Genomic DNA, 72,089 nt, shown 5'->3' on the forward strand with positions numbered 1-72,089 from the left:
AAGGGTCTGCCCACACCAGGTGAGACACGTTTGTCCAACTATCCCTTCCTCAAGGACACAATATGGGGCAATAGATATGAATGAATGCCTGACATACAGAAAGTGTACCGGAGGATGGGAATCTCCCTTATGATTATTAGTTGGGGCTTATAATGCAAATAATAATTATGGTTTATCCCCAATGGGACTTATAGTCTTTGGGCATAGAGTTGGAATATCCCTGTCTGCATCTATATTATAATGCAATTGTGTGTACTAAATATTTACTATGTGGCAGACCTCATTTGTCTGGTGTCTTCTTTTGCACTTCATTGCTCTTTGCACAGTCATTTTTTGACATGTGCCTGTGTTTTTAATATATGTACTATTCTGAATAAAGTTTGTTATATTTTTATATAAACTTCCATTGGTTCTCCTGATTTATGTAGTTAATTTATGGAGGTATATGTGATGATTGGGTGACGGACAGTAGTCACTATAATGCATCTGGAAATTTTTGTATTGATATACTCTATATTTTTATATAAACTTCCATTGGTTCTCCTGATTTATCTATAGAGTATATGCAGTATGACTGAAATCTGGCAGCTCACGGGAGGAATAAAGCTAATTTTCTCCCAGTACAGCGTGCACCTTTCTAACACTTTTTACCTGGTGATTAACCCTATACCCCTGCATTGTCTGACTGGTGACGTCGTGCGCCCCTTCGCTTGGATGCCGCTGACTTCAGAAAATGAGGAAGTGCTGCAGGGGAGTGGGGGAAAGGTTATAGGAGTGTTGTTTTTTTTCTTTTCTATGTATTGAACAACAGCAGTACAGGCAGGGTGGGGGGAACATATACCAGGATGGGGGGAGCATATACCAGGATGGGGGAGCATATACCAGGATGGGGGAGCATATACCTGGATGGGAGGAGCATATACCAGGGTGGGGGAGCATATACCAGGATAAGGGGAGCATATACCAGGATGGGGGAGCATATACCAGGATAAGGGGAGCATATACCGGGATGGAGGAGCATATACCAGGATGGGAGGAGCATATACCAGGATGGGAGGAGCATATACTAGGATGGGAGGAGCATATACCAGGATGGGTGGAGCATATACCAGGATGGGAGGAGCATATACCGGGATGGGAGGAGCATATACCGGGATGGGGGAGCATATACCGGGATGGGGGGAGCATATACCAGGATTAGGGAGGATATACCAGGATGAGGGAGCATATACCAGGATGGGGGAGCATATACCAGGATGGGGAGAGCATATACCGGGATGGGTGAACATACACCGGGATGGGGCAGCATATACCGGGATGGGGGAGCATATACCGGGATGGGGAGCATATACCAGGATGGGAGGAGCATATACCAGGATGGGGAGAGCATATACCGGGATGGGTGAACATACACCGGGATGGGGCAGCATATACCGGGATGGGGGAGCATATACCGGGATGGGGGAGCATATACCGGGATGGGGGGACCAGATACCAGGATGGGGGGAGCATATACCGGGATGGGGGGAGCATATACCAGGATGGAGGAGCATATACCAGGATGGGGGGAGCATACATCAGGATGGGGAGAGCATATAAAGGATGGGGGAACATACACCAGGATGGGGGCAGCATATACTGAGATGGGGGAGCATATACCGAGATGGGGGAGCAGATACTGGGATGGGGGAGCAAATACTGGGATGGGGGAGCATATACCAGGGTGGGGGGAGCATACATCAGGATGGGGGAGCAAATACTGGGATGGGGGAGCATATACCAGGGTGGGTGGAGCATACATTAGGATGGGGGGAGCATATACCGGGATGGGGGGAGCAGATACCGGGATGGGGGAGCATATACTGGGATGGGGGTGCATATACTGGGATGGGGGAGCATATACCAGGATGGGGGAGCATATACCAGGATGGGGGAGCATATACCGGGATTAGGGGAGCATAACCAGGATGGGGGGAGCATATACCAGGATGGGCAATAATACCAGTTTGTGGGAGAAACATACTAGGATGAGGGGAGCATAAACCAGAATGGGGGAGCATATAAAGGAATGGGGGAGCATATCCTGGGATGGGAGGAGTATATCCCAGGATGGGGGGAGCATATACCGGGATGGGGGAGCATATACCAGAATGGGGAAGCATATACCAGGATGGGGGGATCATATACCGGGATGGAGGAACATACACCAGGATGGGGGCAGCATATACCGGGATGGGGGAGCATATACCGGGATGGGGGAGCATATACCAGGATGGGGGGAGCATATATCAGGATGGGGGCAGCATATTCCGGGATGGGGGAACATATACTGGGATAGGGGAGCATATACTGGGATGGGGGAGCATATACCGGGATGGGGGAGCGTATACCAGGATGGGGGAGCATATACCGGGATTAGGGGAGCATATTCCTTTATATCTGCAGTCTGGTACCCTTGCTCCTGTCTGTGCCTGCATTTTGTTGCCCCCGCCTGCTCTCTGTTGTTATGATCTGGGGGGATCATATACCGGGATGGGAGGAGCATATACCGGGATTGGGAGCATGTACCAGGATGGGGCAGCATATTCCAGGATGAGGAAACATATACCCTGATGCGGGGAGAATATAACAGGATGGGGGGCAAATGCTAGAATGCGTGAGCATATACCAGGATGGGGGAGCATATACCAGGATGCGGGGAGCATATACCAGGATGGGGGAACATATACCATGATGGGGGGAGCATATACCAGGATGGGGTAGCATATGCTGTGATGGAGGAGCATATACCTGGATGGAGGGACATATATCAGGGTGGGGGAATTATACCAGGTTGTGGGCAAAACAAATTAGGATGAGGGGAGCATATACCAGGATGGGGGAGCATATTCCTTTATATCTGCAGTCTGGTACCCCTGCTCCTGTCTGTGCCTGCATTATGTTGCCCCCGCCTGCTCTCTGTTGCCCCCATCTGCTCTCTGCTGCCCCCACCTGCTCTCTGTATGAGTTATTTTTTCTAATCTCAGTATTCAGGTTAAATTGACGTGTTGGCACTTTGGGAAAAATAAGTGGGTTTTGGGTTACACTTTGGGCACTCGGTATCTAAAAGGTTCGCCATCACTGTTTTAGCTCATTGGCGCCGGAGTCTGTGCATTCTCATACCACGATCTCTGGTGCCATTTTATTGAAGACACTGTATATGCAAATTCACTGACCCAGTGTCTTCAACAAATGGTATAAAATGAAAGATGCTTGTCACCCAGGCGTAGTACAGGTTCAATACCTAGTGTATGTATATATATATATATATATATATATATATATATATATATATATATATATATATATATATATATATATATATATATATATATATACACACATACATATATTCCTAATAGATGTTCCAATAGATGTTGTACTATAGGGCTATTTCTCCTAGATGTATTGCTTCAGGGACAGAATAACTGAAAGTGCCTATGCCTCTTTAATACAAAGCCAAAGGGCCTCCATTACCCCACCTGCTGTTTTCCGTCCTCTGTGCACTTGTTTTTGCCATGTGCATCAGGCTTTATTATAAAAATAAAACATCATATAAAGCTTTTGATTTCCAACATGCACCAATGCTAATATTAATGAGCGTCCTGCTGTAACTTTGCCCAGTGACACCACATTATCCTCCATTACAATCTACTTTATAGACGTCACATAAGTCATATTTTAGATATAATACCCAGCGTTCAAGGTAAATTGAATATGAGGAAGAATAGGATTTGCCAATTTGTAGTCATCAGACATTTCTTTCTTTGCTCCCAGACTGAGGTTTATGTTGAAGCACAGCATTGCCGACCTGACTGTCTAATTTGGCAATGCTTTACTTTAGCTGCTGCTGTTTGCCTATTGTTATTCAATGACGCAGGACCAGCAAGCGAATGTTAGAGGCTGGAGATGAGAAGAGAGAAAGGAGAGAGGAACTCTGGGGAACCCAGCCAGAAGGGAAGCAAAGTGGAGACAGAGACAAGTGAAAATATACAGGGGGTTTAGTATGATTACAACATAAGCACTGGAGGGAGATCAAATTTAGTATTTGCCCATTAGTGACGGCTGAGCCCTGTTGGAGAGGATATTCCAGGAGCCACCAGTCCAGACAGAAGCGCTAGCAAAATCAAGATAAGCCTGGGTCAAGCAAGGATGATAAGCTGCATACAATATGCGGAGATGGGATATAGAGTATACTATGATACGCGATCATCAGCACAATTTAGTGGCGAGCTGCCAAACACACATCTCTCATGTGCCATTGGTGGTCCACGATGATGTTCCTCACCTTGGCTGAGATTAGTTTTTGCTCCTCTGGCTCTGAGGATCATACCAATGATTCACTTATCATTTTTCCATGGGTTCATGGAAGTCGTGGAGAAGCCTTAGCAAAAATGGAATGATGTAATTCAGTACATATCAGACATCATGAGGAATTACAGCCAGTTTGAGGAGATGACAAATGGATGACTGCTCAAATACCCTGCTTCATATGGTGCCCTGAGGTCAGAACCTTCAGGAGCTACCTCAAAACCTTGCAGTGACATGATCAGCTGGGATAATTTGCAAAGGTCTCATTTACACTGCTCTGCAAAAAAGGGAAATGTGCTTTCTGCTCAAGCTCTGCCCTATTTTTTAAAGGGGATGTCTGGAATACAGATATTAGAAACCGATGTGAGATTAGTGGAGATCCGACACCCAGTGCCACCACAGATCAGTTATTACTTACTCCAGTAGTATGTAATCATTGAATGGAGCAGAACAGCAAAGCCCTGTCCGCTGTGTAGTGACCACTTCCAAGAACTGCAGCTCAGCTCTTAAGAAGGGAATACGATATTTGACCTAGTTCTCACCAGCCACTACACAGTGAAAAGAGGTGTGTTGTTCAGCTCCATTCACTAATTACGTATGGCAGCTTCCGAAGCTGATAACTGATCAATGTAGTAGGCAGATACTTTCCAACAGTCACAGTTTTGCTGGATCAAACCTGCCAACAAGCCAGCAAAACAGTTCAGCAAATCCACACATAATCATGGGTGTTTTAGAGGTGCTCCTGGGCCTATCTGCTAGTATTGCTTAAAGGGGATTGCCATTACCTTTTTATTGATGGTCTATCCTCATGATAGGCCATCAATATCTGATCTGTGAAGGTGCAACGCCCTAGACTGCGTCGCCGTTCAACCGTTACCGGCATCGGTCAGAAGTTCTCAGATGTTGGGGGAACACAGTAACTCCGTAATTTCTATAGTCACCATGGCCAGGTAGGACAGATCCTCCCTCAATTTTTTTGCATAGGGGGTAGATCCGCAGTATCTGGTCGGGTGTCACACCCCTACCAATCAGATATTGATGGTCTATCCTAAAAATGAGCCATCGATAAAATGGTATTTCATGTTCTAACTCTTAGAATGAAGGCTGTGTATACAGTATTGCTGCATGAGGGCAATGTATGATAGCATTATTTAGGCATCACATGGCAGTTTTTGTGGGTAATGTATGGCACTATAAAGTAAGCACTATATAGTAGTAATATTTAGATTGTGCGTGCTTGTGACAACACAGCATTTTATCTTAATTAACAAGACTTCTATTTTCAACAAGCAAGGAAGAATAGACTGTTTTATATATATGTTGACTTTGGAATGTATATGTGTTTTTCTGGTTGGTCTAGAAAACACAGACTTTTGTTCATATAGGCGTGTAATATTGATAATAATTTCACATTTGATGTAACATATTGTGCTGTTATCCTGGATGACTAGTGATGTTTGCAGATACACTGATTACATATTGTCCAGGCCAGCTAGTTTGTTGACTTGCAAAACAGATGAGGAAAAACTATGCAAATAGATTACATAATCAAACAATGCGAGTTAGTCTCATCACCATTCTTCCCTTTTACCTGTGAAAGCTGACTTGAAGGACCATTTGTTAACTATAAAAAGGATAGATAGCTCCAGACATTCAGACAGCCAAGAGATCCAGAGATCCAAAGAACCACGGGAGCTAGAGACTCTCTACAGGACAGCAAACAAAACATCATGCCTCCATCACATGGGACACAGATTTGTCATTCTACAGGATGCCAGCTTAGGAGACCATGGCCCTGTCTGTAAGAATACAATTCTGCTCCATTGACAATTGCAAATCAATTGATATGTTTGGGGTAGTCATGATAGGACTGGTTGCCTGAGCCACATGAATAGATTTGTGGAGGCCAGAAATAGGACCTGCCGGTTGACTGGCTCCATGCAGATGTTTGGAGAAGCTAAGTTGTGACCCTCCGGTCAACTGGCCTTGTACCTCAATGGACTGTCATCTTCCTAAGCTTGTCATTACCTCCTCTCTGTGTGCGTACCACAGGTTAGGTTGTCGGCTCTGTAAGCTGTGAAGTAACAGCTGTTCTTATCCCGGCGAGTCAACAGAAGGGTGAGACTCTGTAATTTGCACCATCTTGGGTATTGGGCTGGCACTGTCCTACGTGTTATTTGCCTGTTTTGTGGTTCAATAAAGCATTGTCACACTGTTTTACCCTCACCCTGTGTTGTCTGAGTAGAGTTACGCCCACAGAGACAGGAGAGCAGGCGTTCGGTGAGATGATTCCTGGTCCATGCGGATACGGCGAGAGGGCCAGGGCACCTGCTGACCTCCCATGTCTCCGCAGTGCTGTTATTATTTTATATAAGCAGTTTTTTTCTTTATATGTCATAAAATAGAAAGCAGCTCATTTTTTGCTATCTGCCTTTTTATGACCCCATTTTCCATTAAACGAGCCCTCCTCAAAAGCACTTAGGAAAAGATTAAAGTGATGGGTAAATGTCTGTAGATAGAACACTGTGATGTTCAATAGAAGATAAAGCTAGGAGCGGACATGACAGAATTTCATCTATTTGGTAAATGTACACAGTATTATCTTATAATAGGAAACAAAACACTGTGATTGAAGATGAAGACCCAAACTGATCCTAAATGTAATGCATGGCAGCAGTGAACATCCAGAGATTCTTCAGAGGAATGACAATGTGCTGCCTGTGGCCTCTACATCAAGAGATTGGGTTATGAAGCTTGACAATGCATGACAGTCACTGACAGCGCTGCTGAAACAGAGGCAAAACAAGAATAGCTCTACCACATAGAGTTTTGTTTAGTGAGCTGAATACATATTCCTAAGAATGTTTTCTCCAGCCTAGAGCAGACACCAAAAGTACATGATCTCACGAAAACAAAAAAAATTATATTGGCTCCTTGGTCAGCATTGATCACTTTAATTAAAGGGGTATTCTTATTTGCTCTGGTGGACACAAGCAAGAAGAGGGCCCCTGTACAAGAACACTGTATGGGTCCTTTGCAGCCCAATAGCTCTTCATAATGCACAATTCCACCTGCTTTGGAGATGGTAGTGGCCCCCTGACTTCTTGGGCCCTTGTGTGGCTGCACACGGTGCATTAATGATAAGTCTAATGCCATAAGCATCTCATAGATGCAGGTCCCACTTCTGGGACCCCCGACTAGCTCGAGAACAGGGCGCCGAGTTCTGTGCATAGAAACGTGGCCATGCATGTGCATCTCGATCTTTATGCATGACTTTCTATAGGAGTTCAGAAAATACCTGAGCATGCTTATTGAATGGATTGGAGAAAGATATATGTGAACAGCCACCTCTCCATTCACAGAGTTAGGGCCATCATCTATCAGACATTTGAAGCATATGCTTTGAATAAACTAAAATATTCTGTGCTGGAGGAGGAAGAGGAAGGAGCAAAGTGAGAAAATAAGCAGAGGGAGACACAGAAAGATCATGCTGAGCTTTCTAATAAGTCTTTTATCTCATCTCACAGCTGGATTCACATCTATACTGAACAGTACTGCTGTTTAATATCCTCAATGCTTCTGCATCTCTCTATGTGCTAAAGAATGAAGAGCAGGAATCCCTTTCTCTATGTGTTATGCTGTGTATGGGAGACTTCATAGCAAGGAATCTCCTCCCACCAGCTCAGAGTCGATTGCAAATGAGAGAGCCTGCAGAGGGAAAGGCTATTGAAAAAGCAGTACTGTATATAATACATGTAATGGCTAGAATGACCATTATTCTTCATTTCCAAACACTTGACAACATATTCTGAATTATTACTTGAAAGTAAGTTTCTCTAATCCAACAGTAATTGTGTAAAATGAAATGTATTAACTCAGTCCTTTATCTGCAATCTACCAGATAGTTATATTTTGTTTTTGTTTTTTTAAAGATTTAAAGAGGTTGCTTCAGAGTTGTTGATTTCTCCTTTCTGACGTAGACATATGAGGACTTGTTTTCCAGTATGACCTGTATTTTCCAGGATCACCATTTAGGGTATAGAAAACATATAAGCTTACTTTTATTAACTCTTCCCTGGGATCAATATGAACAAAATAACAACTTTTTTTTAACTTTTTTAAATTTAATGCAATTCACTGTGCTGCACAACAAAGAAGTTAACTTTATTCTAAGGGCAGTGGCATAACTAGATTCCGATGGCAAAATTTAGACCCGGGGCTCAATCTGCATGTTCGTCAGATGTATAGGCCCTTGTTGGATTCCAGATCCTGTGAAGACATACATATTCACCCTCTCATGTAAGAATATCCCACATCCTGTAATAATGTACCTGATCCTGGCCCCTTCCTGTAACAATATCCCCCATCCTGTGCCCCTTCCTTCCTGGTCCCTTCCTGTAATAATATCCCCATCCTGTGCCCCTTCCTTCCTGGTCCCTTCCTGTAATAATATCCCCATCCTGTGCCCCTTCCTGTAATAATATCCCCCATCCTGATCCCCTTCCTTCCTGGTCCCTTCCTGTAATAATATCCCCATCCTGTGCCCCTTCCTGTAATAATATCCCCCATCCTGATCCCCTTCCTTCCTGGTCCCTTTCTGTAATAATATCCCCCATCTGTGCCCCATCCTGTCCCCCTTCCTTTCTGGTCCCTTCCTGTAAAAATATCCCCATCCTGTGCCCCTTCCTGTAATAATGTCCACCTTCCTGTAATAGCATCCCAAATCCTGGGCCCCCTCCAGGTATAATGCCCTCCATCCTGGGCCTTTTCCTGGTATAATGTCCCCTATCCTGGGCCCTTTCCAGTGATAATGTGCCGCTCTGCTCCAACAAATGTAAAAAAAAAAATCATCTACTGGTGTCAGCGGGCCACTCTCCCGCCCAGGTCACACTCTTTGGAACTGCGATTGTTGCACCCCTGCCTGAGTCAGAACAATTATGGTGTTACCAAATATACTGTATATAGTTTTAGTATGTGTTGTTATTTCTGTACAATAAAAGCCCTCATTGAAAAAAAAAATTGTTTTTGTGTTGCCTTATTCTGAAATCAGTACATTTTTTATAAATTTCAGACAAGAAAAGAGATGAGGATTTTTGGGCATCGAATGCTGTAGTTTTCACTGGTACATACAACTCTTTTTTATCACTTTTTATTACACTGTGTTGGAAGCAAAATTAACAAAAAATAAATGAATCTATACGCTGTATAATTTTTGTATACTGTTCACTATGTATAATTAATGTGTTTATTCTGTGACACAATACGATCATGATTATACCACATTTATATTTTTTTTAAGTTTTACTACTTTTGAAACAAGAAAAATCACATATTTTAATTATTATTATTTTGGTCGCCGTCTTCTCAAACCCATAACTTTTTATTTTTCCCCAGACGGAGCTGTGTCAGAACCTGATTTTTTTTTTGCAAAATAAACTGTAGCTTTTATTGGTACTATTTTTGGGGATACATAGAACTTTTTGATCACTGTTTATTCTAGTTTTTGTTTTTATCCTCTTAATATATTGCAATCATCATATTATATAGCACTTTGTACTTACAATTCCTCATTTTGCACTTCTACCCAAGCTAATTCTTCTCTTTTCTCTGCTCTGTATAGAAAGAGGAATTATCTTGCCTGCAGAAATTATTCTGCTCTTCACCTCCTGACCCAGCTGCTCCTCCTTGCCCTGCCAGGAACATTTGCAGTGACTTATGACTCATACAGGGAAAATTGACCTCCTGTTTCTACATAGAGCTTAGAAGGATTCAGATGGTCAGTTTTTAATCACGTGATGTCATAGACCTAATGGAAGAGAGAAGAATTAACTGGGTTGAAAGACAAAATGAGCAATTGTAAGTACACAGTGTTATATAATCTATAATATGATGATTGCAATATATTATGAGATTAATAATGTTGATGGGAGGAGGAGGGCTTCTTTAACACGCTGTTTCCGTACACAGTGACTTTGTTTTGACTGGGAGCTCTAACTTTTCATTTCTCTTTATTCTGAACTCCTTTTTGTTGATTTATGACCAAGACCACAACAAAGCTGAGCTGAACTTTGAAGATGTCATAAATCATTTCTGATGACCTAAAAAAAACAGATGCAAATTTCAAAGTTTCTTTCATCACCAGTTCACTGATGGATTTTCAGTTATCTCATTCTGCCACCATTAGGCCATGTGCACACGTTAAGTATTTTTCGCGTTTTTTTCGCGTTTTTTCGCTATAAAAACGTGATAAAAACGCGAAAAAAACGCTTACATATGCCTCCTATTATTTTAAGTGTATTCCGCATTTTTTGTGCAAATGTAGCCTTTTTTTCCGCGAAAAAATCGCATAGCGGAAAAAAAAGCAACATGTTCATTAAAATGCGGAATTGCAGGGGATTCCACACACCTAGGGGTCCATTGATCTGCTTACTTCCCGCACGGGGCTGTGCCCACGATGCGGGAAGTAAGCAGATTATGTGCGGTTGGTACCCAGGGTGGAGGAGAGGAGACTCTCCTCCACGCACTGGGCACCATATAAGTGGTCAAAAAATAAGAATTAAAATAAAAAATAGTCCTATACTCACCCTCGATGTCTTCCCGCCTCCACTGCATGCTGTCGCTTCGGTTCCTGTAGCTGGTGTGCGGTGAAAGACCTGCCGATGACGTCACTGTCCTGTGATTGGTCGTGAGCGGTCATGTGACCGCTCACGTGACCGTGACGTCACGGAAGGTCCTGTGCGCACACACCAGCTATAGGAAGAGGAACGGACGCCGCTGAGGAGATGTCTGGGTGAGTATAAGCATTTTTTTATTTTTTTTATTATTTTTAAACATTCTATCTTTTACTATAGATGCTGCAAAAGCAGCATCTATAGTAAAAAGTTGGTCACACTTGTCAAACACTATGTTTGACAAGTGTGACCAACCTGTCAGTCAGTTTTCCAAGCGATGCTACAGATCGCTTGGAAAACTTTAGCATTCTGCAAGCTAATTACGCTTGCAGAATGCTAAAAAAACGGAAAAAAAACGCAAAAAAAAATGCGGATTTCTTGCAGAAAATTTCCGGTTTTCTTCAGGAAATTTCTGCAAGAAATCCTGAACGTGTGCACATACCCTTAGTGTCCATGGAAACAAGCAGACTATAAAAGCCACATGGTGCAAAATGTTTAATTTTCAAAAATCATTTTAGCCAATAATACAGTTTAGTAAAAGGATGTCTGCAAAAGTGTTCATACCCTTTAGGCAGGGGACAGTGTTTTCCTCATGTCACACCACATTCTAAGTTTCCATAAATAAAATAATCAGTTCTTGATTTTATGCAGTTACATATGCTGTATAGTTTAGTTTCCATGGTTACATGATAGAACTCTATTAACTTTTATGTTGGTACATCTTGAATGTATTACTATATTTTTCTAATAATTCTGGGCAAAACTCCAACAAGGATGCAGAATAGATGTTACTGATAGATAGCGCTGATTTTGCTTACATTTCCACTGGCTGAATAATTGGATAACTATTCTTAACAGCTTACAGAATGTTGCAAGCCATCGGTTTTTTTTTCTCCAGCTGTTTTCCAAATGAAATACTCTTAATCTGCTTAAGTATTTTTGCCGTATAGGAAAAAGTCTCAAAAGAAAACTCTCCAACATCGGTGCATAATGCCCTATTAGAATCCCTGTGGCTGCCCATCACTGGCCAATTATTGCACTCTTATCTTGGCTTTAGGTATTGGGTTGACCCCTCTCTTTAGCCCACCACTCTGCTGATTAGACCCTTAGTTGCCTTCTTGGATGTGAGCCTGGACTGTTTGACTCCTCTTCTGTCTCATGTCTCTGCCTGACCCTCTGGACTTGGCCCTGGCGATTACCCTTGTCTCTGACCTATGATACTGTCACTGTAACTTCCTCTCCGGAACTGACCTGATTTTCTGACTTTTCTACCCTCAACTTCCTCTACCGACCAGCAACATTTCCATTAGCTCAATCTAGAGACCTTTACAGCCGTATCCTTGAAAGCACAATGTCCGTGGGACCCTCTAAACATCATGGATTGCACCAAGTCTTGTTTGATTTAATGGTTAAAAAGAATCTGTCACCCAATCTGAGATATTAACGAATAATGTAGAGACTGAGACCCTGATTCCATTCATGTGTCACTCACTGGGCTGCTTGCCATCTATATATATAATTGTCTAAGGTTTTTTTTGTCTGTCCTGGAAATCCCGCGTCTCTGATTGGTCAAGGCCGCCTGGGCCTCGACCAATCAGCGACGGGCACAGTATCGACGTACTACGGGGACATGCATATTCTAGAATACCCGATGCGTTAGAATCGGGCCACAATCTAGTAGTTTTGATAAAATCATTGATTTATCAGTAGGAGATTATCACTTGAGGACTAATAAACCTGCTGCCATGTAGCTCACCATATTCATGAGTTGTGTGTAACCCCGCCCTCGCCACTGATTAGCAGCTTTCTGCCTATATGTACACAGAAAGCAGCCAATCACAGTGCTGTGGGCGGGGTTAAACAGAGCTTAGCATTCAGAGAACTGCTAGATCTGCAGCAGATAAAACTGTGATTTTAACAAAAAGATATCAAGAAGCCCAGTAAGTGATACATCGCTGGAATCAGGATCTCTGGCCCTACATAATGCTGCTCTCGGAGTAGCAAAAACCTGGTGAAAGATTTCCTAAATGCTACCCATACTGAGCACTAATTGAAGATACAGCATGTTGATTGTTACAATTGTTCATTTCCACAAATTTACATATCTCTAAGTGAAGAAAGGACCTGAAGAAGACGACTAGACTGGAGATGGTGCTTGGTGGAGTATAACGTCACTGTATTACGTGGCCTCAGTCTGTAAGCAATTTCTCTAATGCTTTAGGGCATTTTTTATTTTCTTTTGCTTTAATTCTATTATAAACATTTGATGATTGCTCAGATCATTGTGAATACGTAATATTTAACTTGTCCTCACTCAATGTCTCCTGCCCCCGGGCTGCTTGGTCCTGGCATCAACTATGTTTGCGTTCCACTTTTAACCTTCCACACCCTCCACCTTCCAGTCGCAGATGTGATTGTCAGCTTCTATAAACATCAACGGCAAACAAAGGACAGGATCCAGACACCTGGCGCTGCACTGATCTACTGAGACCTGGTACCAGGTGGTAAAGGAGCGGAATACATGCTGCTATGTTATCTGTACACTTGATATATCTTTTGATGATATAAGTAAAGCAACCTTAAAGGGGTTGTCCGGTCTTATGATGAAAGTCTGTTTGTGACTGTAGACTTTTGATTCCTTACATCGTACACAGCACACAATGTCAGGATTCTCCAATGTTGCCAGTGAGATCAGGTGGTCAAATGACTGTAATTTGCATACATGCAATCAACATGCCGACTAGACATGCTGAAACTCTCTCAATACAAGTGAATTGAGCAAGAGTGATCACCTCTAGTCGGAATGTGGCCAGAATAATGCCAGTCACATACATGAAGTCAAGTGATTTCTTACTCTTAGGGCTCATACCCATCTGCGAGAAAAAAAAGTTCTGATTTCTGGACCGAAAAAACGGACGAGTGCTATGCGAGTGTCATGTGATTTCCATGAGGTTTTTTCCATGGAACATCCGTATGACATGCGTATGCAATATATACTGTATATACACTGCTCAAAAAAAATAAAGGGGACACTTAAACAACAGAATCTAACTACAAGTAAATCAAACTTCTGTGAAATCAAACTGTCCACTTAGGAAGCAACACTGATTGACAATCAATTTCACATGCTGTTGTGCAAATGGAATAGACAACAGATGGAAATTATTGGCAATTATCAAGACACACTCAATAAAGGAGTGGTTCTGCAGGTGGGGACCACAGACCAATTCTCAGTATCAATGCTTTCTGGCTGAGGTTTTGGTCACTTTTGAATGTTGTTTGTGCTTTCACACTCGTGGTAGCATGACATGGACTCTACAACCCACACAAGTGGCTCAGGTAGTGCAGCTCATCCAGGATGGAAGCTTTTTTGTGTCTGTCAGCATAGTGTCCTGAGGCTGGAGGTGCTACCAGGAGACAGGCCAGTACACCAGGAAATGTGGAGGGTAGCCGTAGGAGGGCAACAACCCAGCAGCAGGACCGCTACCTCCACCTTTGTGCAAGGAGGAACAGGAGGAGCACTTCAGAGCCCTGCAAAATGGCCTCCAGCAAGCTACAAGTATGCATGTGTCTGCACAAACGATTAGAAACCGACTCCATGAGGATGGTTTGAGGGCCCGACGTCCACAGATGGGGATTGTGCTCACAGCCCAACACCGTGCAGAACGCTTGGCATTTGCCTCAGAACATTAGGATTGGCAAATTCGCCACTGGCGCCCTGTGCTCTTCACGGATGAAAGCAGGTTCATACTGAACACATGTGACAGACGTGACAGAGTCTGGAGACCCGGTGGAGAGCGATCTGCTGCCTGCAACATCCTTCAGCATGACCGGTTTGGCAGTGGGTCAGTAATGGTGTGGTGTGGCATTTCTTTGGAGGGCTGCACAGCCCTCCATGTGCTCGCCAGAGGTAGCCTGACTGCCATTAGGTACCGAGATGAGATCCTCAGACCCCTAGTGAGACCATATGCTAGTGTGGTTGGCCCTGGGTTCCTCGTAATGCAGAACAATGCCAGACCTCAAGTGGCTGGAGTGTGTCAGCAGTTCCTGCAAGGTGAAGGCATTGAAGCTATGGACTGGCCCGCACGTTCCCCAGACCTGAATCCGATTGAGCACATCTAGGATATCATGTCTCGCTCCATCCACCAACGTCATGTTGCACCACAGACTGTCCAGAAGTTGGCGGATGCTTTAGTCCAGATCTGGGAGGAGACCATTCGTCACCTCATCAGGAGCATGCCAAGGCATTGTAGGGAGGTCATACAGGCACATGGAGGCCACACACAATCCTGAGCATCTTTTCCTTGTCATGAGACATTTCCACTACAGTTGGATCAGCCTGTAATTTGATTTTCCACTTTGAGTTTGAGTATCAGTCCAAATCCAGACCTCCATGGGATATTCATTTTGATTTACATTGATAATTGTTATGTTTTATTGTTATGAACACATTCCACTATGCAATGAATAAAAATTCGCAACTGGAATATTTCATTCAGAGATATCTAGGATGTGGTATTTTAGTGTTCCCTTTATTATTTGAGCAGTGTATATATACAGTATATATGTCAGTGACACACACATATATATCTTTATATTTCATAGAGAGATAGATAGCAGAATAGCCGGTAATTCATTTGTCGGCTTCTGTAAAATCATTGCAGATGCCGACAGGATAGGAGACATGGTTTACATACAGTAAACCATTGCCGAACAGTTAGATTTATATATGTCAGTGGCTAATACTGTTAGTAGTATGTGTGTGTAAAATTTGGGACCTGTATGTATTTAATAAAATTATTTTTTCATGGAAAAAACTGGCGTGGGCTCTCGTGCAATTTTCTGCACCAGAGAGAGAAAGCCAGTGACTGAGGGCAGATATTAATAGCCAAGAAAGGGACTATGGTTATTGCCCCCCTTGGCTAAAAACATCTGCCCCCAGCCACCCCAGAAAAGGTGCATCTGTAAGATCCGCCAATTCCGGCACTTAGCCTCTCTCTTCCCGCTGCCCTGTAGCAGTGGCACATGGGGTAATAAGGGGTAAATGTCACCTATGTATTGTAAGGTAACATTAAATCGGCTTAGTAATGGAGAGGTGTCAATAAGACGCCTATCCATTTCTAATCCTATAGTTTGTAAAGGGTTAAATAAACACACACATGCAGAATAAAGTATTTTCATGAAATGAAAGAACACACAGTTTTGCCATCATTATTCTTCTGCCAATCTAAACGATGCCCTCGATCTCCTGTAATTAATAAAGAAAAAAAAACTAACAATACACCCATACCTGACCGGCATACAGTCAGTCCCACGACATAATCCATATCTGGGGATATGTAGTTTACAACCGGAAGCGATTCTTATGAGACCGGCCCAGCTGTAAACTACTGGGGAAAGAATGAGAAGCTGCCAGCGCTTGCTTCAGAGACAAGCGCTGACATTACTGAGTCTGCGCTCCCTCACAGCCTGAACTCAGAAGAACATGGGAATGCCAGCTGATTTTCCCACGTTCAAGAGTTCATCTGAGTACAGGCTGTGAGGGAGTGCAGACAATGAGCTTCTCATTCATTCCCCAGTAGTTTACAGCTGGGCCGGTCGCATTAGCACTGCTCCCGACTGTAAACTCTGTATACCCCAGATATGGATTATGTCGTAGGACTGACTGGTATGGGTATATTGTTTTTTTATTTCTTATTTTTTTTACAGGAGATCAAGGGCTTCGTAGAATTAGCAGATGTTGTAAGTATTGTTTAATTAAGAACAATAAATGAGTATGTGTGTTTATTTCAAATAAAGGATTTTTTAATGGATGTGTTTTATTTACGATTTCACTATATGGGGTTAGTAATGGGGGCGTCTAATTGGCGCATCTTCATTACTAACCTTGGGGCTTGATGTCACAAAGGTGACATCAACACCCCAACTATTACCCCACTTGCCACTGCTACGGGGCAAGTGAGAAGAGTGAGGCTAAGTGTCGGAATTAGCGCATCTTACTGATGCGCCTTTTCTGGGGTGGCTGAGTGCTGATGTTTTTAGCCAGCGGGGGCCAATATCCATGGTCCTTTCCTAGGCTATTAATATCAGCCCGCAGCTTTCTTCATAGCCTTTGCTGGTTATAAATTATGGGGGAACCCCACATCACTTTTTTGGGGGTGTCCCCATTTTAATAGCCTGAAAAGGCTAATTGTACAGCTGTGAGCTGATATTAATAGCCTGTGAAGCTCCATGGCTATTACCCCCTTCCCAGGCTATAAACATCTGCCCCCAATCGCTGGCTTTCCCTCTGCTGGTTTTCTTTTATTAATTACATACATGTCCCCTAATTTGCACACACACTGCACTAATTGTATTTGTCACTGACATCTACATATCTAACTATTCTATATGTATTTACTGTATGTAATCCATCTCTTCTATCCTGTCGGCTCCTGAAGTGAATTTACAGAACCTGGCAAATGAATTACCGGCTATTCTTCTATCTATCTCTCTATCTAAGTAATATCAATACATATATATGTGTGTGTTACTAACATGTATATATACAGTATATATGTATTCTATGTGTATATATCTTTTCTATTCTAACCTGTCAGTGTGATTTTTACAGTAGCTGCATATGAATTGCTGGCTTTTCAAAGGACACCGGTTCGTAAAAAATGGACAGCACTCACATGGCTTGAGTGCTGTGCGTTTTTTTTCTCGCATCCATTGACTTGCATTGGCGAGTCTCGTCGGAGATACGCAGCAAATCGCAGCATGCTGCTTTTTTTTCTCAGTCCGATTTCAGCTGAGAAAAAAATTGCAGATGAGATGTAGCTCATTGAATAACATTGGTCCGAGTGCAATCCGTCTTTCTCGCAAGTGAGTATAAGCCCTTACATGCAACATCGGAGAATCCTGACAGCATGCGGTGCGCACACTGTAAGGATTCACTCTATGTTACCGCAGACTTTCACAAGAAGACTGGACAACCTCTTTAAAGAATAACCGTTGTTTTAATTTTTTTTTTTCCATACATCAACACAGTACACATGAAAATAAGAAACTTTGTAATATGTCTCAGGGTATGACTCCACGGTACGGATAGGCGGCGGTATCGCCGCAGCGGTGAAGCCGCTCGGCGCTAAGCCCCGCCCCCTTAATGGGACGCGATCATGCCGGATGTGTTAACTCTTCACATCCGGGATGATCGCTCTGTCCCATAGGGCCCTGTGATATGCCTTGCGGGGACGCTGCGTCCCCGCAAGGTGTACGGGCATGCTGCGATCTGAAAAGACGCGCAGCATGTCCATAGTCGCAGGGCCGCCGCGTGCGGGTTTCCACGCATAGTGGAGACGGGATTTCATAAAATCCCCTCCACTATGCTGGAACATCTGGAAGCTGCTTGTTTGACTATGCAGCGCTGCGCAGCGTCAAACAAGCAGCGATTCCTGAACGTGGAAACATACCCTCATAGGAGAAATCTGGCAATCAGGAAAATAAGCTACATCCAACGTGACTCGGAATATGCCACCGAGTTGAGGCCCCTTGCATTTTGACCTCCGTGCGGCTGCACAGGTTGCACCAATAGTATGTCCGCCCCTGGGTGTACATATACGTGGTCACTGCAGCAAATTATTGGCAATGTTTGCAAGTACCGCGAGCGACTTCTAATGCCATAGATTGTATTTATCAGGCAAAGTAAATGGTGGGGACCATCGAACCATTGATCGTGGATGGGTGGGGAATTTGTTATTTTCTACCGTTTTCTGCCAATTTGTTCACTTATTTTACCCTTCTTACTTTCTTTTAGCTTTCTTTGCTTTTCCATATTTCCCTACATGACAATTCTTCCATGTTTTAAGATGACAAATATATGTAAATTTATTAGGATTAGCAGCAGAGGACGCAATATGTCTGGGACTTTTACAAAATGCCGCAGAATCACACAACAGAGGTGTAAACTGCATTTATTGTGCCTGTGACGTTTTCTATTTAATCCCCAGGATGGGAGCTGTTTTTCCCGCTTTTAATCCGTCCCCTCGTACTTTTTCTATATATGTCTGCGATGATTATCTGAAGTCATGCTTCTGCAGCTCGGCCGCCGTCTCCTTGAGCACTCTCCTGAGATGGTTAATAATCCTTAGATCTCTTCCTGAGCTCCATCATTCACTGCAGAGGTTGGGACTGTTGGAGCATGGTTAATAGGGGTATGGGAGGCGGAGAGGTTACGCTTAGAACAGACATCATGTGACTATCGGTGTTTTGGTACCCATGCAGGCAGAATAGTGCTCAGCATCAGTCAGGGATGGCGAGGGCTATGCTAAAGCATCCGAGCAGCTATCAAACCATGTGTTGCATTGCTTGAACAGACGCCTTGGGTGGATTACCAGGGCTGGGATTGAGCCGTCACACAAACGAGGGCAGGAGGCTTGGTGTAGGGGGGGATTATTTATCAGGTGGGGGTCTACACTCTCTGGATAATGCATCAAAGCACCAAGCTTCGGTCTCTCAGCTTGAGCTGTCCGGAACGTTCAACCGATGATATGGATTCTTCGTTGGGGGGTCAAGGAACAGAAAAACTGCCACGGCCATGTGGGTCTAATCTGGGGTAAGAATTCTCATCCTTTTACAAGAGACCCCCCCTCACCCCCACTCACTTTTCCCGTCCTGTTTTGTGCCAACCCTCGCATTGTTGATGTCGTTGACGTTACAATACATCTCCCCCGTCACCTCCTCCATAAACTCCCTATACCCAGCAGTCTGCGTGAAATGAATAAAAGGATCTGCAATCAATGTAAATGATGGTGTATGCTACAAAGGAAGCGAGAAGTGATGATACATCAGTGCTGGTTAATGTCATGCGGGGAGAGGGGGTATTTATCGTACAAAGGGACTCAGCTTAACATCCTCCAATGTTTTGTCATTTTTTTTTTTGCATTTTTTGATCTCCCACCGTGCTCGTTAATATCCATCGCGCACCATCCATACATGTGATCATGCTCATTGCATGCGTTGCCTTTGGAAGACACGACCATAAATATTCTGGGTCGACTTTACAATCCATAAGAGATGTTCTTCGGGGATAGCAGCAGGCAGGGAAATGAGAAACACGGCTGACAAGAGCCTGTTCTATCTCCAACAATGGTTACATCAAAGGACGCTCTGCGGTATTCACTCCATGACATTATCATATACTGCAGGGGAACGGAAAAAAAAAAGTAAACTGGGAGGGAAAACAGCCATTTGTGAGAGCGAGGAGGATGACGGGCTGTCACCGGAGAACGGGACTCAATTACAAAGTCATCAACGCGATCTGACATTGAAATTGTGAGGATGTTGATGATGCAAAGTAGGAAATCGCAGTCTCATGTGTGTAGTTACTGCAAAATCTGCAAAGCCGACGGGATCGATTGGTGCCTAGAAATACATGCACAGGATTATGTACAAAGCATGTTAGCAAATCAATGTATTCTATCTTAATTGTTAAATGCCGACTCGGGGGACATGCTACAATAAAGTGGCAATCAGATGATGAAGTGGAGAATACTCACGGGACGGAGGGTCCGGTCTTCTTTTTGGCCCTACGCTTTGTATTTATGTTAATGACCTGGTTATATCACTCGGTAACATTTCATGGTGAACAAACCCCCCAAAATATTATTTTTACTTTCTAGAAATGAATAACCTATAGGTTATTTAATTCACTATGTAAAGCAAGAAATTATGGAATTTAATTGAGGTGAAGGGTTTATTTTGAAATATTTGACTACTTCTTCTCCGAACTCAAGGGGCGAAAATGGATTTATACAGTGACTTATGGATGACCATCACTCAACTTAGGTTTAATAAAATTCTAATAATTGAAAGGGTTAATCGAAAGAGATTATTAGATTTGAGGGCACAAGCTGTGAAATCCCAAAGCCTCCTTCTGCCACCGAGACCCTTATCTATGGCCATCTGGGACGAGAGCAGGAGAGGATAGAGGGGGAGATGCAAACGTTAGTCGGGATGTTTAGCCTAAAGGGAACCTGGATTTGCAGCCGGTATTATTCTCCTTGCTTCATTGTCACGTTTCTGCATTATCGTTTACGTCTAGGATATAATGGTCTTTATTATCTGCCCTAATGTTATGACATATGGAAGCTGTTCTCCCACACCGGCCTTTACTTTCTTTGTCGTTTTTGCAATACTGAATTCATTTTACGTCATGGTAGGCATTAGGCTGGGTTGGCTTTATGTATATCACCCTTGTATCAGGTTCAGTTTCTACCCTAATGCATTTCAGCAGTGCAGAACTGATGGCAAAACACATACTGTATAAAAATGCTTCATCTGCCATTAGTCGTTTTTACCATTTACTCTTAGGCGCCGGTCAACAGCCGGACCTTAATGTTACATGACACATTGTGACCAGCTACCAGGACATCGCCTGCACTGGACAGGGGAGAATGATCCCACTGCAAACAATGGGATCAGTTCCTCCATCAGTTTACGCAAGGTGTATTATTTAAATGGCGTATGGAAATGATGGCGCAGAGGTGGCCACATGTAAATCCAGCCTGCCATCTCATGCATCAATCATCATGATTTAGGTAAAAAATAGCTGAAATTGTAGGTTTAGGTTGTAGAAACATGCATTACACCAAGGACAACATCTGCAAGAATTTTGTATGTTCTTCCTATATTTGCACCGCTTTCCTTCCCCCCACCAATTTAGATTGTGATTAGATTGTCTGTAAAACACTGTGAAAATTAGTGGCGCTATGTAAGTGAGTAATATATACCATATTTTTCAGACTGTAAGACACACTTTTTCCCTCCAAAATTTTAAAGGAAAGTGGGGTGCATCTTATAGTCCAGATGTACATTATATTATAGTCTGGCTTTAGATGGCGGGCGGCGTCATTGACAGAGAAGCCAGTCACAGGAAGCCGGAGCCGGCGGCTGCAGCTAATACTCTGCCCACTGCTAAAGAAAATGAATATTTATTGCTCCCCATGCCCATACACAGTTCCTGACACCTCTATGGACTGAAGACAGCGCCGAGAGGTGAGAGGGACTATGGGCGTGGGGAGCAGTGAATAGTCATTCTGTTTAATAGCAGGCACCCTGTTAGCCACAGCCGCCGGCTTCCTGCAGCGGCTGGGCGATCACATGTGCCCGCTATTAAACAGAATGAATACTTCTTGCTCCCCGCACCCATTGTCCCGGGTGTGGGGAGCAGTGAATATTCCACCAGCTGGTCTCGGCATGTGAGGGCGCATGGCAGTGACACTCACCTGACAGAGTTGTCACAGTCACAACTCCAATAGAAGCATAGAAAGGCTGCAGCAGGACCACCAAGGAGATGAATAAATGAGGAATATGGTGGTTCAGAGTCCGCACTGCCCAAGGTTCAAAGATACGTTTACATACGAAGGTGAAGTATGAATGCAGTTCATTGTCAATGCGTTTCAAGGTTTCCAAACCTCTTCATCCACACCAAACTGCAATGATGATTGTGGTTTGGTCCTGATGAAGAGGTTTGGAAACCTTGAAATGCGTTGACAAGAATCCGCATTCATGCTTCACCTTCGTGTAGCACAAAACACCCTGAAATTTTGCAAAATGGTGCGACTTTTAACATTTCTACACCAGTCCCAACCAGCTACGGCAAAGCCTGTCTGACAAATTTATCAAAACGTTCTCTACTAAAGTGGTATAAATTACTCCAGAAATATACTCCAGTCCTGCCTGGCGGAAGTGTTTGTCAGTTGTAAGATGTGCCTAATCCATTGAGCGGTGTGCGCCTCTTTAGGTGCATATTACTGCAGTGGCCCTATGCAGCATTCCAGTAATGAAGGATTCCGCTCTTCATTACCTAGATATTTCATTTACTAGCTTCACCCTTTCACCTTTGTGTTCCATGAAGGCTTCAGGTTTCGCCATGGGGCTGCCTCCCTCAGGTGCCATAAATACGCTGCGCACATAGTGAAGTGCACACTCAGGTCCGACCCAGCACTTTGCTGTACATGTAATGTGGCTGCAGGTACAGGGTGGTGGCACTCAGTTCTAGTTACTCACATTGAAGCCACTCATTTTTTTTTAAAGAGGAAAAGCTCTTCTTAACTACTTAAAGGGGTTCAGAATTTTATTATTTAAAAAAAAGTGTCGGGGATATAATTTTGTTTAATTTACTAATATATAAGTATTACAGGTTCTCCTCCTGCAATTTTTTAGTACAGCCTTCCTCACATTCTGCACAGCTCTCCTGATCTTACAATGGCTGCTAATGGAGGAGCATGTGACCATCATGTGATCAGCCTCCTCCAATTGAATAACAGCTTTGCCATGCACACTGCTTTTCAATTGGTTGGGCCGGTCTGGTCACATGCTCCTCCATCAGCGGCCATTGTGAGAACAGGAGAGATGTGCAGAATGTGAGGAAGGAGGAGACCCTGTAATACTTGTATATAAGGGCCACAAAATCATGTCCCCAACACAATTCATATAATAACAATAGAGGACAATCCCTTTAAAGAATTTTCTGTTTTCACAAAAGATATATTATTCTTTGTATAATGAAAAGGCGTTCTATTTTCCATTCTACTTTCTGTATCAATGTTTTATGGTTTGTAAAATCTCTGCTTGCTGTCATTCAATAGATATAGTAATAATTTTCTAGAGGATAAAAATCCGTCCTGGTCATAAGATGATTACACCGAGTCTCCGCTTGGACCGTTATCAGAGTTGTGTTGTTTAACGACCTGCGCTCTGGTTTTTCCATGTTATGTCCCGATTTTCACATTTATATCCAATGGGTTTTATAATTGAAGGTTTCGTTTGAATATCAGCAAGCAGAGATCTAGTGCACCAAGTCATTATTTAGTTATTATTTATAAAACTAAAAGGCTGACTTCCCACCATGAGCTTTTTGATGAACCTTTGAGGTCGCAGAATTTCTGCATCCATTAAGATAGGCTACTTGCATTTTATTAATTTTTTTTTTTTTTTAAATAAACACCGTCAAAAACTCTCCAAAAACGCCTCCTGGGAACATAGCTTAATAGATAATTCTGGATTTTTTTTCATTATGCAAAGAAGAAAAAAAAATTATTTCACTTGAAAAAAGAAAAGTGGACCCCAAACTCTTTTATATTAGTCAAACGGCAAAAAAGCAGGTACTCACCTTCTTCGGATCTAGCGCCGGATCTGATCTCTGTGTTTTGCCTGCAGTGTTGACAGTGCACATCACCGCTGCAGACAATCACTGACCTCAGCAGCTTGTGCCAACTGAGTAATTATAATGTTTATTATTTTACAAGTATAAAAGCGTTTGGGGACTTTTTCTTCAAGTAGAAAACTCATTTAATAAAGTAACGCTTGAATAATCCTCACAAATTGGTTCTGTTATACATCTAATCCCTGTAATGTTTTACCTCCATTTATGCATAAATTCACACTTTTCGTAGGAAAAAAAAGTTATTTTCAAAGAGAAACAGTGGCATATTGTATAGACACTCATTGTTTAATATTTTTGTATTTTTGACCTTTTTTATTTAAAACATAAATAATTGCTAGATGTAACTAGAACATTAGTAGCAACATATCTATCAGTGGAAATAGGTCATCATTGCCCCATGTCCTGAGATAACATTGGAACCAACCCATCACGTCTGGTAATCCCACGCGTAGCTCATATTGGAGCAGATTAATTTCTTAAGCAATCGCTTTTTTTTGGTTTAACTCGTAAATAGCTTATTAGTCCATATTGACGACACATTCAGATGTGATAATAATAACACGCGAGTTCAGAATGTAATGTACACGTTCTGTAAAGCAACTCTGTGGTTTTTCCTGCAGACAAAATCTGCTCACTTGGGCAAACGCTGCAAAAAAAAGTTATTTTTGCAGCATTTTTTTTCACTTTCTTATTGCTTTGTATAGGTCGAAAGGCGCTGAAAGAATTGACATGCTGCAGATTTTAAAAAAACGCTGCAGTTCTCAAATTCAGAGAGGTAAAAGAATAAGCGTGTGTATGAGATTTCTGGAGAAACAAAAGCTGCTAAAAAATGCATGTGAACATAACCTTAGAGAAATCCACAGATATGTACAAGCCATATGTGAAACTTTAACCCCTTTCTGACGTCGGACGTCAGAAGCCCTGCTTTGAGGTGGGCTCCGGCGGTGAGCCCACCTCAAAGCCGCGACATGTCAGCTGTTTTCAATTTAGCTAGTTAAATGCCGCTGCCAAACTCTGACAGCGGCATTTAAATCACGCTTCCGGCCGTCGGGCTGGAAATACGCGCACCGCTGACCCCCATCACATGATTGGGGGTCAGCGGTGCATCGGCATGACAACCAGAGGTCTCCCGGTTTCTAGCCTCCCATGGAATCGAATGGTATCATTAAAAACGTCAGCTCGGCACACAAAATATAAGCCCTCACCCAACCCGAGATCGCGAAAAATGGAGACGCTACGGGTCTTGGAAAATGGCGCATTTTTTTTTTTTAAGCAAATTTTTGGAATTTTTTTTCACCACTTAGATAAAAAAGAACCTAGACATGTTTGGTTTCTATGAACTCGTAATGACCTGGAGAATCACAGTGGCAGGTCAGTTTTAGAATTTAGTGAACCTAGCAAAAAAACAAACAAAAAACAAGTGTGGGATTGCACTTTTTTTGCAATTTCACTGCTCTTGGAATGTTTTTCCTGTTTTTGAGTTAAAGCCATGGTAAAACCAATGGTGTCGTTCAACAGTACAACTTGTCCCTCAAAAAATAAGCCCTCAAATGGCCGTATTGATGAAAAAATAGAAAAGTTATGGCTCTGGGAAGGAGGGGAGCGAAAAACGAAAACGAAAAAACGAACAAAGCTCCGGTCATGAAGGGGATAAGGTTTGTGTACAAGCTCAGTGTGCTCAATACTGGACTGTTGGCTGTAAAATGACATGTAAAATCCATTTAAATGAATCGGAAAAAATGGATTAAAAAAAATCTATTTTTTCATTTGGATGGATGAAAAACGCTGCAAAAGGATTGACATTCCGCAGAATTGAAACTGCTTCAAATTTGCAAGGAAAAAATAAAAAGGGTTAAAAATTGTATGCATGAGTCTTCCGGGAATCTCCTTCACTTTGCTCGAACAGTGAAACGCTTAGTTTTTTAGCGGCAAAATCGTGCAGAAAAAACGCGGGAAAAACACAGCAAAAACGCATATCCTTAATGATCCAGGATGTACATATCGTGTATCTGCAGATTTACCTGCAAGTATACCTTTTCCTGTGTATTATATTATTATTATTTATTGTTATAGCGCCATTTATTCCATGGCGCTTTACATGTGAGGAGGGGTATACATAATAAAAACAAGTACAATAATCTTAAACAATACAAGTCATAACTGGTACAGGAGGAGAGAGGACCCTGCCCACGAGGGCTCACAATCTACAAGGGATGGTTGAGAATACAGTAGGTGAGGATAGAGCTGGTCATGCAGCAATTTGGTTGATCGGTGGTTACTGCAGGTTGTTGGCTTGTCGGAAGAGGTGGGTCTTCAGGCTCTTTTTGAAGGTTTCGATGGTAGGCGAGAGTCTGATGTGTTGTGGTAGAGGGTTCCAGAGTAGGGGTGATACGCGAGAGAAATCTTGTATATGATTGTGGGAAGAGGAGATAAGAGGGGAGTAGAGAAGGTGATCTTGTGAGGATCGGAGGTTGCATGTAGGAAAGTACCGGGAGACGAGGTCACAGATGTATGGAGGAGACAGGCTGTGGATGGCTTTGTACGTCATGGTTAGGGTTTTGTACTGGAGTCTCTGGGCAATGGGGAGCCAGTGAAGGGATTGACAGAGGGGAGAGGCTGGGGAATAGCGGGAGGACAGGTGGATTAGTCGGACAGCTGAGTTTAGAATAGATTGGAGGGGTGCGAGAGTGTTAGAGGGGAGGCCACAGAGCAGGAGGTTGCAGTAGTCAAGGCGAGAGATGATGAGGGCATGGACTAGGGTTTTTGCAGATTCTTGGTTGAGGAATGTACGGATTCATGAAATATTTTTGAGTTGAAGTCGGCAGGAAGTGGAAAGGGCTTGGATATGTGGTTTGAAGGAGAGATCAGCGTCAAGGATTACCCGGGGGCAGAGAGCTTGTGGGACTGGGGAGAGTGGGCAGCCATTTACTGTAATGGATAGGTTCATTGGGGGGGTCGCGTGAGAAGGGGGAAAGATGATGAATTATGTTTTGTCCATGTTAAGTTTCAGAAATCTAGCGGAGAAGAAGGATGAAATAGTGGACAGACATTGAGGGATTCTGGTTAGTAGGGACGTGATATCTGGTCCAGAGATGTAGATCTGTGTGTCATCAGCATAGAGGTGATACTGAAAGCCATGAGATTCTATGAGCTGTCCCAGGCCAAAGGTGTAAATGGAGAAGAGCAGGGGCCCTAGAACTGAACCTTGTGGGACTCCGACAGATAGGGGGCGAGGTGAGGAGGTGGTGTGTGGGTGGGAGACGCTGAATGTCCGGTCTGTTGGGTATGATGAGATCCAGGATAGGGCCAAGTCTGTGATGCCAAGGGATGAGAGGGTCTGTAATAATAGGGAATGATCCACTGTGTCAAAGGCAGCCGACAGGTCGAGGAGGAGGAGGACAGAGTAGTGTTGCTTGCTCTTGGCGGTTAAGAGGTCATTGGTGACCTTAGTTAGGGCAGTTTCAGTGGAATGGTGTGACCGGAAGTCAGATTGTAAGCGGTCAAAGAGGGAGCAAGAAGATAGATGGGAGGACAGTTCAAGGTAGACGTGTTGTTCCAGTAGTTTGGAGGCATAGGGGAGAAGTGATATAGGGCGATAGCTAGATACAGAGGATGGGTCAAGAGAGGGCTTTTTGAGGATAGGTGTGATGGAGGCATGTTTAAAGCTTGAGGGGAAAACACCAGTTGTTAGTGATAGGTTGAAGAGATGGGTTAGGGCTTGGATGAAGACTGTGGTGAGGTTTGGGATGAGGTGGGATGGGAGCGGGTCAAGTGCACAGGTGGTGAGATGTGATCTTGAGAGTAAAGTGGAGAGTTGATCTTCTGTAATGGTGGAGAAGTTGGTTTTGGAGGTGGAGGGCTGGGAAGTCGGGAGGAAGGGCTCTGGGGGTTGTTGACCAAAACTGTCTCTGGTGTTATCAATCTTCTGCTTGAAAAATAAGGCAAAGTCTTCAGCTGAGATGAGTGGGGAGGGAGGAGGTGGTGGGGGACGGAGGAGAGAGTTGAAGGTGTTGAATAGCTGTTTAGGGTTGTGAGACAGGGAGGATATGAGAGATGAGAAGTAGGTCTGTTTAGCTGTGGTGAGTGTGGTCTTGAAAGTAGTGAGGGACTGTTTGAATGCGATGAAGTGCTCGTTGGAGTGGGATCTTTTCCATCTGCGCTCAGCAGCCCTGGAAGCTCGCCTCAGTTCTTTGGTCAGGCTGGTGTGCCAGGGCTGTCTGTTGATTTTGCGAGCTTGGGTATGTGTAAGTGGGGCAGCAGATTCCAAAGCTACAGCTATTGTGGTGTTATATAGAGCGGCAACGTCATCCGCATTGTGTAAGGAACTTATGTCTGTGAGAGGGAGGAGGGATTCAGAGAATGAATGTAGGTCAAGATGTTGAATGATATTGAATGATCCATAAGGTTCTAAAAATATCGTTTTATGGCTTTAAGTTTGAAAATAGACATAAGTCCATTAAGTTTTACCTATATCCTGACATAATGATCCAGAGGGAGGCAAAAAGCTTGCATGAGGCAGATACTAATTTCTCCATATTAGAGGAAAAATTAATTTCCGACTCCACATACCGGCAATCAGACTGGTTATAGTACCTGACGATTAAGGGCTCATGCAGACAACCGCATTTTCGGTCCAAGTGTGATCTGACAAAACATTGGATCACACTCGGACCAATGTTAGTCTAGGGGGCTGTGCACGTTTGATTTTTTTCCTCGGACTGAGCTAGTTCCAGGAACAAAATCTCACCCTGCATGATTTGCATCAGATATTCGGATGGCACCCGGCCATGCAAGTCAGACAGTCCATGGAAAACATCGGACTGCACTTGGATGACATCTGAGTGCAGTCCGATTTTCATGGACTGACACAATGGAGAACATGGAGACATTTTTTTTTCCATCTTCTCGTCTGAAAAATTTGGATCACACTACAATTAGTCTCTGATTGGAGTGCATCAGGGTGTGATTTTCCCGGATGAGAATAATACAGTCATGTGATCCTAGTCTAATATTAAAAAGGCCTCTACTACAGGATCATGGACTACATGTTAGCACACTTTTTATGAGGAATGGATTCATACAAGGTGTGAATTGTTTCCAAAGGAATTTTAGCCCACTCTGCAGTTAAAACACCCTCCAGTTTTTTGAGCGACGATGGCGGCGGAAATCGACGTCTAACTTGAATCTCTAAAATCGACCATAAATGCTCAATAATGTTGAGGTCTGGGGATTGTGGGGGCCAGATGAGATGCTTCACTTCTTTAGAATGTTCCTCGTGCCACGCTTTAACGATTCTAGGTGTATGAATTGGTGCATCATCATCCTGAAAGATGGTGTTCCCCTCCAGGAACAGTGCTTGAACCATTGGATGCACTTGGTCGCCCAAAATGCCTAAATAATCTCGGCTGTTAATTCTTCCATGAAGGGATATAATTGGCCCGGCAGATCTCCACGAAATAGCACCCCAGATCATCACAGAACCTCCAACATGTTTTACGGTTGGGAGAAGTCAGTCTGGATGGAATGCTTCTTTCGGCTGTCTCCAAACGTACACTTGGCCGGAGGTCGAAAATAGGGTAAATGATGATTCGTCTGAGAATATCACATGTTTCCACTGCTCGAGGGACCAATTCTAGAGGTTTCTACACCACTCTAAACGCTTGGAAACATTTGTCATTGAGAGCAGCGGTCTTCTAATTGCAGCTCCTCCGTGGAATCCAGATTTGTGCAGCTCCCGACAAACAGTTTTCGTGGAAACTGGGTTCTGTAGGTGTTCATTGAGCTCAGCAGTGATTTTCGGAGCCGTGGTCTTGCGATTCTCTCTCACAATTCCCTTTAGAGTCCGACAGTCTCTCTCTGTCCACTTTGACTTTCGGCCGGACCTGTGCTTTGCTGCGGACGTTTTTCCTTCTCTTTCAAACACAGTCATTACTTTGGAGACAATACCTCTTGACACGCCAAGCATTCGGGCACTTTCTGTTACACTAGCGCCTGCCATACGAGCACCAACAATTTGGCCTCTTTGAAAATCCGAGAGGTCTGCCATTGGTATCAGGTTTAGTTAATTTACATACACATATCACATAACACAAATAATCAACTACAAAACATTACCATATGTCATGGTTTGCATGTATATAACATGTTCGAAGATTATGATGCCAAAACGTTAGGTGTTTCCATTATTTTGTCCAACCCCTGGTATGTAATTAACATTGTCTGATGGCTCTCATATGTGTTATTTACTGTTCTCAAAAACAAAAAATTTACTGTTTGAAAAGGAAATAATGTCATGAAGGTATTCGCTTTTCAAAATGCTGCAGGTCCAGCGTTCAGCCGATTGCCACCGGTCCTTCTCTCACTCTCGATCTGCCATAGTCGGCAATGGAAGATACAGCCATATCGTTCCCCTGCTCCGAGTAATAAGTGGATGTGGCAGGTCTACAAGAGGGGGAAACTCTTTGAAAATAGATCCCAGGTCTTCCATGTAGAAGAAGTCCCGTCTTTTTCACGTTCTCCTACTCTTATGGAAGCATGCACAGGTGTCTTCTGGTAGACCGTTCCAATACCGGCTCTTCTATGGGTCATCACTGCCCGGAACTATATTATACTCTCAGGTAGTAGGAGCAGTTTTCTACATGACACTCGTCGATCCCTTTATCATTTTCTAAGGGTTTTACCTATGCATTTTAAGGGTCGATCTGGGCAATTGCGGTAATTTCAGGCTTTGCCAGGAGTACTGTTGAATGAATGACAATTGTATCAATAAAAAAATTACCAGTATGTATAAGCTTAGTTGAAAAAATGCTCAAAAGACAACAAGAAATGGAAGATAGTACAGCTTTAATGGGAGCTACTTCAAACTAGGCCATAGTGCATGCCGGCCTTAAATAGTACTTATGTGAGGCCGGCACGCACTATGGCCTAGTTTGAAGTAGCTCCCATTAAAGCTGTAATATCTTCCATTTCTTACAGGATTATTCCCCCAACAATCAAGTTGATCCCTATCCAATATATAAAGAATAACCTGCTGGTCACTGGGACCCCCAGCGATTCTGAGATTTGGGCTTTGGAAACCTGAGAATGGGTCTATGCTGCCCTTCCTGAATGGAGTGGAGGTGCATAACCTATCCATTAATTCTGTTAATTGTTAGCAGGACTGAAGAATATAGCGCTTGGCTATTTCCAGCCGTCCCAGGAGAGGAGACCAAGCATGAGCACTCCATTCAGGAAGGAGCTGCAGAGCTCCAATCTCCAGCTGCCAAATACCCAATCATTGGGGGTTATTAGTGGATGGATCCCATTCCCTATTGGATAGGGGATAACTTGATTTTTTTTAATAACCCTTTAAGAATAACATCAGATTGTGAATGAATGTTAGGTTGTGAATGCCAAATCCCCTGCAGTTTTACGGCAAATTGGCACAGTTTTGCAACTCCATTTTTGGCCTTGTGACTTGTCTAGGCGAAACACATTAATAAAACATGTCGAGCCTTCCTTTATTACCTGTTCTGTTGCCCTTGGGGAAAATATTATTGATGCATCTCCAAATGAGTTTTATTTATCGACCTACACTTTTTTCTATTTTAATTGGAGACTAAGATAATCTCCTGCCATTACTCCTACCTTCTTCAAGTACTTAATTGTATATATTGTCCCTCCAGTAAAGAATGCATTTCCCGTTTTACCATCGCAATCATGACTGAATGAGATCCTTCCTGGAAATGCTCTAGATGTGGAATGTGGGGTTTGACTTCTATGGAGACAAAACACTGAATCATTGAAAATCCTGATGATGCAGAATTACTATATTTCCTGCAATTCAATATTGGAGACTTAACCTACTTTACCAGTGAATCGTCATCTATTTGGTCCCCCATTGTCTACATGCCGGCCACTTCTATTCTGTGATTTGCAGGGCAAATGTTTGGTACTGGTAGGCAAAAATTGAGTTATTTGTCTAGTCATTCATTTAGTAACTAAAATTAGAGGGACACTGTGTATTTTTTATAGATTACTTTTGTCAGATGCACGTGTTTTATAATATTTCATCCTTTAGATTTACACCCGAGTGTTAGTCTTTGAGCTAGTGGCCATTGGTTATGCACGGCATGTCCGCCATCAAGTACCTCCATACCGAGTATGAAGAACTGCAGTACCATTCACAGCCACAAGTCAATGTACGGAGCTGTGCTAACAAAAAATACAGCTAGTCTTGCAATAAACAAGCCCTCGTCCAGCTAAACCGATTGAAAAAATAAAAATGTTATTGCTTTTTGACTGAGTTGATGAGAAAATCAGTAAGGCTGAGGCTACATGGCAACATGTGTCACTTGACAACAGTTTTCTAAAAAGTTTCATAACAAAAACATATGCACAATTTGTCTTTGACTTGCTGTCAAGCGACTATTTTATAGCTCTGATTTTGCTTTAACTAAAACAACCAAAAGTCATTATAAATACATTTCTAAGTACATTTAAATAGCAACTCGCTTGTTATTTCTGGGGAGATATTCACTGTTGTACATCTAACCGAAGCTTGTCCTGGAATGTTAGTAGGACAGGTGTGCATATGTATTAGTAAGCTCTGCTGCTGTGACCTGGAAATAACCTATACCCCACACTGTCAAGATATCTCCAGCTCACAGCAGCCTTTCAGTGTTCAGAAATACAGAGTGTAAGCAGCCTCTTCTCACCTCAGCACTCTTGTATCTCCACTATTGGATCAGATGGACAGAGTAGAGAGCAGTGTAAGCAGCCTCTTCTTACCTCAGCACTCTTGTATCTCCACTATTGGATCAGATGGACAGAGTAAACAGAAGTGTGAGCAGCCTCTTCTCACCTCAGCACTCTTGTATCTCCACTATTGGATCAGATGGACAGAGTAGACAGAAGTGTGAGCAGCCTCTTCTTACCTCAGCACTCTTGTATCTCCACTTTGGATCAAATGGACAGAGTAGAGAGCAGTGTGAGCAGCCTCTTCTCACCTCAGCACTCTTGTATCTCCACTTTGGATCAAATGGACAGAGTAGAGAGCAGTGTGAGCAGCCTCTTCTTACCTCAGCACTCTTGTATCTCCACTTTGGATCAAATGGACAGAGTAGACAGAAGTGTGAGCAGCTTCTTCTCACCTCAGCACTCTTGTATCTCCACTATTGGATCAGATGGACAGAGTAGACAGAAGTGTGAGCAGCCTCTTCTTACAGTAGCACACCAGGAATCTCCAGTAATAGATCAGATAGACATGTGGACAGCAGTGTAATCAGACTCTCCTTGCTTCAGCACCTCTGGTATTTCCAGTATTCGTTCAGACAGACAGCTGTGCTAGCGGCCTCTTCTTACCCTATAACCCTTGTATCTCTAGTATTAGATCAGATAAACAAGGTGATCAGCAGTGTAAGCAGCCTCTTCTTACCTCAGAAATCCTGCATTTTCAGTATTAGATCAGATAGAGTGGATAGCTGTTTCAGCAGCTTCTTAGCACTCTTGTATCTCCACTGTTGGATCTGAAAGACAGAGTAGACAGCAATGTGAGTGGCTTCTTCTTACCTTAGTACTCCTGCCATCTCCAGTCTTAGATCAGTTAGACAGGGTGGACAGCAGTGTGAGCAGCCTCTTCTTACATTAGCACACCTGGTATCTCCAGTGTGGAGACATGGGGGTCAGTGAATGCTATCTTCCACTGGCCCAGCTCTTTAGAAAGATTGCACGTACCAGGGCTCAAACCACTGAACGCCCGCGCTCTCTCCCCGTGGGCAAAACACTACTCAGACAATACAAGGTGAGGATAAAACAGTGTGGCAATAATTTATTGAATCACCAACACACAATAGCATATAGAACAGTCAAATACCAAAGATTAGAGCTGCTTCCAGTGCCAAATACCCCAACCACTGGTTCCCCGCTTTTGGTGGGCCCCCACAGAGAGGAGGTAATGACAAGCTTAGGAAGCTAATTGAGAGCAGTGAGGTATGTGGCCATTTGACCTGATTGTCCCAACCTGGATTCTTTTAAGACATTTCTGGGGTTTCAGTGATGGTCAATGAAGTAGTCCTGTGTTCTTTCAGCTGGGGTCGTGATCCCCTAAGCTGATATCCTGTAGAGTCACATGGACTAGAAGAAAAAGTCTCTTTATATAGTTCACAACTGGCCTTCAACCAGCATCCAGAGGTCAGAGAGAGATGTGGATGAGGCCAACCTGCATTGTTCAATTATGTAATCTATTTGCATAGTTTTTCTGACTCTGGAATGCAAACAAACTGTCTGGCATGGACAATGTATGTAATCAACATATCAGCAAAGATCATTGTTCAGTGGCCATGCATTACTGTTTTGCAAAGATAACAGAAAATAAACTGTAGGAGATAATATTAGAGGTAAATATTTGTCCTACAAGAAGAGTCAATACTTCAGACAGTACTTTATAATCCTGAGCCTGCTCATTTTATGTCTGGCATAAGAAGAAATGCTGTGTTGTCACATCCAGTATTTGATGAGAAAGAGAGGGTGGATAGCTGTGTGAGCAGTCTCTTTTCACCTAGGCAACCTGATATCTCTAATGTTGAGTCAGAAAAAAAGGGAAGTCAGCAGTGTGAGCAGCCTCTTCATACTGGTATATTCGGAAAATCACCCTACACATAAAAGGAACTGCAGAGCTTTGTACTGCCCATGTGCACATACATCAAAACTACAGAATTAACATGTATTTATAATTGCATCTCCTTTAGTTATTAATTCTTTCCTATTCCTTACGGAACCCCCTTTAACACATCTGTGAAATATTATTTGTAGACTGGAATATTGGATGTCATCTTGGAATGTGTTCATGAAAGCAGTAATTGTTCAACATAGAGCACTTTCAACCATTCAGAACTTAGACATAGAAGTAGCCATGTTGAAACAGTGCCTAAGGGGCAGTAAATAGTTATTTTATTAATGACAATGATGCTTTGTGGCAAGGCCAAGTCCTCATACATCTCCTAACAAGGGTTGTTCAGCTTCTGCTGGGAGATTTCCATTCATTTTATTGCTATGTAGAAGATTAGAGGTGGCAACTGCAATGGGTATCAAAAAGTTGTGTTTGTCTGAACTTCCCAGCTGTCTGGGACCCAGTGGGACAGATCTGAATTTAGGGAGCTGTCCCAGGTAGTCCAAGGTATATCCCAACTTCAGCTGCATCTACATCCTCAGATCACTGGGGGCATCATACTGTGGCGTGAAGGCTGTATGAGTGCATGATGGGTGTGTAGCTCTATGGAGGCCATAAATGGGACATTGAGTTTCAGTAGGTGCAATATTTCTGTTTGGGTCATATTAATGACTTGGCAAAATTTGGAAAGTGGTGTAGGAGTAGAGGAGATGATGTTCTACTCTCTGACACCCCAAGTGGTTAAATGTATGTTATAGTGATGTATGCTATCTGAAAGTAAAACCTTCCCTGGCTGCAGTTTAGCCTAGACAGAGTTAATTGTAATGGGTGACCCAGATTGAGGAGGGAGAAGTGATAGCAGTGGTCATAGGCAGTAGGCTGCGAGGGTCAACATGAGCCTGTTGCTCAGTGAATTGTTATAGAACCCTTCTGTGTGAACCCAACTGTCGACCTGGAGACCTCGAGATGGACATTGAAGCCTTTTGGCACACTAAGCCTGTGGAGCTGCTGGGAAAGATTAATTCAAACTCTCAGAGGCAGAAGGTAATGGAACCCGAGTGCACTGCTTGTGTTGGAGGAGAATTCCAAGTGCTAGAGGAGTTAGCAAGAGGAGTGCTCTACCCATACTGAGAACTAAGGCTGAAGTTATGTCCAGTGCTTGTGGAAAGCCTGTAATCTGTTTTGCCCTATCCTACATGCTTCATAGTAATGACTGTAAACTGGCAAGTAAAAGTTTGACTCTTTTAACGTATTCAGTGTTCCTTGGGTTGTGTGCTGTGGAGGTTTTGGAATATGAAACCTGTAGCAAATGGAGACCTATGGGCCATAAGAAAATGTCATGCACCCCACAAACAGCAGTACACAGGGGACTTGGACATGATTTTCCTGTAGGGGGCCAGAGAGTGCAGATGCAGCAGCTCGCCCACACTACCTCGCTCAGGCACCTTACAATGGCATAGCATATATAAAAAATTGCTGTGGAGAACTTGCAGCAGAGTATATGTCTGCCTCTAGCTCCTTCCTCTTCCTCCGCTCTCTTTAGAACTTTATGAGCACCAACTGCCATGTCCTCCCTCAATGGGCAAATCTATATTACAAAGTTGCTTATTATCATGTGCTCTATTAAGATATACATATATATATATATGTTATAAAAAAATAGTTTGCTGGTTACTCTTCAAAACACATTAGGTTATTCTGATAGATATGTAAAATAGTTTTGTACTTACCGTATATATTTTCTTAATCTTCTTCCTCCACTCATCCGGTTTCCTATTGTGCGTTGTTGTTGTTGTTGTTTTTTATGAAGAATTTAATATCTTCAAAGTTGGAACCGGTGTAATCATACGTTTTTTACAGCAGTATTCTATCAGAAAAGGTGGTTCAAATGCTAAGCACATTTCATTAGTTTTGGTAAAAAGTATTGTATTGTGCCATAAGCAACATTTACCACCTATCCACTGGACAGATAAATGTCTGATAGCTGAGAAAACCACTGAACCGGAAGTCCTTTGTGTGCATGAATTATCCGTGAGCATGTCCAATATATTGTTAAAGGGGCAATCCCTTAAAATATTTTCTTAATGCTAAAAATGTTACAAAACCTTGTTTTTAGCAAAGTCTAATATTGCACACGTGGAACTGGTGCTTGGGATTACATATATGTGCCCAAATTTTAATGGCATGATACAATCATTGGACTAAGGGTAACTAGGGTGTAAGTACCAAACAGCCTAGAAAGAGAAAGACAAGCCTAGGTGGACAGCATACGGTTACTTCAAAAGGTAATGAGACCCAGTACAGATCTGCACCCCCACCCACCCTGGCACAAGTCCCATAATCAAGGGTTTAGCGCAGCACCCCAGGTATAATGGAAATTATGTAGGGGGAAACAAGAATCAAATGCAAGAATCCCATTAGGTTAGGAGTACAATGATGTCATTTTTATTAAGAGAAATTGACAGCTCAATTACACCTGAATAAAACATCATAAACAATAAAGCAATAAAGAATGTAGTAAGACAATAGAGAATCATACATCACCACAATTACTACATTCTGACACCACGATCATCAGAGAAACATCACCCATTTGTACTATTATATTCTAATCTGTGGGGTAATTCAAATGTAAAAAAGGTATGTGAAGGAAAAAGAAAAAGAAAACGTAGGACAGAAATGAAGGAAGAAAGGGTAAAAGGACACGTGCAGTCAAAAATTCTATTTGGGGAAAAAGGGTTCTTTCCATCTTAGCAAGTAATTACATAACAACAGAATAGACGATAGCTTGATGATCTGTGGGAATCCCTCCACTGGGTCCGAAACGATCCCAAGAATAAAGCCCTGAATAGCCACTTTTAAGTGGAGCCTCATGATCATGAGCTTCCATGGCTGCATTAAATCCGAGCTCTTCTGAGTTCTGTTCTCCAGATTGATGGAGACCCAGTGTTGGGTTCTGATTGCTATAATTGCCTATCCTCGACAGTCCCAAGCTGTGCAAGTTCTGCCATCGCTGCATTCAAATGATGCACATGAGGGCCCTGTTCTTGGAATTTGTATGGGACCAGTGGTGGAACCTCCAGCCATCCGCACATTGTAACTCTATCCCCTCAGTGATGACTTGCTCAGATGGAATAACTTCTTAAATCTTTCAGATTTCTCCATGTAGCTTTGAAAGAAGGCAGAGTCTCAAAATGGGATGATTTAGGATATCGTAAAGTCAGTAAGTTCTCGGCTATTGGTTGCAAAGTTTTATCATCGTGTGTTTAGTTCTGCCAGCTTGCCAACTGCTCCATCCTACAAATCGAGGTCACTTTATCAACCTATTGAGTTTCAAATGGTGGGATTTGTGTAGAGGCCAATGCTGTGGAATTAGGCATTTTGCTGATAAAATAAAATGTATGGAAAGAACATAGGTCAGGACCTCGGCTTGAGTAATCAAGTAAATGGGGAGTATTTTAGATGGGCATGCTTTGTTTACCAGGGAACTCAAAAGGGTCTGACCAGGTGGCAGTGCCACCAAATGCGGGAGAGGCTCCCAGTGTGGGATTGACATCTCCAACACAATTAGTTAAAAGACAAACCAGCTTGTAGTGATTTTCTTCAAGTTTATTACATCTTGACAAGCCATAGGAGTGACAATTAAGTACCCGTCTTCCTTTGTGAGCTGGAGTCTCCGCTCTGCCTCCCATGGTGACAGGAAATATGGTGTTTCAAGGACTAAATATTTGTAGCATTTTAAATCACTCTAAGGCTGCTTTCACAGATCAGTTTTTTGCCATCCGGCGCAATCCAGCAAATTTTTTAAAAAACGGATGCCGCCGGATACGTTTTTTTCCTTACAGACTTGTATTAGCAGCACCGGATAGACTCACATTTTGTTGGCAAAAATTGTCGGTCTGGCAGCCGGACAAAATGGACAGATGAACGTTTTTTCTGTCCAGCAGAAAAACGGACATCGACAAATCCGGCGTTGTTAGAATGGAAGCCTATGATGCCGGATCCGTCAAATGACAGAATCCGGCGACGCATTCACTTTTTGTAGTGTTTTCCATTCTGGCATATGAAAATCAATGTCTCTCTCTCTCTCTCCAGAACCATACCCTTAGGATCCAATGCCGGATCGGCTAGTTGTATCAGGAGAAAAACTGATCCGTCACATCAGTTTTCACATTTTGCGATGGATCCGTTTTTTTCAAAATTTGCCGGATTGAGCCTGACTGTGAAAACATGATCTGTGAAAACGGCCTAATTTATTCTGTCTATAAAAAAGGCTCAGTCAGTAAATCTGCCCAATGTGTCCCGGTGTGTAACACGTGTAGCCGGTGACATTGTCTAGCCTTTGTTTCTTTTAGTCACTAATAGGATGTCACTGACGTCAGTCCATCAGTCAGTTCATGAAAAGTCTTTCCTACTAAATATTCCGCAATCAATAGTGAGTGGTGTTATTGAGAATTGATCGTGTTTAGAAACCACAGCAGGAACCAAGCCATGAAGTGGAGACACTGCAAATTTACAGAGCGGGGGTCACCAAGTGCTGAGGAGCAGAGGGAAGAAAAGTCACCAAGTCGAATGACAAGTGTCAGATGGAGAGATGTAAAGCGCTCCACCACCATAGGACTCCGGGTAGTGGATACATGGTTTGTGGAGTAACAGATCATAATTGTGTATCTGATGGACAAGTGTGAATTTGGCAAATGCCAGGAGAACGTTACCTGTCTGACTGCATTGGGCCAGCTGTACAGTTTGGTAGAGAATGGATATAGGGATGTTTTACAGGTTCAACCTAAGCCCCTATGTTTCTGTAAAGGGAAATCTAATACTTCAGCATATAAGACATTTTGGATAGTTGTTTGCTTCCAGCTTTGTAGGAACAGTTTGGGGAAGACCCTTCTCTGATCCCCATGACCGTTTCCCAGTGACAAGGTCCGTAAAGACATAGTTGGGGGGGTTTGGTGTGGAAAAACCTGACCGACGGCACGGAGCCTCAAACTCAACCCCATCCAACACCTTTAGGATGAACTAGAATGGAGGTTATGAGCCTGGCCTCTCCTCCAGCATCAAGGTTTGACCTTCTGGATGAATGGGTGAAAATTCCCACAGACACAATCTTTTCTTTTCTTAGCAGGAGCAGAGGAATCCGAACTCACCTTAGCTGCCTTTCGCAGAAGTCAGACTCTCTAAGTGATTTTTCATCTTTACACGATGCCAAACACAGCCAAGGACAAAAGTAAGTGTTTCACTGTTGACATCCATATACAGTATATTAATATATTTTTTTATTAATCTTTGGAATAATGGAGGTAAAAATATCCTTGTTTTTATTTGAAAATCATTTAAAAAATCACATCAGGGTAGTCAGTAACTGGTTGACGCGTTTCGGCACGAGCCTTAGTCGTAACAAAAGGACCAAAACGCGTCGACCAGTTACTGACTACCCTGATGTGATTTTTTTAAATGATTGTCAAATAAAAACAAGGATATTTTTACCTCACGGATCCAGCATTACTTTTTTTCTCTTTGGATATTCTTCCAATATATGCTCACTACTCGAGTAGCGCGCATCAGAGCATCCGACATGCTCGATTCAAGTACCAAGCTCATGAGCATTTCAGTGCTCGATCATCACTAGTCATAAATAATTCTAATAAGCATTAAAAAAACCCAATCCTATTACATAACGATAAATATATACTGCAGCCAAACAGTTGACACCATTATCTGCCCAGGGTTTGATGGTATTATTCCTTATCTGGTATTTCATAGATACACCATAATTGATGATACCAACAGAGGGCTTCCTAAAAATGTAACTGCAAGACCGAGTGTCCACTGCAAGACCCGAGTGTCCAGTGCTGGAGATTTTATGCTGTAAATATTGGCTGTATATATTCTTAGATTAGAATGCCATACTCTCATATTCTTGTTTTCCTGCTAGAACAATCTCAGGGGAAATATGTGCAGCTATTATTGCTGAATATATTAGGGAAACATAGGATTTTGCTAATATGATGTGAAATGGAATATCGCTCACAGCCATCCAGAGCGATCCAACAATAATGCGTGGCTCCGTGGGAGGCGATCCACTTCTCAGAGACTTGCCGGGGAACCTGTAGCGGCAAACAGAATTAGAGGCAAACTGACTGCTATAATTCAGTCTCTTATCTTCTGACAGATTACTTGGCAGCCAACAGAGACTTTGGAACTCATCTCAAAATTAAAAATGCCTTGCAACTATCTAAATGTCCTTAAAGAGGTCCTGTCAAGGGGTTATGATGTATTTTATTAGAAAAAAAAATGAATATTATAAAAAATTTCAACTGTGAAAAAATCTACTTTTTTATTTAAAATGTAAAAAAAATAAAAAAAATAAATAAAAAAGTTTATAGGGTGCATGGTGCTAGCGTAAATGACTTGGGTAATCTTCTGGTCCAGAAGCTCCAGTCATGCCCATCTAGTGGAAATTTAAACCCCAATTCTGCATCAATTGGAGTCATTTACATACACATTAAGTACGAAATACATCACTTTTTTCATGTAAGGGCTCACACATATGATCATATTTTATTATGTGGAGCTGTACACAGCCATTTTTTCGTAAGACTGACTCTGCATGTGTGAGCTTGATCCAATGTTCGGATCACACTCGGCTATGCAAATCAACGAGTGCATGGAAAACATTGGACTGCACTCGAATGACATCTGAGTGCAGTCCGATTTCCACGCACAGACAGAATGGAGAAGATGAAGACATTTGTTTCTCTAGCTTCTCCTAATCCAAGAGAATTGGATCACACTATGGTCACATTCTGATCAGACTTTAATCAGAGTGTAATTTGCATCATTGACCCGGTTCTCTCGGATGAGAGAATCTTTGGTCGTCTGCACCTGCCTTAATTATTTTTTTATAACTTTTCGTATATACTGTCATTATAGATCAGCTAGGCTTAAAATCATTTGTCCTGTTTAAGGGTACACTACAGTCAAAAGTCAATTTGGCCAATGTTGCAGCAGCCAGCGAGCATATCACAGTGAGGATCAGAGATTATGTCTGTAAATCAGCTTTAGAGCTACTGGTTCAGTCATAATTAAAATGTGCTTCCATTTAATTAAATTACACATGACCGCAAATTGCAACTACTGTTGATGCTAAGCAATGTAACAGATACTGTAAGATGTGCACAGGAATAGGAAAATATGCCTATATACTGTATATATTTATATTTATTTATATATATATATTTATATTTATTTATTTTTTTATGTATATCATAGAATTTTATTTTTTCATGCAGATCTCTGACCGTAGGCTATATTCAGACTACATTTTGAGCTTCTGCCATTCTGTCGGAGATATACGTCAGGAATCTCAGTGCATGGCATTTTGGCATTTGCTGGGTTCATTCATTCTTATAGATGCATTTGACATCGATTTTCATGGTTAACAAAATCGATATGTGAACAGACCGCACAAACAATAATTCACACTGCAAAAAATAATTGTTCCTCAAATGCATTTTATAAACCTAAGCTTAGTGTATAATGGCAAAAGCTTTTTTTAAAGGGAATGACTCGTCAGAAAATGAACAATCGTGCAGATCAGATTTTTTTTCGTTGCTAATTTATTTTTATTTTTTTTTACTTTTGCACTGTTTTTAATCACAATTTTTATTAAAAATAAACATTAGAAATCTTGCAATTTTGATACTAGAAGCTGGGAATTTTTCACTATCTTCCTGTTGTTTCAGGAATCAACACATGTACATTAGCCACAATGAATAGGCTGTGACCCTATCTCTTGTACTGAAGCATCTCATGAGGGTGTGCATATGTCATTACAAATTAGGGGGAGCTATGACATCACTGATTGTGATTGGTGGATCCTGTGTTATCAGCTCGGCATTGAGGCGTTACCTGTCATCGTAGTCCTGCCTCTGTTGATAGGGCAACTACTGAAAACACTTCCTGAAACAGCAAATTAGAGACTAAAATGGCCCCAGTCATCAATGTAATAATTACAAGATTACAATTTTTTTTTTTTTTTTAATAAAGATCATGATATGAAATAAAACAGTTCCAAAAACAATTAAAAAAATGCCTTTAACACAAAAACCTGATTTAAGAAATCATTAATTTTCTGATGACATTTTTCCTTTTTTGGGGCACATACCTTCTGATGTCCAAGGGCTCAATAACCAATGTCACTTGATAATTCCAATGGGTTCACAAATTGTTTTTGAATTTCCTATATACTAATTATTTAACTGAATATCTTCTTGTTGTAGACAGTTCTTTCCTTGCTCCCTGTATTCTAGAACCGACGAGTCACGGATTAAGTATCTCTTTCGCTCCCACAGACGACTGAGCGCAGAAGAAGCTAGAAGGTGGGCTCGATCGTTCGATCTTCTCTTGTCTCATAAATGTAAGTACAATTAACATAAAAAGGCAGGAGAGCTGCGTACTATATATTACTTGTAAACATCCTGAATTGATTGTTTCTCCCGTGCCTTATTAATCTAGAACGCATACAACTATAACAAAGCTACAATAATGGCCTTGCTGTGTATTGTACTGAAAACGGCACTGATGTGTTCCTGATAAATTGCATAGATGAATTAAAGTGACGTTAGGTTTTCCCCATGTTTTTAAAGAATAATAGGGAATAGTGCTAGTCATAGAGCAATAGACAGTAGTAATCTTGTGTTTGGCTGCCTGGGGTGCCCATACACGTGCAGGTTTTGATTCTGATTTGCACTGGTTTTTTTATGCATCATTCCCTGATTTTGGCTCCTGCAACTCCATTGAAAAAAAGATACAAAACTTAATGAAAAGTTGCACGTGTACAACCGCCTGATGCTGATGTTAGTAAATGTTCCTCACTTGGGCTCAGTCGGTGTGGAGATTAACACGTTTTATGTTGTTTCATCTGCTGTGTATTTCCATGACAAAGATTTCGCACAGCCAAGTTAGCTTGCTACAGCTCCTTGTGTCAATGTAACTTCACTCAATTTACAAGGATTGCTAATAAATGTATTATGGGATAATAAATGACCCCATGCACATTAAATAAAAATGGGCCAAGTCTGTTGTTTTCGCACAAGCATCTTTTATTTATGGGGGCTTACCGACTGTCCACAAATAGACTATTTTGGGTGATATAAGGATTCGAAGTTGGAATACAATTGCCCAATCCTTTGGTTCGATGGAGAGATATGTTGCTATTGGATGATTCTGGCATGGCTCTCTCAGAGAACACAGGAGCACTAGGTCCACAGCTAACTAATGTATATGGCCAACTTAACCCCCGCAGCTTTTTTCGGTTTTGCGTTCTCATTTTCACTCCCCTCCTTCCCAGAGCCACAACTTTTTTATTTTTCTGTCAATATTGCCATGTGAGGGCGCATTTTTTGCAGGACAAGTTGTACCTTTGAACGACACCATTGGTTTTTACCATGTCGGGTACTAGAAAATGGGAAAAAAATTCCAACTGCGGTGAAGTTCCCCCAAAAAAGTGCAATCCCACACTTCCCAGCAGGAAGTACAGCGGCGTCTAAAAATCACTAAAATTGACAAATCTCCAGGCCCGGATGGGATACACCCGAGTACTGCAGGAATTACCGTATATACTCGAGTATAAGCCGAGAATTTCAGCCCATTTTTTTAGGCTGAAATTGCCCCTCTCGGCTTATACTCGAGTCATTCCCAGAGGTCGGCAGGGGAGGGGGAGTGGCAGCTGCCTAATCATACTCACCTGCTACTGGCGCAGTCCCTGGACGTCTCTCGTTCTCCAGGCGCTGACAGCTTCTTCCTGTATTGAGCGGTCACATGGTACCGCTCATTACAGTAATGAATATGGACCCCACTCCACTCCCATAGGGGTGGAGCCGCATATTCATTACTGTAATGAGCGGTACCATGTGACCTGAAAGCCGCGATACCAAATAAGTGTAGGCTTTTTTTTTTTAACGATTTTATTTTGAATGGGGCGAAAGGGGGGAAATTTAAACTTTTTTATTTTTTTATTTGTTTCATATTTTTAAAAACAATTTATTTTTACTTTTGCCATGCTTCAATAGCCTCCATGGGAGGCTAGAATCTGGCACAACTCGATTGACTCAGCTACATAGGAGAGAAGCATAGATCGCCTCTATGTAGCAGAATTACAGCATTGCTATGAGCGTGACCACAGGGTGGCGCTCACAACAATCTGGCATCAACAACCATAGAGGTCTCCTAGTTGTCATACCGATGCCCCACTGACCCCGGAGCACGTGACAGGGGTCACCGGTGCGTGCATTTCCAGCCCAATGGCCGGAAGTGCTTGTTAAATGCTGCTGTCAGAGTTTGACAGCGGCATTTAACTAGTTAATAGGCACGGACGGATCGTGAAACAGCTGACATTTCCCGGCTTTGATACGAGCTCACCGGTAGAGCCCGCATCAAAGCAGGGGTTCTGCTATCGGACATACTATTCTGTCCGATGGCAGAATGGGTTGAGGAGGTTGGGTTGGAGGTTAAAGAGGTTGGGTTATCTACAGTCACTTTATGTGGCTGCAGACTTGTGAACTTTCACAGTGTACACACTGTGCGCTTTCAGGTTTCTCCATTGTTGGCGCCGGGAGCAGGTGGGCACGTTACTGCTAGTATGTAATTTGTATACATGCGGTCACATGCCAACTAGATGTGCGCGGCCTCGTTAAATATAAGAAAATTAAGTGAGGCTGAACACATCTAGTTGGAATGTAGTTGGAAATATGGTGGTTCAGTGAACTGGGGTTCTTGCAGTACTGGGGTTACAGGTTTAAATCCCACCAAGGACAACATCTACAAGGCGTTTGTATATTCTCCCCGTGTTTGCGTGGGTTTCATCAAGGTTCTCCGGTTTCCTCCCACACGCCAAAGACATACTGATAGGGAACCTAGATTATGAGCCCAAATGAGGACAGTGATGATGCCTGTAAAGCGCTGTGGAATTTGTGATGCTATACAAGTTGAGTAAAAGAAATAAATAAATAAAGTATGCAAATCGCATGCTTGTGGTTACGTGACTGCCCGCTCCTGATGCCGGCATCGGAAAATCCTGACAGCACAGAGGGTGCGCACTGTGAGGATTCACATGCCTGCAGTCAGAAAGAGTGACTGCAGACTTGAACCCCAAGCCTGGACATCCCCTTTAAGGCCTTATAGACAATGCATACATGTGTGCACAGAGCCTGTACAGACATAGCATTTAGATGGGTAGATTTCAGACCATTAGCAAGCTCATAGTGACGTTATACAAGTTGATCAGCGCTTGTTTAATTATACAGGCGAATGAGTACACATGGGAATAGAATAATCAATAATAGGATCTTTCTGTCCCCACACAGCATCATGTTATCCATAGCACATCTACTCTTTACATTGGCTAATGTGCTGCCAATCACTGTTTTTTATGCCAGCAAAAACTATCTAATCACCGGACACCCAAATGTTTTGCTCAAGTATCAGCCAAAAATTGGGAACTAGAGTCATCGCGATAACACTATCCTTTAATATTAAAACCTGAGGCCCCGACTGTTTCAGACATCTGCCCATGGGAAGCTATATAAGTGAAATACCTAGCTGAAAAAAGGGGATTTCTTTGGTTTTGCTGTAGTTTCTTGTTCTTTGTACAAACAGGGGAGTGGTCCTTCTTTCTGAGCTGGACATTTCACCTATATAGCTTCCCATGGGTGGGTGTCTGAACAGCGGGCCCTGATCCTACACTGTCCTTATCTACATTCAGATCGTCTGACATAAAGTGAGGTTTTAGTATTAGAGGATAGGACCATCCGGATGAGGGTACACCTTGTCGCGGTGGGATGGCGTTTTAGGCTTTGCTAATAAAAAACATTGCTTACTAAGCAGCACCCTGTGTTATTTATATGTAGCATTACTATTTAACTATTTACTTTTCTCTTAGGTTTTGTGTGAACGTGCTCCTACACATTGCACATATACAAACTTATGCTCCGGCTCATTTCTTTGATTTTCCTATGTGCATGTTAAACCTAAATAAAATAGTTTTAAAAGCAACACAATTAGAAAATATATTGACAGGTGACATATATAAATGTAATGCTGCATACAGAATTGCATATAATAGTGCAATATAGTGTGCAGATAAGTTGTGCCGAATGGTGTAAAAATAATACCACCATAGTTTTCTCACATAACGGTGGCATACAATGCGGAAAAAAGTCATCTAGAATAGATTACATGTTCACACATCCAGACATAAAGGGTCAGGCGTTTACTGGGTGAGACATAAAGGATCAGAAGGATCAGACATACCGTATAATCATCCATCGAGACATCTAAGGTCAGAGTCAGGCCCATACTTGTATCCTGCATTCACTGCCTTAGGCTCCCAAGTCCGACACTGTAAAAATATAATTACACACACACAGTCACACACGTTCGTTCACCTAACACTCCACACCTTCTGGACCTTCTTCTTTCTCTTACAGTACGGGAAATAAATAACCATTTTAAAAGATTCTGTGCCCCAAAACAATTTAGGTAAATTAGATGAGAAAGATATTGCACCCTATTTGTAAGAGACAACTCATGAGTCGTGAAACTTAAAAAGAATTCTGCCATTTTGACATCTTTCTAGGTGGCATCATTTGCTTTCGTGTTGAAAAAAATATTTTTTATACAAGTGCGTCCATGAATAATGAGAGCTAAAATCCCGGCCAATAATCAGTATTTGGTCAGTATTTCACATCAGTATTTGTAAGCCAAAACCAGGAGTGGAACAAATATTGGAAAAGTATAAAGGAAACATATGCACCACTTCTGGATTTATCACCCATTCCTGGTTTTGGCTTACAAATACTGATGTAAAATACTAACCAAATACTGAATGTGTGAATGTGGCCTTAGGTATCTAATCTCTTGAGATAAATACATTTTTGGTGTACACATCTTTTTATGCTCCCTTGTATTATATTATTATTGCAGTTTCTACCTAGATTAATACAATATTTTAGTTTTAGAACACCAAAGGCATTTATTAAAAAAAATAATGTTGGTAGGCCCTGAGCAAAATTTTACAGTTTGTAATTTTTCTTTTCATTAAAAAAAAGAAGAAAAAATGGGATAGATTTTTTTTCCCTTTTTCTTCACAAATTAAAGTTACTAGATAATTTTCGCCTCTGCAGGTGATATGGAAGGTTTCACTGGAATCAGTGAGCTGAGCATGAAATGCACCGATGTGTTGGGTCCTCCCAAGTGGGAGATGCTCTTATAGCCATTCTCCGCTCTTGGAAAGATGAGGCCGTATGAAAATGTCTCTTACTTATGGCACGGTGTATGCTATGAGTAAGAACCGTTCAGACACATCGGTTCAAAACGCGTAGGCCAAAGGTTTATTTTTCTGCCAAGATGTCCTGCTTTTAATCTTGTGATATGTTTTAATCATCATGGATTGACTAAATAAATACATTGTTTTTACTTCATCTGAAGATTGAGTGTCGGATTAATTACCCATTATTTCTCTGGGGACCTCTGTTTAAAATTGTCCGATCTTCACCCCAGATGTATTTTTATGGGCAGCTCCTGTGTTTTTTGATGTTCGCTAACACAACGTATACAAGGTGAACCGTAACAACTTTGCCTTTTTTTTGTAGATGGTCGCTCTGCATTTCGTGCCTTCCTTCAGACTGAATTCAGCGAGGAGAACCTTGAGTTCTGGATAGCCTGTGAGGACTTCAGAAAGACGCGCTCTGTAAATAAACTGTCTGCAAAAGCACATCACATTTTCCAGGAATTCATTGATGTTCAAGCTCCCAGAGAGGTAAGTCTTCTTATAAGAAGGTATTTTGATGTTCAATGGTACAAATACAATTATACTTCCTGAAGACACTCTTCTTTGCGGCCATGCAGTATACATATAACATTGAAGATGGTTCTCTAAATGTTTAGCTGGTTCCTCGCCAATCAAGTTCTTCTGTTGGGTTGAGCTTGGAAGCCAGCTACGTAAAGATTTATGAAAAGTCTGCATTTCTGTGGTGTGGCTCTAGGGTTTACAAGTTGATAACGTTCCCAGCATCAAATATGAACTAAAAAAATAACTTGATTGGGATCAAACTTCAAGATAACGTTCTAATTTGGGAGCAGAACTAGCTATGTTCTCTCCCTACCACCTACTACATGACTGTCATCAAGAGCGACATTTGAATTTTTACCATTAGACTAGTAAAGGAAATCTATCACCTAATCTGGGAGCAGCATAATATGGAGACCTGATTTCAGAAATGTGTCACTTACTACGCTGCCTGCTGTAGTTTTGATAAAATCACTGTTTTATCAGCAGGAGATTAACACTAGAGGACAAGTAAACCTGCTGCCATGTAGTCCAACCACGCCCCCATCAGGGATTGGCAGCTTTCAAACCCATGCACAGAAAGCGGCCAATCACTGGTGTGGGTGGGGTTATATAGGGCTCAGCATTTAGAGAACTGCTAGATCTGTCGCAGATAAAACAGTGATTTTATCAAAACTGAAGCAGTCAACCTTGTAAGTGACACATCACTGGAATCGGTGTCTCTAACCCTACATTATGCTGCTCCCAGATTGGGTAGCAAAAACCTGGTCACAAAAGAAAAAAAATGTATATTTCAGCTCACCCTTATTCTTCCATCCGATGTGGTAAATGTTGGTCCGAGCACGGAGACAAAGTGTTGGTGCCACAACGCTGATCAACGTATTGAAAAAGAAGAAATGGTTCCAGCACCAGGAATAAAATATAGAAACTTTATTAGTACATATTAAAACGCTGCTGAGACATGACCGGCATGGTCGGTAGGGGAGAGTAACCAACACCCGACTGGACGCGTTTCGAGCACAGGCGTGCTCTTAGAACCTGGTGACAGATTCACTTTAATACTGCTATGATCTGTTCAGAATATGCAACTTTTAGGTCGAAAAGTGGTAAATGTGCAGCAGATACAACTGATTTTATTAAAACTTTGACTTCATGTTGTAAAACTTCCAATTGCTTTAGTAAGACAGAGGTCTAATTTTTTATTCTCTTTGTACTATGTTATAGAAATGCCAAATATACAGCAAAGAATATTACGTTATATATATTCTATATTAAGTTCATAAAGATTTTGGCACATCTGAAAGACTTAAACCTAACCTGCCCTTCAATAATCACGTACCAATGGGCTATTTTTATAGTGTTCTGTCTTGGCATTTCACAGGAACACGATAGATATTTTTAAATGTAGGCATAATATAGCAGCACAACCCTTTGGAATAATTCAGTAAAATGGTTGGCGATTTTAAAAATAATCACTGAATAACATTTTCTTGACATAAGGTCATTACATTGCCTTTAGCATATTCCATCTACTGGTGATTCAGATGTTGAGTAGGTCCTTGAAGTTAAGTCATATGACTCATAAGCCATTCCTTTACCCATACCTAGCGTGAATTTATTGCAAACGTCTTTAACAAAAATAAGTAATTATACCACAAAGCTAAGCTGATACTTTCCAAATATCGTAAAGATTTTCTTCTAAGGAAATGATAAATTGATTTGCGTAACTGTAGATGAATATATTTGGATTACAGAAGCTTAGTGGTTTGTAGACGTAAAGGAATTACCCCATGAACAAAGTTCATTTTATTCACTAGATCCTGGAATAATAAGAACTTCCACAATTGGTCGTGTTTAAAAAAAAATGTTCCTGTGCCGAGATAATCTTTATACATGTGCCCTTGCTGTGTACTGTGTAATGGCTGTGTCTGACCATACTGGAACATGGTCTGATCATACCACATCTTACAATTTCATCAAACTCTATAATTAGCTCCTTAGTAATTGCTGGGATGACAATAATTTTTAATATATATTTGAATATACTGAGAATAAATTAAATATTTTTAGTGTACCTGTTACTTTACCTCAAAACAGGCTAAAAGCATAATTTTTCTGCCTTCATCCCCCACAACAATTTAGTTGCACATATTAGTCTTTCATCCGGTCTTAATTCTTATCCTTTATTACATAGCATCCTCTCCTTTTCAGTGGACAGTTCCTTGCATCAGCATTCTGTCGGTACCATAGGTGCTATCAGTACCATGGTTTCTGTCAGTACCCAAGGTGCTGGAATTTCCCTTCCTTTACATTGTGCCTTGTACTTGCCATTGTCTGATTGATTGCCTGTTCCGAACTGAAAGACCACCTCTTTGTTAGGTATGTATGTCATGTTAACAGAAAGGCGACCAGAAGCAGAAAAACAAAGACCCAACCCCATTTCCTGTAATTCAAGTAGGCATCTCTGTAGCTCTGCTGCTTGAGACAGATTATACTTGACAGAAGGGAGTGGATAGTAATTTAGACAGAAGGGAGCCAATACCTATTGGCTGACAATGTGATTCTTAAGGCTAAAAATTTAATTTTGAGAAAACAAAGAATTTTACAAATTGTGTCAGTCATGGAATTTGCCATCAGATGACTCTAAGTTTATTGAAAGTTACCATTTAATGAAATTATGATTGAATTTACCCCATCCTGAGCTCATAGACACATATATTCTCTTGTCGTTCCATAGGTCAACATTGATTTTCCGACCCGAGAATTGACCAAACTAAACCTTGTGCATCCAACCTTGTCTTGTTTCGACCTCGCCCAACTGAGAGTGCGGAGCCTAATGGAAAGGGATTCCTACCCAAGGTTTCTACGCTCACAAATCTACAATGACCTCCTTAGCCAGACTCAGAAGAGCCCTTGTTAGTCATTTGAGTGGCGGCAGAGACAGAGTTGTCTATCCCAAGAAGATCCATCTTGCACTATGACCAAGAAGACTTGAGATGATTCAGTTACGACTGCTTGAGACAATACAGCAGCTTCACTGCCAGTGCTACACATCTCACCTTCATCATCACCTTACTATCCTTAAGTTATTTGTGGATGCTTAAAACAAAACTCATTGACCCTGGAAAGGAGAAGATGGAGAGAACAATAAGAAACTACAAAGATTGGCACATTATATACAACTTAAGGAAAGATCCCCGATCCATCATATCAAATGAGTTCTTAATTTTTTCATTCTAATTTCTGTAGCAAAATGTCGAAGCTCATTATTTTCACTTTGGTATTTACTTAGTCAATGTGTCGCTATGTCCAACTGTAATTAGTGCATTCTTCATAGAGTCATACACTTGTTTTTTTAGACTTTTATCTTACTTTTAAAAGACATAAATAGACTTAAAAATATTTCACTTTTAACCAGAGCTTCAGATGGAAGTTAAAGGGGAATCTGTCAACATTATTCCACCTCTAAACTATTTATATGTGCATGTAGCTCTTTCATAGACAAGTCCAGAAATATCTTAACATGGCCAGTCCATCCCTCTGTTACTGACAAATAAGAGTTTGAACTAATATGCAAATTCATTTGGTAGATCTGAAACCTCTGTCACTCCAGCTCTATTCCCTGCCCAGTACCGCCTCCTCCTGCTGCTTGACTGATGGCTCCTTTGCATGAAGTCACAGAGACAGTCAGTCAAGCAGGAGGGGGAGGTGGTATTCAACAGGGAATAGAGCTGGAGTGACAGAGGCTTCAGATCTACCATAGTCCTTCAGCCTCATTTGCATGTTAATTAAAACACTGATTTCATAGGTAAGGATGAATGGACTGGCTATGTAAACGTATTGCTGGACTTGTCTTTGAAAGAGCTACATGTGTATATAAATAGCTCGGGGTGTGAAATCTGCTGACAGATTCCTTTCCAACTTGAAATGCCTGCTTTAAGAGTCAACAATGGGGCTTCACAAACAAAGGAAATATCAGAAGAAGCAGGTAATTAAAATGCATATCTAAGAATGTTGCGTTAGAGCGAGTGATGATTCATGTTACACACTTTGAAATGGAGGTCAATTAATTAGCTTTCCCTTCAGGTCATCAATTACCTTAACTATCTTGACGTCGTTATAATAGGAAGTCATTCATTGTACGGGTGTGATCTCCGAGGAATAAGACTGCACAAGTAATTTAGAATATCTTCGAGAAGTTGATGGAAGCAGCACGAGCGGTCAGAGTGACAGCTTTCACAGATAACTCAGAGCTGTAATTCTCCCACGCTCTAAAAGTATACAATGCTACACAATTCCGGATTATTTATGATAGTGCGTTCTGCTCTGTGCAGTCATCTTCTGTGACATGTTTCCCGCCAATAACATGTTATCCTTTATTATCCAAATCAACGATAATAAGATACACAGTGCTCCGGATACACCTCGTTTGCCACGTGAAAGCTATGTACAATCTTGATTTTTTTTCTAAGAAAATAGAAATATTCAGATATTTTACAATAGTCTAATACAATTTGCAAATTTCGTCGAAATGAGAGAAAGAGTTGATGGGAAGAGTCAGATTATCTTATTGGTGCATCTTTGAGGGAATGGGTGTCTGAATGGATGGCTCTGTAGTAAATATGTTTGGTAGAACATAGTGGTGAGATAAGTAGGATTATTGGGTTATGGTGAACCTCAACGCTTTTGATGTTCAAAAGTTAGAGCTTCATATATTTGCTTCTCAAGAATGTTTTATACCAGATCTGAACTTCTTGTTATTTGAAGATGAAATTATACCCAGTCATAAGTTTAGAAAACCTATTTTTCAATGGGCAGGGCAGAAAAAACTACTGTCAGATTCCTCTCCAGCTCAACTTTTGCAACAACAAAAAATCCAACCTACCTGATATTTCTTTCTCTTCCGTAATGGTTGAAGGCCTCTATATAGAGTTGGTCATCAGCCATCTTTCATCTATTGGTAATGGGATCAGTAATGTCTATGGCTTTGTGACAACGTGAGATGTGAATTGAGTTGACTAAATTTCCCAAAAATTAAATTTTTTTCAATTAGAGGGGGATATTTGATTCAAAGCCAATAAATATGGTGCAAATAGAATCTGGTGGGAAGGGATTCCAAGAAAAAAAAACTCTTTTATTCACCCCTCTTCGACCCTCCCCACACAAATTAGATTAAAGTCTTCCAAACCTCTCAGTTCAGGTGGGATTTACTGACCATCTAGTCTGTATGGTGGCTTTAAATGCATTTTTTCCAAATCTGGTTGTCTTAGGCTGGCCATAGACATTGGATGTTTTAACATGATTTGGCGACAGCCACCTTTGCCTTCTCTCCCATCCCATACACGGGAGCACTGGCTCTCCCAAGCATGCCTGAGTTCTCTATGAGAAAGTCACCATCTGACAGGTCGGCTGGTGGCTTATCTCAGGGAGAACAATGCAATCGGCAGTCCAAAATCAGAGAAGTGCAATCAACATCTCTCCCGACCATCAGTCTGCTGATGCCCCCATACACATTAGACCATCAGCCAAGCCCATCAACATTGGCGGGCTCAGCCAATCTTTCTTTACGATCTGCCCTAAGATGAGAGTTCCTGTGTATGGGGAAGTCGGGAGAATTACCGAAGTTGTTAGCCAAATGATTATTCAGCTGACAGCTATCTAATATGTATGGGAGCCCTTAGTGATATTCTGGTGGAAGCTGTTTTTGTTATATTTTTCTATGTATGGCCACTCAACGGTTGCGATATTAGGCTGCTTTCACACATCAGTTTTTTGCCGTCAGTCACAATCTGGCAAATTTTGAAAAAACTGATCCGGCAAAAGCCGCCGCTGGATCCGTTTTTTTCTCATAGACTTGTATTAGAGACAGATTGCGATGGATGGCCTCATGTTTCATCTGTTTTTCGCCGGATCCATCGAAAATGGTTTATCCGGCGGCCGGAGACAATGGACATAGTAACGTATTTTGTGTCCGTCAAAAAAACGAACAGCGACGGATCTGTCGCCGTCCGTCGTTTGCTAGAATGGAAGCCTATGGCGCCGGATCCATCAAATGATGGAATCCGGCAACAGAATCCGTTTTTTTTAACTGGGCTTGCTCCAATTGTTTTAGGATCCAATTAGCTGGTTCAGTTAGTCGGATCCAGCAAAAAAACGGATCTGTCGCATCAGTTTTTCACAATCTGCGACGGATTGTGACTGATGGCAAAAACTGATGTGTGAAAGCAGCCTTAATGGAACCTGTCAAGCGTTTTGCTAGCATTTCCCGATAATTACATTTGTGAGAAATTGAAGGTTTTACCGTATGTTGCCGAATGGTAATGTTGGACACATCCAAACCAGTGTCCAAATACTGAATTTTATTATAGACTACAGAAGAAATTTCATTTTTATATCATTCCATTTCTTCGCATTGTGTGATTATCAATAGCTTCGTTTTTAATCTCCGTGTTTTTTTTAAGTAGGAACTAAAGACTTTCATTTTTCTGTTTTTATATAATATGAACAATCCAAATGGATGATATACCTCGTATTCTGCTTGTGCAATATATAATATTCAGTGTGTTCACACTTTTTGCAGGATCCTAATTATTTTTAATGGAACTCAAGAAGGTGCCAAAATAATTTCTTTTTACAGGATACATCCTGATGAGATTTTTGAGGTAAGGTGAAGTATTGAAAAAAAAGTCAACACATGTAAACTGAGATCAATTTATCAATCAGTTTTGATCAGCTGCAAAAAAAAGATGTGTGAACTCCAAGTTTAATAATTAGGTTTTGCATTTTGCACATGTATTCTAGTAATTGCTTTTCTCACTCATCCCAAGTATGAAAACCGCATCATGGCTAAACAGAAAGAGATCAGGGAAAGCCATAGAAAAACCGGAGTAATCTGATCCTGCACTCATACTCCCTTCTGTAAAGGTCTCCTAATTCGGTCTCTAATTCCTACTAACAAGCAATTGATAGCTAAAGAGTAAAGGATGGAAGGGAAGAAGACTGCAGTGGAGTACATGGATATTATGTGGTCTGATTGTAAAAGTCCTACTTGGACTCCCCGCCATCCTACAGAAAATTGTATTCTGCGGACTAGGTGTGGGCACGGCGCATTGCTTGGCACAGTCACAAAAGAGCTTACTTCCCAGCTTTAAAGACAGAGAAAGAGGTTTGTATTGTAACACTAATGCAGTAATTTTTCCCCTACTGAAGCTCCTCACCCACTATGACACCCCTTTCATGGCCCCCGTAGAGTATTATTGCAAGAAAAATGCCCTCCATGCTCACCATGACACTATCATGGTGAATCTTCCCCCATTACCCCCCCACATGATCATCGTGATGAACCTAGTTTGGTGCCCCCAACACAATATAATGTCCCCATAATCCCCACACACTCATTATGATGCCCCACAGCCCCCTCCAAACTATGCTGGCTTCCTACACAGACGATGGCCCCTGAAGCCATCCACACTTTGTGATGCGTCCATTGTCCTCTACATAGTATGATGGCCTCCACAGCCCCCCATACAGTATGATGACCCCCAGATCTCTCCCCAGCCATCATGTTTTATTTTGGATACAAATTCTACTTAAGTAAAAACAGCAGTAAATATTTGCAGCATAAGGTGACAATGAACAGCACCAGGAGAACCTTTCCGTTGATTCATGTTCTCCCAGAAGTGATTTTATGATGCAGTTTGACAACATAACACTTCTGGCCCAGTAATGTGTGATCACTCTCTGACTATAATTGCAACACAAGATGGATTCCAGACGAAGCTGTATATGCCAGGGCAGACTTTATACACTTTCCAGGCTCCCTTGCTGCTTGTTGTGTATTGCCCTAGTTGGAGGCATAACTATAGTAACATTGGCAGCCTGAGGCGCGAACACAGCAATATAACAATCTGCTGTTATTTTCAAGATGTTTCAAAGGCAACCCTTCCATAAATGTCCAGGAAACTGCTAATCAGACCAGTACTAAACAGGTTGTCCTTTCTGGACAAGCAGTTTTCAGAAGGAAGCCACCCTGGTGATTGGGAAGGGTGTGAATTTTCACGCAGCCACATGTAATTACTGCAGGAGATATGTAGGATTAGGATCTGTTCACATGTTGCACTTTTGGTGCAGATTTTTATGAGCAGATTGTCAACACAGAAAACCAAAAAGAAAAAAAAAACCTTAAATAACTTTTATTGATAGTCATTAAAAATACCAAGTATAAACCTAATATCATGTAAATCGGGGCAAAAAAGGGGTCATAAAAAGTATATATCGCCTGTTCTTCTTTTGATTCTTTTGTGCTTTGATGCCACATGTGCATCACGTCACAACGATGACGTCACATTACACCAGCTAATCGGAAAGTAGAGCCATGGATGCCGTCAGGTAAGAGGCGGTTCTCAAGACTTCCATCCGTTGACCACAACTTACTGACGTGACCGATGGTCCTGCAAATCGATTCGCACCAACTTTAATCAGCAGTTCCGTCCTGTGTGGACTTGCCTGTGTACAGCAAACATTTAAATGACTGGATGAATCAGGAGTTGACCTTTTTTTATACCTATATGCTGAATCAGGCATGTGGAATGTAGATATCCAGATGGGAGTTTATTCCTTGACATTCAAGTTGTATCTTGTGCAAATGTATGTAAACGTGAACAGTGTCGGACTGGGGTGACAAGGGCCATGAGTAACATTGATTCTGGGGGCTCAGCGTTAAGCTACATGCAAATATTACATTACCCTCATTCACAAATTTACCTCTGTTCCCATATATTATTAAACTAGATAGTTTGCTGTGTGAAGAAGATGCTGCTTTTGTCTCTACATAGTGAATCAAATGTATTGGGCCAAGTACTGCACACGTTGGTGGGTAAGTGGGGCCTAGCCAAGGCAAGTGAATACTTTGGTGGGCCAGTGCGAGCCACATGTTTTGTTTCCCATTGACTGCCATTATAAAAAAATGAATACATGATTGAATAGATGTTTTTGAGGTCTCCTACTGTGTTGTAAAGCATAGCAGTAATCCTTTCAGTACTGTCATAACGAGTTATCCTGATGTTAACCAGTTTGCATCTACAGTGTACTAGGCATTTTGGCCTGACATACGGCTGAACTGAATAAAACTGCAGAAAAACATCATTATATCATAATGAGTTACAGCAAATAACACATTTAGTGTTAGATCTCTGGTACACAAAAAGGCAACTCAGATCTGTTTGTAGTGTTCACAGAGCGACAGTGACAGCGACTGGTCTGCACAATGTGTAATCATCAGACACCATCAATATTAACATTATCGGCGCTGAAAGCACCAGAGATATAGAGCCTGCAGGTAAAAGCGATGCACACATTTTGTCTTTACTACACTTCAATTTTCTCAAACCTCCCTTACACTAAGGGAATTTTAGCTGATTTCTTCTCCCAACGGCACAACTCTTATTCATGGCATGACTGGGTTGAGCTGCAATACCAGTCGCAGCCCTTTAACAAGGGTGGCGCTGTTACTAGAAGAAAGCATCTTTTTTTTTACTCCTGAACTCATACAACTTGTTTTATGTTCCATAGCTGATTTATATGAGATGTGTTAAATACATTGTGGCAAGATTTCTAGAGATATTCCCCAGATGTTATTATGTGCGCTGAACAACAGGAACGTTGTGATAATCAAATCCAGAAGTTTTGTTCCCTCACGATTGCTCCATGCGGCTAAATGGTGCCTAAATATAGACGCCGGTGTAGCTACATAGTTTTTTTAAAGCAGGAGGCACTTCAGAAAAACAGCAGCGGTGTTTTTATTGAAGCGTCTTCTTTGTCTTTTTTTGTTTCATCTTTGCCACCGGCGTCTTAATTTTTAAAATGTTACATAAAAAATAGTTATGGCTTCCAAGCAGAAGCCGCCTGAAGAATAGTCCTGTCACTCCTTTTATCCGCTTCACGGCTTTCAAAGTCAGAAGTGGTTAAAAAAAGTTAAAATGATGGAAAATGTGCACAGCAAGTCGTTTTAACTCTGCTGTGAATGTGTTCATCATTTTTAATATTTATTGAGCCCTTTTTCAGGTGGGTTCCTGGCAAAATTAGCCTTAAAAGATGCTGTGTTCACAAACCCTAAGAGAAACCAAAGGGTTCACGTGTTTTATAAAAGGAAACTTGTATTGTGACCTCCAGACATCAAGTTACAACATCTGAATTGTCTGCCGTATAAGAGGAAGGTAATGCTATAAGCGCCATTATATTGTCGAGGGGCATGGTACAGATTCTTCCTTGGGGTCCATTAGGATCCAGTCAATAAATTCTAAATATTTAATAGACTTTTAGTTAGATTCCTCCAGTACTTTCTTTCGAGAAAGCAGCCCTGATGGTTGCCTTATTATGAGCATACCTATGGCTGGCTGCAGGGGTGGACATATCATTGGTGTAACCAGTGGCACAAGAGGTAAGGAGGCTCCAAAGCAGGTAGAATTGTATATTATGATGAGTCTGTTGGACAGCTAAGGGCCCACATATTGTTCTTGCACAGGGGCCCTCTTCTGTTTCTGTCCACCAGTGGCTGGGAGATATTAATACTACATTTTGTGACTCTCGGGTTTTTGCCGAATTCAAAAAATGTTTATTACGGTGTCGGTGCTGGACCATTATACAATACTTGCTCCCCATTTACCCCAACATACCGCATTTATTTTTTTCTATTTGCAATACGTGAAGCCAAAATTGTCCACGTCAAAGGCTGCAGTGACTTTTTAAAACTTTTTGTTCAAGTTCAAAGATGACTGGTTCAACTGGTTTGCAATAAGTTAGGTGTGATCCAGATCTTCCAAACCATGTCTTGTCCCTTACGTAAAGAGTTTCTGGAAATGCTATGTTGGCTATTATTTCCTTCTTGGCACTTGTTGTGTGTGTATATATATATATATATATATATATATATATATATATATATCTTAGCATCATAGGATGACGATGGATGGTGTATGACTAACATACTGCAGACCGGGAAAAATGATACTAACTTCCCTGTATAAAATAACACTGTTCCTGGTGTAGCACTTGTTCATCACATTCCATATAGATTTATGGGTATTAACAGAATTTTGGACAATATTTGCTGTCAACATTCATTTTCATCTTTCGTCTTATCTGCAACTTGTCTAGTGCCCTGTAAAGTGATGATAATGACCAATGTAGTCTCAGTATGTTACGAAGCAACAGAATATCAGCTGTTTTTTTATCTCTATTTTCAAATTATATCTATAGATACAATGGATAGAGCCTTGTACACACTTAATCGTTTTCCTTGCCAACTCCATAATTGTCTCTATATTCTGTATAAAATATACAAATTCCTTTCCAGACGTAGAGCAACCTAACTGTACTGTAATAGGCCTACACTTGTGAACTTTACTCATATCAGTCTTCATCGTGTAGTAGAGAATGAACCCACATAGCTTTGTGTGCTCGTCACTAACGTGTAAACCTAGTTAAAAACGGAAACCATGACTAACCAGACATAGGATGGAAACTTTCACCCACAGCATATCATCTTTTTTGTTTCAATTTTACCAGTTGTTTCTATTTTTGGCTAGTAAAAAAATACACCTACGTAAAAAAAAGAAAATAGCGAAACAAGAGAAAAAGAAAAGCTGCAAAAATATATATTTTAAAAATGACTGCAAAAAATATTGAAAAAGTGTAAAAATAGAAATAATATGTGTAGTGAAAAAACAATAATAATAAAAAAGAAATAAAACAATAAAAGATGTATTAAAAAAAAGAGTGCTATGATTTTGGCTATGATTAGCGCTGCTAATTAATACTGTAATTGGTTCTTTTACGGTGCAGTCAAGTTGGGTTTTTTGCAGTGATTGATACAAATTAGACAGCCTCATCTGTGTACAGTCTAAATGATGAAAACAAATCTGACAGCTATTAAGTTCAATTAGAAATGGTGAGCTTTTTCCAAGAGCATTCTATGTGGGTGAAACTTTTATTTGACATGTTCCTGTGTCCATGCTAAAACCGGGTTTATCCGAGAGATTCAGCTAGGTATTAATATTCCCGGTATACTTAGCATAATTATCTCCTACACCAAGAAGTTGATGTCTTTGTTTTGTCTATCAACATCCCATCATTCAAAAAGGATTATTCCAAAAACCTAGCTATCCATAGCATACCAGATAACCTGCTAGTTTCCCTTGTTCCGATAGCTGGGATTCCCAACATTCCCAAAATCAAGGCTTTGGAACCACGAGAATGGAGCTCATTCAACTGATCCTATGCTCGATCTCTGCTCCATTGAATTGATCGTATGTGCGATCTCTGCTCCATTGAATGGATCATGAGTGTGATCTCCGCGCCCCTGAATTGATCCTATACTCGATCTCTGCTCTATTGAATGGATCATATGCTTGATCTCTGCTCTATTGAATGGATTGTACGCTTGATCTCCTCTCTATTAATTCTCGAAGGTACTGACTGAAATAGCTACAGTGAAAGAAATAATTATTTGATCCCTTGCTGAGGCCCGCCTGAAGTTTACCAATGAACACCTGGATGATTCTGTGAGTGACTGGGAGAAGGTGCTGTGGTCAGAGGAGACAAAAATTGAGGTCTTTTGAATTAACTCAACTCACCGTGTTGGGAGGAAGAGAAATGCTGCCGATGACCCAAAGAAGACCATCCCCACTGTCAAGCATGGAGGTGGAAACATTATGTTTTGGGGGTGTTTCTCTGATAATGGCACAGGACTACTTCACCGCATCAATGGGAGAATGGATGGAGCCATGTACCGTAAAATCCTGAGTGATAAACCCCTTCCCTCCGCCAGGACATTAAAAATGGGTTGTGGCTGCGTCTTCCAGCAAGACAATCCCCCAAAACATACAACCAAGGCAATAAAGGTGTGGCTCAAAAAGTAGCACATTAAGGTCATGGAGTGGCCTTACCAGTCTACAGACCTTAATCCCATAGAACACTTAATGATTTAGAGAGGATCTGCAAAGAGGAGTGGACCAAAATTCCCCCTGACATGTGAGCAAACCTCATCATCAACTACAAAAACATCTGACTGCTCTGCTTGCCAACAAGGGTTTTGCCTCCAAGTATTAAGTCTTGTTTGCCAGAGGGATGAAATACTTATTTCTCACTGCAAAATGCAAATTTATATAATTTACACAATGTGATTTTCTGGATTTTATTTTGATATTCTATCTCTCAATGTTGAAATGAACCTCCTACCCTTAAAAATATAGACTGTCCATGTCTTTGTCAGTGGGCAAACTTACAAAATCAGCAAGGGATCAAATACTTATTTCTTTCACTGTAAGTGCTGTACTTCCTGCAGTCCCACTGACAATAAATGGAGAAGAGGCTGAGCATAGACACTTCCACATCATTCAAAATCGAGCCCTGAGTTTGGAATCTTTGGGATCCCCGAATTGGGGATACCTTGTTTTTTCTTGAACAATATTAATATTGGATGGATATGAAAATGGAGTATAATAATGTATGAACTAGATATATTGTCCGGGGGTCCCTACAAGAAATGTAATTCAAATAAAAAAATATATATTGATAGTTGACATTAAAATATTGTTGGCTAAGATAAATATTAAATGAATGTTAACCCTTTCATACTATTGTAGTTGTTTTTTATTTTATAGGGGTTGTCTGGGACGTTAACATTAATAGCCTAGGCCATCAATGTCTGATCGATGGGGGTGTCACACGTGGCACCCCGGCCAATCAGTTGTTCCTGGTGTCGGCGGTGACTGGAACGGCTCAGTTATGGAACTAAACAGCACAGTTCCGTCAACCGAACAGTGGCCGCGGCCGAGTACTGCACATCATTTCAATAACTGAGCCACCTCCTTTCTTTAACATGGCGGAAGCTTAAGGCGGGGGGATAAACAACGGTGATCCTCTTCTGATGGCACTTCCCTTCAATGATATAGTACAAATTAAACTGATGTATTCAGAGATTTGTTTATTAGAAGGTACAGCATAATGCATAAAAAAAGCCCTAACGGTCAGTGTGAAAATTTTAATATTACTAATTTTGATGGTTTTGACGTAAGCAAAATGTCATAAATAAAAAAATCATGTAATAAAAAAACTGATTTAAAGAATAGGTCACTTTTCGACGATTGCTGTCCTGTAAAGACGACGTCACCATTTCTGACATGACCGATTTAATAAATAACTTGTAGTCCCTTTATAATGAACATTTGGGAAAATCTTTTGTTGGGATTCTATACTGTGCTCTTCCTCTGTTACTCTTCCTGAAAATTTTCAATTATTCTGTCAATTGGGTGTTACCATTCTTTGTGTCAAGTAGGCGTGTTCCATATAATCTAATACAGTCACCACTGATTGGGTAGAGACCAGAATCACACCTCCAGGTGTCAATTTATTGCCAACAAGGAGGGATCACAGATAAAGGGAAAAACCCAGAAAAATAAAATCCTGAATGAGGCTCTACCAACAACGTCTAATGTCTCCATGTCACTTTCCATGGAGCAGAATCCACTTTTCTATTCTGTGTAAGGTGACTGCAGTGATGTGTACGGGGGATGTTATCTGTGTAATCCATGCGTCTGTACCGATGTATTCACGTCACTTGTATTGTGGATTTTTCTTTACATATGTACTGTAAGAAGAACAATCAGAATCCTATACTGAAATACTATAAATGGCAAATGACTGACTCACTGATTTCCATTTTCTGCATGTCTCACACATTTCCTATTTTCTGGACAACCATTTTTGTAAAATAAATAAATAAATTAGATTAAATCATGAGTTGTTTTTATTTAAGTTTGGGTATATTTTAAAATTTCTAATGAAATCATCTGCTCAGACACCTTGTTATACTACCATTGTAAACCATGTTGTGGGGATCCATAATAGTAGCCTCGAAGGGGATTTCTAATATATCAATGTTGATGATCTATCCTCAGGGCTCACGCACATGATCTTTTTAATCATGAGTGCTATCCGTCATTTTGATGGCTAGCCCCCTTATCTATGGTATTCTAAGCAGCTGTGAACATCTGATTTTTTTCTCATTTTTGACGGATAGCATTCGTACTCATGTTATTTAATGGGCCGGTGAACATGTACAATTTTTCCTCGAATTAGGTGGTCGAAAGAACAAAATCACAGCAGGCTCGATTTGACTCCAATAATCAAGGCGCGCTCAGCTATTCAAGTCTATGGGTTAGTTTTTCACGACAGAATGAATGAAGATGATGGAGAAACTTTTGTTTTATTTTCCACAGCCAAGAAAATCGGATCCCACTCCGATCAAGCTCCGATTAAACTCTGATCAAATATGATTAGCATAATGAGACCGATTTTCTCGTTAGCCATGTGACCTTAGCCTTAGGATGGATACCAGATCAATTGGGAGCCGCTACTTGTTACCAATCCCAATCAGCCGATAGTAGCTTTGGCAGCGTCGAGATGCAAATATCGCATGGATCGGAGTTCCATCACATCGTTTAGAGCAGGGGTGAGGAATCTTTTTTCTGCCAAGGGCCATTTGGATATTTATACCATCCTTCGAGGGCCGAACAAACTCCACCCACAAAGTGCATCATGACTGTGGCACTGGTTTCAGGACGTAATCTTTCATTGTATGCCCTTCAGTGTTCAGTAGTGAACACTGCATGTGTGTGTTAACAGAGCAAGAAGAAATTAATGAGCTGGTTGTAATCAAAATACAGTTCCAAGCCCAGGAATGTGGTCCCTGAGAATCTGCTCGGGGACCTGATAAAAGTTCATCGAGGGCCGTAAATGGCCCTGGGGCCTGAGGTTCCCCACCCTTGGTTTAGTGGCTGCTCTCGCATACTGCAGTTCGCTTCATTCATTTCATCAGAAGCTGATCTGCAGTACCTGAGGACAACGACCAAACAGCATGATGGCGCTGTAGTGTTCATAAAATTATGCTAATTGGCTCTTCAGAGAGGAAGAGAACTAGAACTCTAGTGCCACCTTTTGGAAGTAGCAATCCTAAAAGTCAATGTCGACCCTTTAACGAGCCTTGCCACATGACTTAGGATAAAAGCCAAACCACAATCTCAATGAAACAGCTTTTTTGTCCGCCTATAAAAAAAAATAATTTCAACTTGATCCGTCTTTTAGCATTGAAGTCTACGGAAAATGGATCTGTTAATTAACCATCAGTTTTTCTGCTCATTTGAAAATAATCCTTTTTTTTGCTTACTGGATCAGTTGCAAATGGAACAAAACAAATGACTATCTAACGGATCCATTTTCCATAGACTTCTATGTTAAAAGACGGATCCAGTTGAAATCATTTTATTTTAAGCCGGACCAAAATCTGTATCCACACAACTTTTTTGTCAACGGATTGGTGCTGGATCCATTCTAACGGATGATTTCTGGACATGTGAACACAGTCTATCCTGAATCTGTTGACATGTTTCCATTAAAACCAACTTGTCTTTAATTATTTAGGAACAAATTGATGAAAACTGTGAAATATCAGTCTCACATGTCACCATCCTTCTGAAAGTATGGGGTCTTTCCAGTGGGGTTTTGCACCTTGTGACTTTAACAGTTGGGAGAAGACATAAAAAGTGTCAACTACTGCCAAAAATGGGCTCAGAATGTCATCTCATTACAATTTGAATCAAAGTGTCACATCCCTAATTAAGTACACCCTTCCTAGGCCATTGTACAGGTTAGATGAATTGTTGTGCCCTCCTTACAACAAGCCTTCCATATACATTCACAGGAACCTGACATGGGGAATAGAAATAACTCAACAAAAGAAAAGGAATAAAAAAACAAGTGTAAAGTGCTAGAGTTGTTATTTGCTTAAGGAAACAGTGCAATCTCCAGAGATCAGAGGCGTTACTTTAAGTTGCTGAACCCCATTGCAAAACCTGAACTTGGCTCCCACTTACCATGTGCCATTTATAATACTTAGTTCTTCTTATGTGGTACTAAAGAGGCCTTAGCGGTCCCCTTTGAGGAAATCTGCAAATTCATCTACCAGATTCATCCATGTGTCTAATCTATAGGTGGTAAGGAATGGTTTTGATCTAGCCAACCATTCACATTTGCTTCTTCTAAATGTCATCAGTTTGGTTCAAAAATCCATGTGGTTCCTCATATTTGCTTGAGAAGAACAAAGTACAAACGTGAAGACACATGGCTGGAGCTGCTCTGAAGAGGTGGTCACGTTCTCTGTATTGTCAAGTAACTATTCCAGAAGCCATGTGTAGTTGCAACTACCATTAGCAAAAGTTTTGTTAAGTACGGGTTCACGACCCACAAGTTGAGACCCTAGAGCCTAAAACATTACCAATGATTTCATTCCAAGAAATTGTTTTCGTATAACTTTTACTTTAAGTGGAAATATTCTGATAAGAAAATTCCAGCAACACTGAAGTTGACAATTATTTGGTGCCTATAGCAATAATTTTACTTATCTGTATTATTATATTATTTTAGGTGACTATTATATTTTGGGTTGTCCAGGATTAGAAAAATTAAATCTGTTTTTTTATTCTAAAAAAAAAAAAAAAAAAAAAAGAAGCACCACTTTTGACCAGGAGCATTGGTTGGGATTACTCTCAGCACTATTCATTACTCACTAAAAAACAAAGGACCTGCTAACAATCTGACAATCTGAAGTCTGGTGTAGGGCCCCAGAGCTGACCTTGGAGGATAGACAGGACTCAATAGGTTGAATATTTAGGTATCTGACCCTATTGTATTCATTGTACAGATAAGTGGTGTCAGGGGCATTAAGGCCCCATACAGCTGACAATCTGAGGAGTATTATGACCTCCCAACTTCTTTGACAGTTGATGTTGGTGGAGATAAGGGTCAGGTAGTTTGAACTTAAACATTTGACCCCATTGTTCTCCAGAAGATAAGTCACCACCAGAAGTGTCTGGTAGGAGTTTCTCTACCCTGTCCATCAAAAATGCATGAATGCTATAAGTTTTTTCTATATCTAATCCACATGCTGAAGACCAAATCTGCAGTGAAAATCGACTAGTGCTGCAAATTTTATATGTGCAGTTTGTCAGTTTAGGTTTCCAAATGTGTTGCATAATTGCTACTGCGTATTTTGCTTTCGAATTTCCACTGTGGATAGGTCACAGTGGCTAAGTCTAGTATTAATGTACCCTAAGTGGAAACAGATATGTAAAGGCCCCCACACACAGACTAAAGTTGGCTATATCCACTGATGTAGGCAGGATCGGCTATATCCCCCATACACATTAGCTTAATTTTGGGTGAACCCAAAATATCAGAGGGTTTGGCCAACAGTTTAATATGTACAAGGGCCCCGAACAACTGATTGTTTGGGGATTTTAGGATCCAGCATGTCCAATTTCAGACTGCCAATCCATTTGTTCTCCCAGGTCTTTATGATCGAGTGCTCCAGTGTATGGGAGTGATGGCTGAGATAACTGCCTTCTAAGCTGACAGATATCTAATATGTATGACAGCCTTTATGTGTATTATTATTATTTTATTATTATTATTATTATTATTTATTTATATAGCACCATTGATTCCATGGTGCTGTACATGAGAAGGGGTTACATACAAGTTACAGATATCACTTACAGTAGACAAACTTACAATGACAGACTGATACAGAGGGGCGAGGACCCTGCCCTTGCGGGCTTACATTCTGCAGGATTATGGGGAAGGAGACAGTAGGTCGGGGGTTGCAGGAGCTCCGATGTTGGTGAGGCGGTAGCTTCGGTAGTGATGAGGAGGCAGCGGGGTCAGTGCAGGCTGTAGGTTTTCCTGAAGAGATGTGTTTTCAGGCTCCGTCTGAAGGATCCGAATGTGGTGGATAACCGGACGTGTTGGGGCAGAGAATTCAAGAGGATGGGGGATATTCGGGAGAAGTCTTGGAGGCGATTGGATGACGAGCCAATAAGTGTGGAGGAGAGAAGGAGGTCTTGGGAGGACCGGAGATTACGTGAGGGAAGATATATGGAGATTAGTTCAGAGATATATGGAGGAGACAGGTTATGGATGGCCTTGTAGGTCAGTAGTAGTAATTTGAACTGGATACGCTGAGGGAATGGGAGCCAGTGAAGAGATTTGCAGAGGGGGGAAGCGGAGGAGTAGCGAGGAGAGAGATGGATTAGTCGGGCAGCAGAGTTAAGGATGGACTGGAGAGGTGCAAGGGTGTTAGCAGGGAGGCCGCAGAAAAGGATGTTGCAGTAGTCAAGGCGGGAGATGATGAGGGCTTGCACAAGCATTTTAGTAGATTGAAGGTTGAGGAAAGGACGGATTCTGGAGATATTTTTGAGCTGGAGGCGACAGGAGGTGGAAAGATCTTGGATGTGCGGTTTGAAGGACAGGGCAGAGTCGAAGGTTACTCCGAGGCAGCGGAGAAAGCATGATGTCATTGATTGCGATAGATAGGTCAGGTAAGGAAGATCTGTGGGATGGAGGAAAGATGATGAGTTCAGATTTGTCCACATTGAGTCTGAGGAAGCGAGAGGAGAAGAAGGAGGATATGGCTGATAGGCACTCTGGGATTCTGGACAGCAGAGCGGTGACGTCTGGGCCAGAGAGGTAGATCTGAGTGTCATCATCATAGAGGTGGTACTGGAATCCATGGGACTTTATGAGTTGTCCCAAGCCAAGTGTATAGATTGAGAAGAGTAGGGGTCCTAGAACAGAGCCTTGGGGGACTCCAACAGAGAGAATGTGGGATGAGGAGGTAGTGTGGGAGTGGGAGACGCTGAAAGTGCGGTTGGAAAGGTACGAGGTGATCCAGGATAGGGTGAGGTCTTTTATGCCAAAGTGTGGATCTCCCGACTCCCAGCCTATAGATGATGATCTGACCATTTGCATTTCAGCATCCAATCTTTTTGTTCTCTCTGCAGATAATCTTCTACCAGAGGAGCCCAGTCCAAGATGTACTGTGTATGAGGTAGTCAGGACTCAGGAGACAAATCTGTCTTAACAAGAGCACCATGTATGTTGTCTTAGACAAAAATAATTTTTCCCTTTTTTAAAATAAGGAGCTTCAAACATATTTTACAATATTGTATCAGGAGAAGTGTAATGTTTGTACAAGTGCTATTCTCTGAAATAATCTAAAATAAAAAAGGAACACCAAGGTGATTTCTTTAGGAACATCTTGACTTTCTCAAGTGTTCTACAAGATAACCTGCCATCCATGTTGAGCACTGTGTGGACTATTTTTGGAGGATCTAAAGAGTGTAAATATAAAATATAACAGAGATATTGTACGGGATAAGATATGTCGTTAGTACTTTGCATTCATTGACATATCTAAGCTTTGTATATAGATTTTAGCAGACAATCTGATCAAAACCCTCACACACCACTCTTTGGTACATGTTTTGTTAACTATTGTAACTGGAGCACCCCCTACCACAGGGTCACCGAGTCCTAAGTACCGGGTCTCCCTTCTGGCTCTGTCGATGTCACGGTGGCTAGACCCCGGCCCATGACCCTGCTAAGGGGGGATCCAATAAAGGAATAACAGTTCGATGTGTGGGTGGTGGTGATGATGTGGTGCAGTGCCGGTCACAGTAATTAACGAGGACACCAGGTTGCAGTCTCTTTACCTCTTTACTGAAGGCTTCAGGATCCTCAGTCCGAAATACGGTTAACCGGGCAGTGAGAGTCCGGCTGGTCCGATGGCACCTCCAGAGTTCCCTTTGCAGGTGGAAATCTGTGCTTACCTTCTAGCGCTTGTGTGTTGTGGTCCTCCCCTGCGGTGCTTACGGGATAGTCCCCACAACTGTTGTGTCTGTTTCTGAAGTTCCCTCACAACTCGATCAAGATGTTCTGCTTCGTCCCCCAGATTATATGGCTAGGACGCACCCGTATGACGGGTAGGCTCGGAGTTCTTCCGGGACCCTAGAGTCGCCCCTCTCCAAATGTTGCCCCCTATGTCTTCTTAGGTGATTTGGGTGAGACAGCCCGCCTATAACTGACTGTCCTGCCGTAGGTTTGAAGTTAGGCCTGGAGCTCTATACTTCCTCGGCGTTTCCGGCCACCAGCTGCGCGCCTCAGTAGGATGTTGCCTCGACTTACAGCACGACTCCTACTGGTGTTTCTCCTTGTTGCGTTGATCTCATTTCTCACCCTCCTCAATACACCTCGCTTCTTATCCTTTCTCCGGGCACCGCCGCAAGGAAGTGCAGGCGCGGTCCCTTTACGTTCTCTCTAGTTCGCTAGGCCTCTGCCAGGATCCCACTCCTGACAAGGACCCCCCTGAGTCTCTCCTCGCAACACCCTCTGCCACAGGATGTTGCCTGTTCGATTCCCAGTCAGCTTCTCTCTAACTTCCTATCTAACCCCCAGTTTTACCAGACTGTGAGGAGTGGCCTAATACATAGCGCCCTTAGCTCCCCCTGGAGGCCAGACTGTGAAGTGCATTGGTGTCTGTGATACCTGGTCAGGTGAACTCCTTCAGTGCCATCAGACGTACCATCACTCCCCTTAGTGGCGGAGCATCAGTACTGCAACAACCAGGACTCTGGGGCGCTGCATAACCATGCATCGTGGAACAATTTTTAAACACTTTACTTTCCTTAAGAATTAGATTTGAGTTTCAGTTATTTGTATTGCATTTTTTTTTATCAGCCTTCAGCTCGATCTCTAGCCATGGCGATTTGATGGATGAACGCTCTGTAGGAAGATCGATCTTGTGCAAGCCTAGATAGGTCCACCAGGGTCTTCTAGCATCAAGCCATTGGGTTGATGGTTTTCCTCTTTGCCTTATTCTTTCTATTCTTTCGACCATGATGGCATTTTTTACATAAAGATAAAAGTGTATGCACCTTAGAGGAAGGCTTTGATGCTTCTATGGAGCCTATAATGAAAGTGGTAAACAGCCAGGGAGTAAAGACACATTTTGACTTTTTTTGGTAGAGTGATAAAACAAAGTGCAGTCATACTGAAAGTCACTTTTGAATTAGCTTTTCAGAAACTGAAGACTTAAGTAGACCATACATTAGTGATAGCTGCCAGCAAAGCACTCATTTGGCCGATAGCTATGTTGTATCCCGTGATTCCTGACCCCCATACACATGAACATTTGGCCAAGCTTGCATGCATTTTAATGGGGAAATAGGAGAAAGCCTCTTTCAGACAACTCTAGTGGTGGGTTATTGCCTAGAGAACAAAAGTGTTTGGTCGTTCTGTTCCAAACTACCTAACCCTTATCACTACTGAGTACTGACATTATATTTAGGCAAAGTGTTGGCTTTAGATTGTTGGACAATCTCACCAAAATGGGCAAGTTCAGTTGACTTTCATTTAATGTTTACAGGGGCCTTGCCTTCTCTTTTTTCAACACTTACTTCTCAAATTGAGTCACTGATACGAGGGAACCAAGATCAGGTTAACTTTACCTCATTTTTAAAGCATTTTGAAAACCTCTGAAGCAATCCCCTCTCCATTGGTCCTTCAAGAACAAGGTTATGGGGACTTAACACAAAATTGATGGAAAAGATATGGGGCAAACTAGAACAAGAATATGAACAATTTTAACCTTTTTTCAAAAGTCCTACTAATTTCTGCGTAGATATATTCTAAGACTGAATCTGTAAGAGATATGCAACCGTTGGAGATCCATGAATTGGAGACCACTACTCTAAAACAACATAGGCTTCCTGAAATGATTTGAAAACACATGTTTTCTGCTCATTCCACACGTAAGCCCATCATATTCTGTTAATTTTATTGCTGTTGATTTATGTGAAAGTATAAAGCATTGTGAAGAATTAGATCACACTGTTCTGTCCTCTCTTACATTCCATTCACATCCCAAGCATGTGTGTACAAACTCTTCAGCAAGTTTGGACGTTTTGATCTATTGTTCGCACCTTAGTCGGCGTTTTCATTATTTTATATGACAATAATCTGCAAACACATTCATTCTAGGAACGCTTAATTGTTTTGCAGGGATGTTTTCAGGAAATGAAAATTAGTAAAACAGTTACAAATATATAAAAATAACAAAAACTTAAGAGAAAAAACACTATATATATACTGTATATATGTATATATACACATACTGTATACTGTATATTGTAACGATGCTACTCACTGGAGAGCGATATGAGGTATCCATACAATAGTACAATAGGGCTGGATAGCCTGCCTGGCTTAAAATCCAGTTTAAGTCCTTTAGCAAAGGCACTCAATCCAGGAGAACTGCACACTTTCATACACACAGGCATGTGTGACACAAACAGGTCTCATTTTACAAGGTGAAACAACACCCCTTGAAAGGAATACTAAAATCTTCTCACCCAGCCAAATATTACCCTGCTATATTCTAATGACATGAAAGAGTCTCAAAAACAA

The 72,089-nt window shown here is 41.6% G+C and overlaps 1 protein-coding gene across 6 annotated transcripts; it reads left to right on the top strand.

The window, feature by feature from the left end:
• The first annotated feature begins 19,177 nt into the window (after positions 1–19,177).
• RGS8 (regulator of G protein signaling 8) lies at positions 19,178–53,362 on the top strand. Of its 6 annotated transcripts, none has more exons than XM_077277862.1 (5): positions 19,178–19,617; positions 40,005–40,109; positions 43,165–43,301; positions 48,535–48,701; positions 51,469–53,362. In XM_077277862.1, the coding sequence occupies exons 1-5, from the start codon at positions 19,490–19,492 to the stop codon at positions 51,649–51,651; spliced, it is 720 nt and encodes a 239-aa protein (XP_077133977.1). In that variant the 5' UTR covers positions 19,178–19,489; the 3' UTR covers positions 51,652–53,362. The 6 variants fall into 6 exon arrangements, with proteins under 6 accessions (XP_077133977.1, XP_077133979.1, XP_077133981.1 ...); XM_077277864.1 differs by having other exon boundaries at positions 43,195–43,301; XM_077277866.1 differs by having other exon boundaries at positions 43,237–43,301.
• Positions 53,363–72,089: the final 18,727 nt, after the last annotated feature.

The sequence above is a fragment of the Ranitomeya variabilis genome, chromosome 8, assembly GCF_051348905.1.
Source record: "Ranitomeya variabilis isolate aRanVar5 chromosome 8, aRanVar5.hap1, whole genome shotgun sequence".
NCBI classification, from domain to species: domain Eukaryota; kingdom Metazoa; phylum Chordata; class Amphibia; order Anura; family Dendrobatidae; genus Ranitomeya; species Ranitomeya variabilis.

Coding starts and splice junctions, on each gene's coding strand:
- RGS8 (XM_077277862.1), top strand. CDS start 19,490: ATGCATCAAAGCACCAAGCTTCGGTCTCTCAGCTTGAGCTGTCCGGAA. Junction 19,618..40,004: donor CCATGTGGGTCTAATCTGGG/GTAAGAATTCTC, acceptor TTCTTTTCTTAG/CAGGAGCAGAGGAATCCGAA. Junction 48,702..51,468: donor ATGTTCAAGCTCCCAGAGAG/GTAAGTCTTCTT, acceptor GTCGTTCCATAG/GTCAACATTGATTTTCCGAC.